Consider the following 66,004-nt stretch of genomic DNA (forward strand, 5'->3'; position numbering starts at 1 on the left):
GTCTTAGCAACAGTAGCTGCCAGTCCATAGGTTGGACGTTTTTTTGCTGTAGGTCCACCAAATGGAGGTGGCTGCATAAAATACTGTTGTTGCGGCACGAATGGTAAGTTTGGTACCGCCTGAGCACTATGAAAGCCGGACTGACGGGAGGTGCCGCCTGACTGACTCTCATGGTACGACTGAGTATGCCTCATCGAGGCATTTCGCAAACTGTCTTGAAAGTTTGAAGTAGAAGCCGACTCTGACAATCGGTCACTCTTCTTCTGCTCTAGCAGTAGCCGAGCATCTGTGAATGTTTGCTTTGACCCGTCCGCCTGAATATGACGAACTGGTTTCCTATTTCCTGTAGGATAACGGAATTTTGTGAAATCAAGGGCAGGTGGCTCCCGCTTCCTAGATTTAGGACGAGGAGTCGCCTCTCGCCCTTGAACTGGCTTCCTCTTCAGTGAGGTGGAGGGTTTCTTGGCCGACTGCTCCTTGACTGAAGCAGGCGGCTTCTTGTTGATCAACTCTTGAATCTCTCCCTTGAAGTCCCTCATGAAGGTCATGAGTTCGTTCCTTGTGATGGGAGCAGACCCATCAATCGGCTGTTGCTGAACAGGCGGTGCGCCTGCTGGCTCGCTTCCTGTTTGAAGACTCCGTTCCCCCCTTTCGGTATGACGGGTACGTCGGGCCCTTAGGGTCCCGCCTGGAGCTGTATGAGTTTCAACTTCAAATTCACTTTCGGTGTCATGGTCCGACTGAACTTGAGGGTCGTTTAGGGGACGCCTCTCTTCAGGAGTCGGTACAGACTTGGATGCCATCTCTTAAGTACTCTCCCCACAGACGGCGCCAAAATGTTTCGGGGTTTTCTGATGTCCTGCGGGAGAGTTACAATTCCGAGACTGGAACCGGACGCCTGTACCTGCAAAATAACGGAGACTCCTGTGAGCTCCGCCTCCAACGGTCAAGTTAGTACCTGATTAAGGAGTAATAAGTGCGGAAATTAAAGGGGGAAGATCTGGTTCCTCTAGGGGAGGAGTGATCAATGTGTTTAGACTTCTCTAGGTGAGAGTCATTAATTGCTTCATCCCCTTTAATGAGGATTAATTAAGTATTTATAGTCTTGAGAAGCGTGCCACTCTCTAGGTTTAGGGTAAACCTAGGGCTGACCGGGCCTCTAAACAGGATTGGGCCTTGTTGGCCGGTTTTCCCATTTGGCATGGGTGGACACGTGGCGCGTCTCAATTGGTCCGTAGAGGACGTATCTGTGATTGACACGTGGCAGGCTCCTATTGGCCTACGTGAAGGACACGTGGCGGAACCTGGTTAGTCCACTTGTCAGACGGTGATTTGTGGATAAAAATCCCCTAATCAACATATACAAAAATAGCTAAACACATTTGTTCTTTGGGCATAAGTTTACTTTGACTCCACCTCTTACTCTAAAGTGCCTTAATGTAATAAGAGTGATGTGTAACCTTAGGGAACGAGCCAACGATTACAATTGTGCACCTCGATTGCGCCAAACTTCGTTTTCAAAGGCAGTGATTTATCACACACCGAATTTCCTCTATTGATTTTGAAAAATCTCTTTGCTATTGTTCTTGTTTATTTCCGTTTATTAGACTCCATTTTTACAACACCAACAACAATCCTACCAACCACCATTAACTCATGAACTCGACATCCACACACCACCGCCATCTAGAGGAGGTTATTGGACATACAAGTTTGTCCAATTAATTAAAGGAAAATTTGCCCGAAATAACACCACCTTTGAGCGATTTGCAAAGAATTACACCGCCTTTTGATTATTCCATAATAACACCCCCTTTCATGTACTTCTTCCATAAATGGTATAGATATATGGGTAACCGGTTTTTGCAGGTAAAATAGCTGACGTGGCAAGTTTTATGGGGTAAGTCAAGTATTGACTTTCATTTCCCCTCCTCTAAGCCTACGTGGAATTAAATTACTCAACCACCTCTGTTTCCCTCTGTAATTCAATTCCCTCCCAATTTCACTCTCTCTCCCTTTCTTCTATACAGAACACAATTAAGCACCCAACTACAATTGCAGAGCAAATAAAATGCGAAAACCAACTCCATCGATTGGGTACGAGTTTGCTGCAGAGTGACGGAAGAAAAGTTGCGATCTTTGGTGTAATTGCGTAGATAAGGTACAATTTTTTTGCTTAAAATGTTTGAAATTGATTGCGATGGTTTGAATTAGGAATTTCGTGCATTTAAATTTCAATTTGAAGCGATTTATCATGTAATTTAGTTTGTATACTTAATTATGCTGGTAATTAGGGGAGTTAGGGGTCAGAATTTTTTGTATGGAATGTTGATTATGATGATTTTTTTTTTTTTGCTTAGTTATGTTATTAATGGTGGACCTAGGGTTATTGCGTGAAGTGTTGGTGTGATGCGCTATTGTTTGTAGCCTAATTGTGTTGTATAATTATAGGTTGCAATGAGTAATGCTTTTGATAGTTTGACTGTTTGATTCTGGCATGGGGGTGAATTTGAAATGGGTCGTAATGGTGAAATGGTGTATAAGGGTGGTGCTTGTACTAATTTTGTTATAGACCCAGATCAACTCTGTTATTGGGAGTTGCTTGAATTTGCTAGTCAATGTGGGCTTGCTTATGTGAATCAGTTGTTTTACCAAGTTCTTGGCTTAAATGTGGAGAAAGGTTTTAGAGTAATAAATGGAGATGCAAAGACCATAGTGATGAGTGAGTTAGGTGTTAAACGCAGGGATATTGTTGTGTATGCATTACAACATGATTATGACCTCCTTCATACACATAACCACCCTAGTCAGAGTACAGTTTCTAATCCTATCCAAAATGAAACTTATGTGAGCTAGCGTGTCCAAAAGGAAACTGATGTTAGCAAATCTACTCCATCCAAAACAACAGACAAAGCACTTGATAACCCCCAGCTAAAGTCAGCAAAAGGAAAAAATTGACCCCTGAGAAGGGACCTCATACAAAGTTGGTCACACCCCCTTATTGTAGTCCTGGTCAAAAGAAAGATGCTTCTACATCATCAAAAAAAGCATATTCCCTTTCTTCATCACAACTCACTGACCCAACCACCACATTTAAACCAATACAACCAAATACCAATTATAAAGAACCTGAACCCCCCATCAAACCCTCTTCTAAAAATCCTATCCTTAGCCAAAATGAGTATGAAAACCTTTCTCAATTCCCATCCTTAGAGTTTGTATCAACTGCTGAGTTTCCTACTGTTAACACAAACTTCTTGGATGAATATGATTGGGAGGATAACAGAACAGATAGCCCTTTAAAGTGGAAGGATCTAGTCGGTAGTGATGGTGAGTCCAGTGAGGAAGGAGATCCAACATATGAGCCTGAGTGTGAGGTAGAAGGTGATGAGTATGAGGTAGAAGGTGATAAAGACAAACAGGAGGAGGGTGAACTTGCAGTATCTGATAAAGATTTAGAAGCTGAGGCAGCTAAAGATCTAGAAGAAATTGCTTTCATTGAAGGTGAAACTGATGAGAGTGATGATGAGTTAAGGGAAGCCGGGAATAGAGTGAAAAGGATTGCAACTCTAGGATACTTCAAGTAGCTGAGCAGTTGGAAAAAGAAGTCTATGAGGGGAAGGTTATTGATGAAGGTCAGACTAGCACAACAAAAACATCAGAAGGTGGTTTGAGAAGTGATTGTGAAGAGGACGAAGACATTGACACACCTAATGGGAGTGATGATGAGGTAGATGTTCTTAAGAAGGAGTTAGTCAGGGCAAATAGTGATTTCACAAAGTTTAAATGGAAGGTGGGTCAAAGATTTGCAAATAAAACAGACTTTAAGGATGTTGTAACTAAGTATGCAGTTGTGCAAGGGAGGGATTTGAATTACACTGTCAGTTGGAAAGACAGGCAGAGGTTGGGAGTTAAATGTGTAGGAGATTGCCCTTTTTATGTGTACTGTTCTATGCATTATAGGGATTCAACATGGCTGGTGAAGACTGTAGTTGATTCTCATACATGCCATAGGAATATGAATAAGAATAGGCAGTTGAAATCTACTTGGGTGGCAAAGCAATTGCTTGAGGTTTTCAAAGCAAGGCCACATTGGCCAGCTAAAGAGATTGTGGAAACTGTAAGAAGAGCTTACAGAATGATTGTGTCCAGAGACTTTGCATTACAAAGTCAAGTATCATGCACACGGAATGTTGCATGACTTTATGAAAGAGCATTACATGAAGGTTGAGAGGTACTTGAAGGCATTGCAAGAGGCAAGTACAGAGATTGTTTTAGAGTTGGTAGTTGTTCCACAACCTAACACTTCTACTCCAATGTTCAATAGATTGTTCACATGTTTTGATGGAGTTAAAGAGGGTTGGTAAATAGGGTGCAGGAGAGTCATATGTGTTGATGCAACATTTTTGAAGACCTTCTTAGGAGGTCAGATATTGACTGTTGTTTCTAAGGATCCCAATGAGCAAATGTTTCCTATATGTTGGGCTGTGGTGGAGGGGGAGAACAACCTTTCCTAGGAATGGTTCTTCAACCATCTGAAGTCTTGCCTAGACCTAGGAGATGGTGAAGGATTTGTTGTGATTTCAGATGAGCATCAGGTATAAAATTTCTGTTTTAGTTAGTTTCTGCTTTCATTGAAGTTCATGTGCAAAACTGACATTTGACTGCTTTGTAGGCTATACTAATTGTTGTTGCTGGAGTGCTCCCAAAGGTAGAGCATAGGCACTATGCCAGGCATATTTATGCCCTCTAGCACAGAACCTATAAAGGAGATGAGATGAAGCTGCAGTTTTGGAAGATAGCCAAATGCTATAATCAAGCTGATTTCAATGAGGCAATGGATAAATTGAATGAAATGAATCCAGAGGCTGCTCTTTCATTTAGGAGGTATAATCCTAACTTCTTTTGTAGAGCATTCATGAGGCCATGCATAAAAACTAATGCCATAACTAACAACATGGCTGAAACTTTTAATGCTTACATCATTAATGTTAGGACTAAGCACCTAATATTTATGTTAGAGGATATTAGGGTAGCATTGATGCAGAGGTTAGTGAAAAAAAAGACAAGAAATGGAAAAATGGACATCTGTGATTTGTCCTAGGGTACAAGCTAGGTTAGAGAAAGAGAAGGAGAAGGCTGCTGACTGTGATGTTATGCCTTCCTCTGAGAGTAAGTTTAATGTGAGATATTACTTCGATCAGGTGAATGTAGATTTAGTGGGTAGGAGTTGTAGTTGCAGAAAGTGGAATATGGTAGGCATTCCATGCTGCCATACTATTGCTTGAATATATTTTCAAAATAAAGAACCTGAGGCATTTGTTAATGAATGTTACAAAGTGGAAACATATAAGAAGGTTTACAGTGGTTCTATACCTCCATGTGAAGGAAAGAGGTATTGGCCAAGGATTCCTTACAATTTAGACCCTCCACCAATCAAGATTGGTCCTGGCAGGCCAAGAAAGAACAGGATTAAGCACCCTCTTGAGAATCCTAAGAAGCCAGGTTCTTTGAGTAGGTCAGAGATAAAAATGATTTGTTCCATTTGCAAAAAGAAGGGCCACAATAAGAGGGGCTGCCAGGATAAGAACTCTTCTTTGGGTATTGAACCACCTGCCAAAAAAGCCAAGGGAAAACCAAGAGCTGCATCATCAACTTCTGAACCAACACCACCCCAATCACATATTGCTTCATCTTCAACTCTAGCAACAGGAGCTACTGCAACAACAACCTCTGCCCACCACAACACTTCTACACAACCCACTCAGTTAGGCAAGGGTGGTAGGATGATTCTTGGTGGTCAGGGTGCCAGAAGTGTGTCTCAAACCATTACTAGAGCTACAAGTAATTCAGGAAGAGGCAAGGGAGCTGTAGTGCCTCACTTTGAATCTGCAACTAGAAGTAATGCAAGACAGGGAGAGGGAGATATGGAGGAAGGGGAGTTGCAGGGAGTGGGTGTGAAATTGCTGCTGCAAATGTTGCAGGACAGGGGAGAGGGAGAGCTATTGCAAGGGGTAGAGGAAGAGCTAAGACACTAGTTGGAGTTGGTGTGTTTTTTGGTGATGATGGACACCCACTAGTAAGCTTACTTACTTTGTGATTGTGTGTTTTTGTTTTATTTAAGGCCTTCATGTCATTCTCATTACCTTTCCTTATGTGTCAGGTTCCATCTACAAGGACAAGGACAAGATCTGTTTCTCAACTATGATGCATCATTAGATCTTATTTTGAAGCCTCTCTTTTAAATTGTTGAAGTTAGTTCTGTTGTTTCTGTCTATACATCTATCATAAGACTGATGTTTATAGTGTTTAAGTAGTTAAACAATGCTGTTGTTATTTGGTGTTAGGAGTTAAATTATGCAGTAGTTACTTTGGATATTTTGATGTTTGTGTGAACTTTGAAACAATTGCAGTGATGTTTAGTTATATCATGAAGGAATTTAGATCCTTTCGTTTGTGCAAATTCAATGACTGAATTTGCTGCCTTTACTATGTGCTAATTCTTTGTTAATTTGTTGTGTCATAAGAAGTGTGCAAATGTAAACAAACTCTTCAAAATATAAGCTTCAAACTCCATATATAAATCAACATCAACAGTCCACAAAACATCCATTACAACAGGACCACCTTCATCCTAATTTCTTGACTAACTAATTAAGGAAAAAAAAAAAACAACAATAAACAACTTCTAAGAAACCACCAATGCCAAGTTTTTTCATTCCTACTACACTTCATTAACTCAATCCTCATTTCAATGACTTCATTCTTCACCTCTTTCAAATCTTCCTCCAAATTACCTTTCTTCAACTGCAATTTCTTAATTTTTTTATCTCTGAAGTTTTGTTCAACCTCTAATTCGCATATGATAGTATCCTTTTCCAACAACTTGAGCTGGTACTCTTCAACATCAGTGTGGTCATTCGCCCATTTGAAAAATTCATACTGAGTGTCCTACACAAATTGCAAAACCATAGAAAAATCAAATAATCTAAACCAATTGAAAGAAATTCAATAATAATTTGAAACTTACTAGCCACATAGGACACCCATAGAACTTCATCCCAAAATTAGGGCCCTTTCTCACTATCTTAATTAGAGCTTCCTTCCCACAATTGCAACAAATTTGCGAATTCACAACCCTTTTCGTGGTTGAGGATGTACCTGATGCGTACGAATTAGATCTCCTTGCAGCCATTTTCAGAAGATAAAGAAGAGATGGAAAAAAGAATATAGATGATGGAGAAAGAACAGATGAAGAAAGAAGAAAGAAAGAAGAGAACAGAGAAGGGGGGGTAATTATAGGGAAAGGGGAAAAAACCTAAGGTTATATTCCACGTAGGCTTAGGGGAGGGGAAATGAAAGTCAATACTTGACTTACCCTCATAAAACTTGCCACGTCATCTATTTTACCTGCAAAAACCGGTTGCCCATATTTCTGTACCATTTATGGAAGAAGTAGATGAAAGGTGGTGTTATTCTTGGCAGACCACACAAAGGTGGTGTTATTCCCGGCAAATTTTCCTTAATTAAAAGGGTCAGGTCACATATTAACAGGTCTTGACCCTTTTTTTTCTTCTTATGGATAGGGTTATATTGATTATAGGACTTTTATCGACATATCGATAATCTTTTATGGTAGTGGTTGCGGTTGTGGTTTTAGTTGACGTATCCTAACCTCTACTAATTAGGTACTTAGTTTTTTTAATTGCAATGCTTCTATTTTACGCTTGTTAATGTGACATTATACAATCAGATCACCTATTTCATATTTCCAAAACATTACAAAATTTTGATATTTTGAAAGTATAAATCGAGGTGTATATATCTGACAAGATCTTACATGACTATGTATGCATATTCTTAACAATAAATCAAGTACTAAAGCCAAAGTGTTGCAAGTAATTGAGGAAGTATTAAGTAAAAATATTGCAAGTTGATAAGGCTACTTTAGTCATTTTTCGTAATTATAAAGTACATGTAAGTGAATAAATGATGAGGACTTATATTCAAAATAGATATAGAATCTTAACGGGGGCAACTTAAAATGACAAATAGGTGAACACTGAAGACATCCTTGAGGAAATGAGAAATTAATTTGAGTTTACGGCTACGATTCTTTAGTAAATCTCTCTCATTGTTAACAATTACGCTCTAACTCAACCTTTACGATTCCTTACTAAATCTCATCCATCATTTACAACTGCCCTCTAACTTTTACGATTCTTTACTAAATTCCATCCATTATTTATAACTGCGCTCTAGTTCAACCTTTATGATTCTTTACTATTCCGTAAATCTCATCTATTATCTATAATTGCGTTATAACTAATCCCTATATATATGCCTAAGCTATAGCCCTATATGCATAGTAAAAGAAAGGAGACAATTAGAAAGGAGTATAAAATTCAGTGAATTGAAGGCATAGACCACAATAATCCACAGTCCATAGGAAAAAGGAGTGAAGTAGAAAAAGCCAAAGCAATGAAAATGACACTAGGGCACTCTCAATAAGTATCAATTTCGTTTAGACTTTGTCAACCTAAAGTCCATTGTGTATTGTCTCTTTCATATTTCCTCATCAAAATTAGCTTTTTTCAGCAAGAAAATTCCAAAAGCTTAGGCAAAACCATATATAGGGAGCCTCATCTAGTCTCTAGTTCTAGAACACGTACGTTCTAATTATTCACACCTTACTTTATTTTTATCTTTTTGCTCCCAAAATCACAAAATAATGTTTATTTTATTTGGATTTCAAATTCTATTTTACCATGTTATTCTAAATAAAGATTCTTATTCTTTTGGACAACAACATGCACATATATGATATGATAGAAAGCAACCACTAATTAGTTTAGCAATAAAAGCCAATTTTGACGTCTTTCTTGTCTCTCTTTGAGTAGTATATGGATAATTACTGGCTTAATTTTAAACCATATATGGAGTACAAATTATGTACACAAATTATCGATTGGTTAGTGTCCATTGAATTTTCTTACTGAATAAATTATACTTCGTAAAAGGTATACCTTTGATGTACGTACTCTCCCTATTAACAAATTATACATGTTGTTACTTTAAATTATACAAGTATTATTAAATATTGATGTGATAATTTATTTTAAGTGATGTATAAATTTAATTATGAAAGAGTCTCGTAAAGAAGATTTTTGTTAGTGCTATCTTACTATATAGATGTGTCTTATTATGTACCAATAGTTTCAACAATTTAAACACTTTAATTATTAAAAATTAAAGACGTTAATCATCAATTTTAACATCGACAAGCATATAACTCAAACCTTGTTTCCACACAAATATAATCAAACACCCCCTTTTTATATTGGCTTTTGCTATCATAATATACGGATTATTAGATTAAATCTTTATTTATTTGAAGTAAAATGTTTTGGTTAAAAATTTTAATACCTGTACTAGTTGGTCAGAATTATTCTTCTACGATGGTTGTGGTTAGATTTTTTTTTTTTTTTTATTTTTATCACTTGATTTAACCAAAGTCGTTCGGATTGTATTATTTGTATGTTAATATATACTTCCTCGATTATATATATATATAGCTACATATTTTCAATCGTTAATATCTAAACTTAACAATATGTAAAAATTATAAACATTTGATATAAAAATTTTATAAATCGAGACGAATCTAACAAAATTCCACAAGACTATATTTTAACTTAAGTATAAATTGTCAAAGCTAGTCAAAGTGAAACACATGAATAATGTAAAAGTTATATTGTTGCAACTATAAAAAAAAATTGAAGGAAGTATGAAGCACAATATTATCAAGTGTGAGATATTGTTAGATTCCTCTTAATGAGTTGTTTTTCAACTATCTATATATTTTTCATTATTTTATCAATATGAAATTTTAGATATTTGACGGAAAAAAAAAAAAATTCCAATTAGATGATGTGTTTTGGTTTGGATCTCAAAAAAAATAAAAATAAATTAACAACCTATTTATATAAGGTGATGAAGCTAAGAGAACAAATCTTAAAACAGGAAGAATTCCATCTAAAACCTTTGCAGTAGAGCTTTCACACAGTCACACACTTGCAATAATAAGACTGTTTCCCCAAGTAACCAAGTTACGAACATGCTTTACAACAATAAGACTATATATGTTTTACTATAGCCCTGTTCTTTTAAGTTGTTATGCTCTGCCCTGCTTTGCTCTGCTCTGCTCTGTTGAAATCTGTTCTGCTCTGCTCTACTTAAAAATAATAATTATTAATAGTAGTAATAATAATATTCATTTAACATGATAATAATTATTATTAATGTTTAATAATAATAACTAATATTTATCGATAATAATAATTAATATTTAATAATAATAAGTAATATTTAATAATAATAATAATAATAACAATTAATATATAATATTAATTGATAATAATAACTAATATTTAATGATAATAATTAATATTTTATGTTATTTAACAAATTTTCTAATGTTATAAAAAGAGTAAAAAAATATTTTAAATAACACTATCATAATAACAATAATAATGATAATAATAATAATAATAATAATAATAATAATAATAATAATAATATTACAAAAGTAGTAGTAGTAGTAGTAGTAGTAGTAGTAGTAGTAATACTAATAATAATACGATAATTATAATAATATCTTGGGGCAGAGGCCTTGATGTTGCGTTGACTTGACGGGGTCTTCTCCTTTGACACAATCTGGGTTGTCTGACTTTGTTCCTAGTCGTGTTATGTCGGTTGCGACTCAGCGGAAGCAGGACAAGTATGGGACGCGTTGCAGGGCTATTGGCTATGGGTTTCTTCCTTTCTCCTTTTCTTCATCGGGGGAATTAGAGAAGGATGTTGTTGCGTTGCTGAAGAGGGTTTAGGCGTTCTTAAGGACTCAGGATATTGGTGTTCGTGCAGCTGCTCACATGTTCAATAGGATTTCTTTTGATGTGGCCCTTCGAGCTTCTTTGGAGCGCATTGTAACTGCTTCGGGGCCAGGTTTTGGTGATTGGCAATGGCGACTTGCCACCTTACCTTTTTCTTATGGTGGATTGGGTGTCTATTCAGCGGGTGATGTTCGACACTATGCTTTCCTTGCGTCGCGTTTTGCAGTCTTCTGGTCTTCAGGCTACGCTTCTTCACAATTCTGGTATTGTTGGTCCAAGACCGGCCTTCGATGGTGCTCTTAGTCTTTTTAATAGGACTGTGGAGACTGACCTTATGCGTAACCTAGTGAGATCGCTGCCCCCAAACTCATGAAGAAATTGGCAGATATATATTTCATGAACATCACTGCATTTGTAGAATCCACTTTCTCCGCGTCAAGTTGCCTTATGGAAGTCTCAACAAGAGGATCACACTTCTGCTTGGTTGCGAGCGGTCCCAATATCAGGTTTGGGTCAGACTATGAGTGGTAAGACTTGCCGTTGTGTTCTTTGCTATCGGTTGGGTGTTCCCTTATTCTTCGTTTCGACACCGTGTTCTGCTTGCTCAAGGGTTTTTGATGGGGATATATATGGGGATCATGAAGTGTCTTGTGCTGGGATGGTGGGTATTAAACATAGGCACAACGTTGTTCGTGATACCCTTGTTGATATTTGTTTTTGCTCTGGGATTTCTGCAAGAAAGGAGGTTAATGTTGGGTTGACTAGAGGGAACGACGGGGCTCTTCGACCAACAGATGTGTTACTTTATGCCTGGGATTGAGGCTTTGATGTATGTGTTGACTTGACGGGGTCTTCTCCTTTGACACAATTTGGGTTGTCTGACTTCGTTCCTGACCGTGTTGTGTCGGCTGCGGCTCAGCGGAAGCGAGATAAGTATAGGGCGCGTTACAAGGCGATTGGCTATGGTTTTCTTCCTTTCTCCTCTTCTTCATTGGAGGAATTAGAGAAGGATGTTGTTGCGTTGCTGAAGCGGGTTCAGGCGTACGCCAGGACTCAGGATATTGGTGTTCGTGCAGCTGCTCACATCTTCAACAGGATTGGGTTCGCTATAGCTAGAGGGGTGGGGGCCCAGATTGTATCTCGATTCCCCTCTAATTTCTTGTAAATTTTAATAATAATAATAATAATAATAATAATAATAATAATAATAATAATAATATTGTGATAATAAAATAATAATAATAAGATGAAGAAGAAGAAAATAATGCGATACTACTACTACTACTACTACTACTACTGCTGCTGCTGCTGCTGCTGCTGCTACTGCTGCTACTACTACTGCTACTACTACTACTACTACTACTACTGCTACTACTACTACTGCTACTGCTACTACTACTACTACTACTACTGCTACTACTACTGCTACTACTACTGCTACTACTGCTGCTGCTACTACTACTGCTGCTACTACTGCTACTACTGCTACTGCTACTATGCTACTACTACTACTGCTACTACTACTACTACTGCTGCTGCTGCTACTGCTGCTACTGCTACTGCTGCTACTGCTACTGCTACTGCTGCTGCTGCTACTGCTACTGCTACTGCTCCTCCTGCTGCTACTGCTACTGCTACTGCTAATAATAATAATAATAATAATAATAATAATAATAATAATAATAATAATAATAATAATAATAATAATAATAATAATAATAAATAATTAATGATAATAATAATAATAAATAATTAATGATAATAATAATAATAATAATAATAATAATAATAATAATAATTTAATTATAGTAATAATAGTAATAACAATAATAATAATAATAGTAATAGTAATAGTAATAGTAATAGTAATAGTAATAGTAATAATAGTAATAGTAATAATAATAATAATAATAATAATAATAATAATAATAATAATAATAATAATAATAATAATAATAATAATAATGAAATCTGTTCTGCTCTGCCTTGCTCTGTTCTGTTCTGCCCTGTCCTGCCCTGCCCTGCTCTACTCTACTCTGTTCTGTCCAGAAGCTCAAAATAACAGCGCCTATGTCAATCTTAACCATTGACTTAAACAAGCACTTTATTGACGGTAGAAACATCGGTCATTAATTTTAGCAAATTAAAAAGCTGCTAGAATATTTTAGAAGGAAAACATGTCTATTTTTTGATTAATTGTTCCACGATTTAGAAAATGATAGAAAAGTATATACTATTATGACATATTGAGTCATAATATAAAATTATTTTCTCATGTAGGATCAAAGTGTGTGTATTTTCTCAATTTGTTACTCCTATTGTTTATAATTTATATAGTACAATTTACTAATTTCGGGATTAAATATACATATCTAATTAAGTTAACTAAATAATTGTATAATTAAACATCTATTATGTGTAGAGGTTTAAATGGTTTTTAATTTCCAACGCATAATCGGGTTAGGGTCAATCTATGTATAGGGTTTTAGGTTGAGAAAAAATATATTTGTATGTTTCACATGGCAAATTAAGTGTCACCAATAAGAGTTAAGTATAGTACATTATTTTATGAGATAATAAGTGATATTGTGAGAATTAGTCTTGAAGGAAGGTTTTGTTATATTCAAACAAAGAGCGTTTATGGAAATGTTTTACGCAATACAAAGAATTCTTTGAGTGAGGTTATTTGCACTACTCCCTCCTTTTTTTTCTTTTTTTTTTCTTTTTTTTTTAAATGAATCGGTTGGTGATGCGCGGAGTCAGTTGGTGGTGTGTTGAGTTTTAGGAGAGTAATATAATATTGTGGGTGAATGAATAATTTATTATAGTAAAAGCAAGATAGAGACTGTGAAAGAGAAAGTATGTGAGAGAGTGTAAATATTTTTATTATTTAAGTGAAGACCATGGAAGAATGAGAAATGATAATTTGAGTGGGTTTAAAGTAAGAGAAGGAAATAATAAAATATAGTATAAAGTTATCAAATATAAAGTGATGCATTTAAAAAAACACTCATAAAAAGAAAGTGATGCATTTAAAAAAAAACGAAGGGAGTATTTAATTAGGTATGGTAATTTGACTTTACAAGTTTGTTCGGGTCACTTTTATATTATATTTAAAATATATAAACAACAATATAAAACCTTTTTATGATCGCACGAAGAAAATTAAATAAATATGTAAAAGGACAATTTACATTGACAACTTCGATTTGAGTCCATTGGAGTTTCTCTTAAACTACTCCGTAGTAAAATCAACTTGGATTAGGGATGATGTATTGGGTTAGGTTAGAGATACGTCAAGCCTAATTTGTATTGTTGCATGGTTTACTACATGTTGGGGTGAACTCCTCTTTATATTATGTTATAAGAAAAAGTTCAATTATCTATTACTTGTATTTATCTTGAATTAAATTATTTCTACTTGTATATATTTTTTTCATGATTATTTTAAGTAAAACAACCTCACAATAACATATCATAATCATGACTTCATGTAACTTTCAACTTGATAATTTTGAACTAAAATTTGGTGGTCGCTATCCGTCTACTTGCTTTTTCTTTACTTTTCCATTCTTATTAATTCATTCAAAACTAACGAACAATTTATGTGAAATATGAGTAATTTATAGGTAAAAAAATATATACCTTCTAGAAGAAATGAGGCATCTGAATTATTAAATTATTTATCTTTTCCAATATAATTACTATAATACATACTGTAATAGCTTGAATGAGAAAAATCCACAATGAAACGGTTTGTTGTTTATATGCCCTCCATTTTATTAACTGCTCCACTTTCAAAAAACGGCCGTTTTTTGAAAGTGTTCCATTATCAAATTTAGAAACCCTACTCATATTATACTTCGTATATTATTTATCTCTCTTCCTTTTGACTCCACCATTATTTTATAGCATTTCTGTCTCTCACACTATACCTAGTGGGCTAGTGGTCCCTCATTTATAAATCTCTCTCTTAATTTACCAAAAAAAATTTATTCTTAATTATAACCATTTATATTATTTAATTACTTTTACCTAAAACTCCATGCACACTCTAATGGAGAACTTAAGAAAAACGAAGGGAATACTACCGAGTAATTACAATCTTTATAATTAAAGGGTGGGCCTTGGTTAGCTTAAGCCTAAGGTTTCTAACTTTCTACATCTCAGCTTCCTCTCGTTTCTTTAATTATTGAACTAGTAGTATTTAATATGAGGACAAAGTTTAGCTTTGAACACTATTTTGGATTTAATCACACGTTATTTTCATACCGTTTAACTAAGCCTATCAAATCAAGCCACTAAACTATGTCTAGTCTAGTGACTTCAAAGAAGAAAAAAACAACCCTTATAATTTAATTTTAATTACTAACTAAAAAGCACACATATTAATTATAGAACCTTCCTTAGCATTAGGTGTAACAAGGGTCCAACTTAAGCATATGGTCCAAAAGTTTGGTCTAAAAAGAGCATCTTCAATTTTAAAATTAATTTATTGGTTTTGTATACTATATAATCATCATTTGGTAAGCTGCTTCTGAATAATATACATCCATATAGTAGTAAAAATATGTACTATATTAATTTATTAAGTAAAAAATACGTTAAAAAATTAAAATAAAAAAATTATTAGGTTGCTGGCTACATACATCTTCTTGTTTGATGGTGTTACGTTGTTACCTGCCATAATTATTTATGGTAATTTCAAATATTTATGAGTAGGTTTCCTTTGATTACTAGATTATGAGTTAGTTATCAAAGTTAGTTCTTAATTAGCTCAGCAAAATGTGAAAAAGTCAATACTTAGTTAGAAAATTTACCTTTTATTGTGAATTACCTGTAAAGTTTGGGTTTACAAATGAAGATCAATCCCACAAATCACAAAAACCTCACGCTCATGTGAGTTGTAACCTTGTATGTAGTCACATACTCACATGCCTCTCTTTGTGATAAAAGCTAAACAAGCAAGCTTAGAAAAATACGTATCTTTGGGAGGTAATAATGGTAATTTTATTAACAAAATAAAATGTTTTTATTAGTTATCTTACAATCCAATTGCTAACAAGTTTTAACGAATAATAATATTTCTACGTATAAATAAATAATATCTAGCGATAAAAATTACTTTGACAACTAGCAACTATTGCTGCGGAAGAGGTATCCTCAACAAGGACCTAGTATAATCATTTCCATTGTTACTAATTCAAAGTGTAGACCAAATGACTAGAAAAGTATTCATTTAGAGGAAAAATCCTTTTTTGCGGTCTTTCCAAGTCTACTCATCAATCATATACAGAGATCTTGTCATGAACAAAGAGAAAGTAGTGTGAAAGTTGGAAAATTCCTCCTTGAAAGAGTTGTAAGAAAATATTTTAGGGATATAAATATTTGGTTGACACTTCGGGTTATCAGACTTATCACTCCGCCAATTCCTTTAAAAGGAAGGGTAAGATAAAATAATTGTCAATTTAGAATACATAAATAGAAAAAATCCGAGTTTAGATAATAATAAGAATGTAAGAAAATCTTTGTCAAACCTCGATTTATAGGTCATTTTATTTTTGTAAAAACAAGGGAAGAGAGTAAAATGTCCGATCTAAACCCTTTGCTGTATACAGTGTATTATTTACAACTAATACCATCGATCATTGATTTGACAACGGTAAATCATAATATGAGAATCGCTATTGGCTATACTTAATGTTAGTATATTGGGTTTCAAAAAAAAAATGTTAGTATATTGATGCCTGATCCACATTATTTCACTAGTAGTTGAAAAACCATGGAATCCAAGCCATAAGATAGGAATAATGATATTGAGGTGTGGAGACAAGTTCAAATGGGTTGGCATAACCCAAACAAATTTACACCTTTTTTTTTGTTGACCCAATATACAACTTTTTTTTTTTGTTTTAGAGGACTTAGATTATTATCTAGATCTTCATCTTATTGTCTCAAAGCTTGCATAAAGCATTGTTACGGACCCCAAATATCTTGGTTGTAGGTCCATTTAATTAACTCCTAATCTTGTAAAGTATACGGTCAACCGCAGCCTCATATATAAAATTATATACTATAGTTTTTATATTCATTTCTTTGCTAAATTTTGATTTTAATGCTGGAGTAGATGATCACTCTAAATCTCTAATGGGTTGGTGCTTAGTGCTTTGCTATGCTTTATTAGTTGATGCTTACATCTTTATATTATCAAATATCACCAAGATGTACGTAGGAAATCATTAGGGAATATTCTGTGTAGATGAGTTCCTTTTTTGGTTTAATTAGTGTTAAGAATTAGATAATTTATATAGCACTTGATATTAAGATCACATTGTTAAATTAAAGCTGAGAATAAAGAGCACCCATTAAGCTAAGATTTATGTGATCATGTGAGTGAGTGAGATGTTGAAAGATAAACAGAAGAGGCATCATGCCAATATAATTGATAAATCTTCATTGGGCCAATTAAGCCAACACCAAAAGAAACTTTAACCAATTATAAAGTTAGTAGGGTGTAATATGAACAACAATTTGTGATAGGAGGAGCAGCATATTAACTTATATGTTAGTCATCTATCCTCTTTAGTTTATAAGAATAAGATATATAACACACATTTTATTTAATTTTTTTTTTTTCTTTGTAACTAGGTTCTTAAAGCTCAAGCACAAATCCTAGAGATCGATTTTGAGTTTGAGACTTGTCGGAGAGGATGATACGTTTTTATAACTTTGAGAGAGTTTGCACGCATTGTAATCTGCTAGATACCTATTATTTGAGAGTCCAGCTACATGACCACTAGCAAATTTGTGGCATGAAATGCATGAATTATCTACTACAATAATGTTCATCATATTGGTACGTATTTATTCAAGTAACTTGGTAGATATGATGCCTTTTTGAAGTGAATCTCTAGTTTGGGTGCATTGTGGATGGAATGTTGGACCATGTTAAGAAAAATATCTATTATAAGAGATAAAATTAATCTTGATAGCAAAGCTAACATAAGATAGCTGTATAGGCACTAGTAGTAGTATATATTGTACTTAAATAACTAATTGTCATGTTTTGCATATTCCTGCAACGTAAAATAAGTCTTCGTTAATTTTGGATGCTTTACTTCAAAGGTTAATGGCCTATTGTCTTGTTGAAGGTAGGTATAATATTTTTGATTATCCAGAGCTTAGATTTCTTATATGATCCGATTGTTTGATTTGACCAAACTTTAAACTTATGTGTACGATAATCTATAAAGAAAAAAATATGTCAAGTGAGATCTTGTTACATTCATAATAATATATATTTTATCAATATGTAATTTTTCATAATTTTTTTCATTATAAAATTAAAGATTTTTAGCAATAATAAAACCACACATAAAACGATAAAGTGTGTAAATTTTTATTTTTTTTTTACTGATGTGATCTATTTTGAACTTTTTTTTTTTTCTAATTTGATCTAAATTTATTATATTTTTTTTAAATAAGTAAAGATAAGGTGAACTAAACATGGTCATAGTCTAATAATATGCATGTTATCCAATAAATAAGTTACACGTATGTCAATTCGGGTCAACGGGTCGGGTTATATTTCGGGTCGTACTAAAAAACTGTCTCAAATAGTGTAAATCTAATATAATGTCATTACAAAATTTGATAAATGAATCAAATCGAGTTGAGTTCGTGTTGTTTGGATCGAATTCGGGCGAGTCGGGTTAGGAATTAACAGGTAGGTGTGATTGATATGGTCTATTCATGGAGGCCTTAAAAAAGAGCATGAAAACAAACAAAAACTTGTGTAAAACCCTCAAAAGGAGAGAACACCAATTAAAAAATGAAAAAGTACCATACTCTCCTGCTTCGTAATAATTAACATGCTTTGACTTTTTTCATAAATATTTAAATAGTACTTCCCCGGTTCTATAATAATTGCCATTATTGACTTTTTTTTTTGCATAACTTTAACCATCATTTTTAATATATTTTAAAGTAAAATGTTAATAAGTAAGCTATTGTCAGATTTTGATTAAAAAAAAGTTATTGTTGTTAGATACATCTTAATGTACGACGTATGTTATTGGAATTCATTATTAAGTTTTTGTTATTATTACTTAAAAATGATTAAAGATATTGATGTAAAAAGGAAAAATTGATATTAATAATCTCAATTTTGCTCTATTTTATTTTAATAATCCCAACTCTGGGGTCTATTTTATTTCTTCAATCTCAAATCAGTCAACAAAAGTCAATGACCTATTATATCAGGTTACTTAACACGTGTCAAGTCCTGATTGGTCCAAAAAATAAAAATAAAAACAAGAAAAAATCAAAACACACCAACCAGCCTCCTCTTTCCCCATTGACCACCTTAACCTCCACCCCCACTGCCCTGGCCGTCGCCCGTCCCTCGCCGACTCGATATGCCCCACCCTTAGCGTCGCCATTTCCCCATCCCCAAAACCCCCTCCTCCCATTCCCCCACGCAACCACCAAGCAAACCTCTCCCCCAACAATCCCAAAAACCCCAAATTGCTCCTCCCCCCACCTTGAAACCCTAGCGGCTAGGGTTTTCGATGGTGGGGGAGCTGTGCTTGGGGGTTTTTGGGAGTGGGGGAGGTGATTTTAAGGGGAATTCGAGTGGAGGGAGAGGTTTCTTAGTGGTTGCGAATGTCGGGGAGAGCCAAAAAAGGAGAGTCGGACCGATGGGGGTGTGGGTTGCAGCTTCAGCGTGAGGGGAGAGGGGAAACCGGCTCCAGGGAAGAGAGAAATTTGGGCGGGCGGTTGGCGTCAATGGGGTGGCAAATCGGTTGGCCAGCGTCAAAGGTTTGGCTGGGTGGTTTTTTTAAAAAAAATTTTGGTTTTATTAAAATATTTTTTAGCCGATTAACTTGCGACGGTTGTCATTTAAAAACAAAAAAAAAAAACATTCAACCGGTCATTAAGATTGAAAAAAAAAAACAGCTCAAAAGTTGGGATTATTCAAGAGTAATCTAAAATTAAAATTATTAAAAGAAAATAGAGTAAAATTGCCGATATAAAATGTTTACTTATTTGATTGTTTGTACAAAAAGTCGAGATTTGGTAAATTTCTCGCGGGGAATCCCTGAACGACGGTGCAACACTTGATCTGTTGGTAACACTTGAAAAATTGAATGCAATATGGATTTTCCCAAGCAAGCAATGAGACATCGATTCATCACTGAAAAATCTTCATCGAATATCCGACTATGAATTGTCTTCCATCATAAATTTAAAAAATTTGAAAAAATAAATAAATAAATAAAAAAAAAAAAAGAGAAGGGTTGTCAGGTAGCTTAGAAAGCACGTGCATCTCACCTTTTGTCATCTTTCGCCGAATTTGTTTGTTTACTCTAAACTTGCATACTCTAGCTTTGGCTGGCAGTGTCACTCCACTCACTCACTCACTCGCTCGCCACTGTCAAATCTAACCCATGCTATATTGCTATTGAAGAGACCAAATGCCATTTCCTTCGTGTTTTGGGTCGCTTTGGGTTTCTACAATTAGCTACGGGAACAATACGGACTACTCCTTAATGTCTACAGATATGTTTGATTAACCCTGTATATATTTTGTTTAAGTTCAAGGGGAATAGATATTGCTAAATAAAGATAGCACTAGATAGGGTCGGACTGAGTTACAACACTTTATAGGTACGACATGACATATTATTGTGTGTGTCGGGCCTCCAGGTATGGGTTGAGCATGTGTTACATTTCTTTGGAGCATAACTAGACATAGAATGAGTTGGATTAGTATAGGCACACAAGTTCTGCACAACCTGACATTTTGGCACGTGAGCTTAGGTTGTGCATGAGTCGGGCCTATAATCCCAAAACACGTGTGCTTCTCCTAGCTAATTTTTGACATGGCTTATAGCTCATTGGGGCTGGTCACAATCAGGCCTAGCTAATCCCAATGTACGAGTGATCGCAACCTAAATTATATGGGTTAATATATTATCTTTCTCAATATCTTTTATGAGGGTTGTTAGTTCTTAGGGTTAACAAATCTTAGCAAGTTAGAATAACATACATAAGTGTAAGGTGCGAGGGTAATGGTAAAATGGTAACATATACTGTTTCGGGGTTTTTTGATGTCCTGCGGGAGAGTTACAATTCCGAGACTGGAACCGGACGCCTGTACCTGCAAAATAACGGAGACTCCTGGTGGTGGGAGCTCCGCTTCCAACGGTCAAGTTAGTACTTGATTAAGGAGTAATTAATGCGGAAATTAAAGTGATTGGGTCTCTCTAGGTGAGAGTGTTTAATGTAGGTAATCTGCTTTGTTAGCGAGATCAGCCGGTTATTACTGTGTGTAATTAATGTGTTTTTTCGTTCTTTTTCCTTAATGAGGATTAAGGGAGGTATTTATAACCTTGGGAAACGTGCCCATCCTAGGTTTAGGTTAACCTAGGGCCGATTGGGCTTCCCTCGGAAGTTGGGCCTGGGTGGCCGGTTTCTCCATTAGGCATGGAGTATGCCACATGTCATGACATAACAGGTCCAAGGTGGACGAATAAGCGCGTGCCACGTGGCAAGCCCTGACAGTTCCAACTGGGGGACACTTGGCAGGACCTGATTGGCCCACGTGGCGCATTCCGATTGGTGGGAGCAAAATCCCCTAATCATTTGCCCCTCACAGGTGGCACGTGATTGGTCACGTGTTACCTGTGACAGGTGTCGCACTGTAACAGGCGACGAAAGGCCGAGAGATTTTCCCGCCCAAATTTTGAATTCTGAAAGTGACCCTTCGCCTTCTCACTTCGCCTATATAAGGGAGAGTTGTCTTGAGTCATTTTCACACTTTGAGAACTTTTTTTGAGAACATTCGGACCCCTGAACTTGCTCTGACATTTCGGACCTTTTCTGCCTACCGCCTGTTCTGACAAGTCGCCTGCACAGGATTTTCAGAACTTCATCAACCGTCACTCGTTCAGGTAACTGTCAGTTCTCTTACTCTTAATTTTCTTTTTATTTTTTGAAATGGCACCACGGAAGCACACGACACGACCTAGGTTAGTGATCAGCCGGTCACCGGGGACGGCTGAATCTAGGACTAGGAGTGCCGCCTGCCCTTTTCCGGACCCATCTTTTCCCTTTATACAAAGTCCGACTGTATCTGTGTCTATGCAGAGCAGGATGGCCAGAACGAAAAAGACTGCTAGGATCTCAAATTCAGACGGCTCCTCCCACAGGGTGCCGCTTAGTGAAACATCTGACCAGGCGCCAGATGTGGAAGTGAAACAAGGCGGCCTGAAAGCCGGAAATTCTGAGGGAGGAGTCATAGTGACCCCTTCCCATTTAACAGTTACCAATTCTGCTCCTTTTCAAAGAGAGGAGGCGGGCCCCTCCGGGAGAGGGGAGGAGTCGTCCTCTTCGGACTCGTCAGAGGACGATTCCGAGTCAAGCTCTTCTGGCCATGCTTCTTTGGACACAGAAGAGAAAATCAGCCGCCTGCAAGAGGCGAGACTTTCTCATGCAGTTGAGAAGGGGACAATTGGGCGGAGCCATCCGCCTCTTACCGAGAGCTAAACACCCCCTACTACTGCACGGTACCTCGGGGTCGGATCACAGCCATGCAAGAGAAAGTGGAGAGCTTTATTGCAAACCACACCATGGGCCCCGACTTTCTAGTGTTTGTGCCGGATCCAGAGGACACAGTCGTCTGGCCGGCTGGTTCCAGTTATGATAGCGCCTGCTTTGGCTGCTACGAGGCGGCCATCAAGGCAGGGCTGCGCTTCCCATTACATCCGGCTGTTCAGCGGATTTTGGATGGGTATGAGTTGGGGTTATGGCAGTTAGCCCCAAACTCCTGGGTAAACGTACTCGGATATGTGGCCGGGTGCGAACTGCACGGGGTGGAGCCGAGCTTCGAGGCTTTCGCCCATATGAACTATCTCAGCCGGACCCCTAAGACAGGCGGTACCGGTTGGTATCAATTGACAAGCCACAGGGGCTACCTCATGACGAGAGGTAAAGCAAACAAGTGGAAGGACTGGCGGAGCACCTTCCTCATCATTGAGAGTTCAGACATTGAGCTGAACAAGCGCTTCAATAGGTGGAACAGGAATCCGCCCCTTCTTCCAGGCGGCCGTAGCATGCCGCCTGTTCCCCCCAAGGCTAAGAAAGAGATCCTTGATAAAGGACTCTTTAAAGTAGAGTCGAGGGTCGACTCTACTTCAGGGGTACGAGAGCAAGTACCCCTGCACTGCGTCCCGAGCTTCAAGTGGCTCTATGACGAGTACTTTTTGGCCGCCTGTGGCCTCAGCAGTCGGTGCTCAAGAGGTAGTCGGCCTGTCGAATACTCTGTTGTTCCATACATTTGTTGTTATCTTTTATTAACTTTGCTGTTTGTTTTTGCAGCTGACGCCATGAGCAAAATCACCGCCTCCAAGACTGCGGCGGCCATGTTGCGGGCCTCCATCATGCAACAAACTTCAACCGACTCCCCCAAGAAGGGGGCACCCTTGGTGAGCTCCGAAACTTTCACCCTCTTTTTGGAGGTGTTTATGCATGTACTGACTTTTTTTTTTTCTTCTTTTTTAGACGGGTGCTCCAAGAGCTTCATCTTCCCAACAGCCGGACCCCAAGGCCCGGAGGACGACTGTTGGGAGCTCTCCTGGTTCTTCCAGGAAACATGTGGCGGCTGAGAAACAGCCGGCCACTTCTTCTAAAACTCCAACTGGGCCGCCTAGAAGTAAGAAGTTGTCCTTGTAAATTTTAGACTTGCTCCCTTTTTTACTAGGTCTAATCCGTTTTTTTATGCTTGATGCAGACGGCCCTCAGGAGCCTGACTTGGTAGAGATGGCCAAGTCTATGATCAGAGCAGTTCCTCCAGCTGAAAGGGAGGCGGTCAGGGGTGTCGACACCCTTGACCTAGACGGGATTGCAGGGGTCCTCGCTGAGGTATACTTAGCATATTTTTGAGTATTTGAATTCCAGGACGCCTGTTTTCTTTTCGTTTGGAAACTGACGCCTGTTCCTTTGTACTTAGGCCCTGCTCCGAGTGAACGGCCTTCGCAAGCCGCTTGATCGGAAGAACAAAGAGGTAAAGGCTGCAAAAGCTATGGCCGCCTCTGACTGTGATAAGGCAATGTTTCAAATTGCCCAAAATGAAGTTCTGACCATTGATATTCTTTATTATCAGGCGCAGGCTACCGCCGCTGTTCGGGCTCAGTTAGAGGCGGCCCAGAAGAGGAATACGAGCTGGAGGCGACCATCACCAATCTCAAGGCCGAGCTGAAACCTCTTCGCCTAAAAATGTACTCATACGAAGCCTTGGAGAAATCCTTGGCCAACGTAAAGGAACGCCTGGTGACCCAAGAGAAGAGTCTTACCCAGGAGCTCTCGGAAAAGGCCGAGCAAGAGAAGAAAGAGCTGGTCCGGGAGATGATGGAAGACTCCGCTCAAATCCAGCGCATGACCTGGGGCCGCCTCTTCCCCAATGCCGACTTTGCCTCTTGGGAAAGAACGTATCGCCAGTGTTCTGATACATATAATCAAGAGATCCTGGCGGCTGCTGAGGAAGAGGCGTTGGAGGAAGCGTTGGAGGAGGAGGAGCCGGTAGTGGCGCTTGTGCCGCTTGGGGGTAAGGCACCAAAAAAGGATGCAGCTGAAGCCGAGTCCAGCAAGAAGAGTGCTGACCAGGCGGCAGCTGCTAATACTGAAGATCTGCCCCCTTCTTAAGCTTTATGTATTCTTTCCACGGCCTGCGTGCCGTTTGTTTTGTATTTACCCGGCCAGGGGGCCGGGGCTTTGAATATTTTGCCGGTCTTTAATGACCGGCTTCTTTTTAATGAATTTTTGTTTTGCCTCAAATTTGTCTAAGTATTCCATATTCTAATATCCAATTGTTCACTAGACCGACTGTTTTGCATGGCCGATAGTTGCAGACAGGTACGGATAGTTAGTCACGCCGCCTATGCCCCTGGACGACTGGTTGTCTGTTTCCAGGATAGACGATCAGTCGGCCATTTATCCAATCGGTATTCGAACTATTTTGTCTGGATCCTTTTTAGGCAGGCGGTCCTGTCATTTGTAAATTTAACCAAGTAGGAAAGTGGTCTGACCAAGTAAACATGAGTATTACTTAGTCGCCAAGGAACTGAGTAGTAGAGATAACAAGCGACGGGTACCGGTTGTTTCCCTTTATTCGCCAATGTTTGTTGGCTTTTAACTCATAATTTGTTAACCTAGCAGGAGTAGTGGTTGAGAGCCCCTGTTTGCTAAAAACAGGCGGACGACTCATACCTTTTAGGCTCCATACTAAGTTTGAGTGACTATAAGTTAACATAGGAGTTACTTAGTCTTCGTCACACTCTAGATTGAGTAGTAGGGGTACCAGGCGGCGGAGGCCGGCTAGACCCCTTGATTCGCCAATGTTTGTTGGCTATTAACTCAAGAGGTACCCCCTGCATTTATCCCAAGTAATACAGGCGGTCATCTGACTCAGATGTCAACTGCTACCACTGGTTTGGTTAGTGATAGAGTTATCCTTGTCTCAAAAACGGCTACGTGGTTGCCCTTGGGGACAGTCGTATAGGTGCCGTGTAATTAGTTTATAGAACAATGTTCCACCCAAAAGGGAGCTGCTCTCTGCGACGAATTTCATCCGGAGGGATGCCGCCGGACGCCTGCTATGATGTTGGGACAGGTCGTATTAGTTTTGTAGATTTGATCAGTTGGCTTGGCGCCTGGTCTGATCATTCGGCCTGTGGCCTTGGTAAGTTCTTGGTGAACGTAGGTGCTAAGTAAAAGGAGGGTAGCCGCCTGTTAGGCACAGGGTCGGCCAGGCCCTAATCTTTTTAGCTAAGTATTAGGGGGGTGGCTATGTGTTTGGAACCGGTCGGCCATCTTCTTATGGAGAATAGCCGACTATATGTCCAGACGACATGCCCCTATTGTGAGTAAAATACTCAATGGAGAGTAGCCGACTGTAAAGGTACAGACGGCATGCCCCTCTGAAGATAGAGTGAAAAACTCAATGGAGAGTAGCCGACTGTAAAGGTACAGACGGCATGCCCCTCTGAAGATAGAGTGAAAAACTCAATGGAGAGTAGCCGACTGTAAAGGTACAGACGGCATGCCCCTCTGAAAATAGAGTAAAATACTCAATGGAGAGTAGCCGACTGTAAAGGTACAGACGGCATGCCCCTCTTTAAGTAAGAATAAAAATTAAACATGGAGAGTAGCCAACTATTTGTTAGTAGGCGTGCCCCTCTTAGTACAAAATTGAATAGTAAGTGCAAACTTTTATTAAGTAGCTCTTGACTATTTACATCATTCAAAAGAAATATTTCTTAAGATTATCTACATTCCAGGTTCGAGGCAACGGTTATCCGTCTGGTGTTTCCAGACGGTAGGTACCGTCCCTGACTTCCTCACAGATTCGGTAGGGTCCTTCCCAGTTGGGAGTTAGTTTGCCAGACTCATTAGCCCTACCAACTGCTTCCATTTTTCTAAGTACAAAGTCCCCTACTTTGAGTGGACGCCTGTGTACTTTTTTGTTGTATGATCTAGTCATTCTCAGGCGATAGATTTCATGGCGCAAGACAGCATTGCCCCTCTTTTCAGGAAGTGAGTCTAATGCCAGGCGCATGGCTTCCCAGTTTGCCTCTTCGTCATATAGCATTACTCGAAGAGTCGGCTCGTAGTGTTCTATTGGAAGAACGGCTTCCGCACCGTAAGTTAGGAGGAATGGAGTTTCTCCAGTCGCCCCTTTTTCAGTCGTCCTAATGGCCCAGAGAACATGTGGTAGTTCATCCGCCCATAGGCCGCCTGCTCGTTCAATCTTTTTCTTGAGACCGTCTGAGATGATTTTATTAAAGGCTTCTACCTGACCGTTTGCTTGTGGACGGCCGACAGATGCAAAGTAGTTTGCAATTCCTTGGTCACCCAACCAGCTTTTGAGAACCAGCGTCTCAAATTGGGGACCATTATCAAAAACCATAGACATGGGAACCCTGAACCGAGTGATGACATTTTTCCAAATGAATGAAATTACATCTTTCGTCTTGATTCCCTTTACAGCCTCCGCCTCTACCCATTTAGTGAAGTAGTCAACGACAACAAGTATGTACCTCCTTCCGCCTGTAGCAGGCGTATATGGACCCAGAATGTCCATGCCCCACTTAGCAAACGGTAGTGGGCTATGAATGGTAGTGAGGTCAGTAGCCGGACGGTGAATTAGTTTGCCAAACCTTTGGCACTTGTCACATTTTTTCACCATCTCCATTGCATCTGCTTCCAAAGTAGGCCAAAAGTAGCCCTGCCGCCTTGCCCTTTGAGCAAGCGTCCTACCGCCTATATGAGAAGCACAGTAACCAGAGTGAAGATCGTCTAATATCTCTTGTCCCTTTTCTGGAGTAACACACTTTAAAAAGGGTTGAAGGTACCCCCTTTTGTGAAGTTCACCCTTTATCATTTCAAAACAGGTGGCTCGTTTTTTCAGTGCCGCCGCCTGTTGAGGATCATCCGGCAGTGTACCGTTTGTCAGATATGCCCTGATTGAATCCATCCAGGTTGAGCTTCTGTCTAGGATTCCAATAGGGTTTTCCTCGATGCTTCTCTTCTCCATTACTTCCCAAAAAACAGTTCGAGGAGTATCAGAGGAGGCGGATGATGCTAATTTTGACAGTGCATCCGCCTGGTTGTTTTCTGATCTCGGCACTTGGATCAGATGGAAATCCTCAAGGGAGCCGACTGCTTGTCGGACCGCCTGTAAATACTTGATCATGGCCGGATGGGTTGCTTCGTATTCGCCATTGTACTGACTCACTATCAATTGTGAATCGGAACAGGCGTCTTTTTTTCTTGCCCCTGCCGCCTTGCACATGCGGATCCCGGCTAGTAAAGCTTCATATTCTGCCTCATTGTTTGAAGCCTGAAAACTGAAGCGTAGAGCATACTCGTACCTGTCGCCCTCTGGCGACTGACATATGACGCCTGCTCCACAACCATTTGAAGTAGAGCTTCCGTCCACATATACCTTCCATACTTGGTCTGGAACTTGAGAGTCAGGAGGACGAGTCATCTCTACAATAAAGTCAGCAAAGGCTTGCCCCTTCACTGCTTTTCTAGGCTCGAAAGTAACTTCGAGGCTCTGTATTTCTATGGCCCATTTGATCATTCGGCCTGACGACTCCATGATGGTAAGTGGCCGCTTGATAGGTTGGTCTGTATACACGACGACTACATGTGCCAAAAAGTAGGGTTTCAATTTTTTAACAGCCATGAAGAGTGCAAGACCAAATTTCTCCACTAGGGGATACCTCAACTCGGCATTTTTCAGTACGTGACTGACAAAGTAGACCGGGAGCTGACAGCCGTCTCTTTCAGCAAGGAGAACAGCGCTTAACGCATGATCAGAGACGGCCAGGTACATGTAGAGTACTTCTTTGGGCAAAGGACTGACCAGCCTCGGCAAGGAATGCAAGTGAACTTTCAATTTCTGGAAGGCGGCCTCAGCATCCGGCCCCCATTCAAACCTTGCCTTTTTCTTAATTGCCTGGAAAAAGTATAGGCATTTGTCGCCTGATCGGCTTAGAAATCTTCCCAAGGCCGCCAGACAACCTGTTAACTTCTGAACCTCTCGGATGGTACGAGGCGGCTGCATGTGAATGACCGCCTGCACCTTCTCAGGGTTCGCCTCTATTCCTCTATGATTGATAAGGAATCCGAGAAATTTCCCAGACTCAACTCCAAATACACATTTCTTGGGATTGAGCATGACATGGTGCCGCCTGAGTGTGGCGAAAGTTTCTCGGAGGTCCGACAGATGATCTTTCTGAAGTTTAGTCTTGACAATCATATCATCAATGTATGCCTCGACGTTTCTCCCAATCTGATCAAAGAACACAGTGTTTATCATTCGCTGGAAGGTAGCCGGGGCATTCTTAAGACCAAACGGCATGACCGTGTAACAGTATAACCCATGATCAGTGACGAAGGCCGTCTTCTCCTGATCTTTCTTCCATAAAGGAATTTGATGGAAACCAGAGTAGGCGTCCATAAAGCTCATCAAAGCATGGCCGGCTGTTGAGTCGACCAGATTATCAATTTTAGGCAGAGGGTAACTGTCTTTGGGGCACGCCTTGTTTAAGTCTGTGTAGTCTACACACATTCGCCAGGCGCCATTCGGCTTTTTAACAAGCACCACATTGGCAACTTAGTCTGGGAAGTAACATTGCCGAATGAACCCTGCATCAAGTAATTTTTTCACTTCGGCGGCTGCCGCCTGACTTCTTTCTTCGCCATGGTTCCGTTTCTTCTGCCGTACCGGCTTCTTTTTTGGATCCACAGCCAGTTTATGTACCGCCAGATCAGGACTAATGCCTGGCATTTCATGGACTTTGAATGCAAAGATGTCCTTGTATTCTTTCAATAGTTTGTGAAAGTCGTCACCAAGGTCTCTCAGAGCAGTCGTCCCAACTTTGACTGTTCGATCAGGACGTGAGTCGTCTAAGATCAGGTCCGTATGCTCACCAGCCGGCTGAGGGCGGAACTCATCCGACCGCTCCTCTGCCAATGATTGCTATTTTCTTTCTTTTCTTGCGGCCCCTGTCTGGGATGCCTTTCTCTTCTTGCCGCCTGCTTCTTGAACAGGCGCACTTTCCTTGACATTGTCAAGGTCTGTTTTTTCATCGCTTGACCCAGTGGCCATAAGAGTGGGCTTGACATCCGAGAGATAGCACTCTCGGGCCATCCTCTGATCTCCCCTTAGGGAGCCGACTGTTCCATTATCCCTCTCAAACTTGAGCAACATAAGAGATGGGATTATAACAGCCTTGGAATTATTCAGGGTTGGTCGACCCAGAATCATGTTGTAGGCCGAGAGTTCTTCTACTACCAGGAACCGGACTACCATGAGTCGTCCTTCCCCCTTTTCGCCCAGGCGGATGGGTAAATCCACTCGTCCCACTGGGTGGACGACTCCTCCTCCAAACCCTACTAAAGGGTGGGATGCCGGATGTATGCAATCAGTCTGATATTTTAGTTTCGACAGACATTTGCTACTGATGAGATCTGAGGAGCTTCCGGTATCTATGAGGATTCGGCCAACTCTCTGGTTGGCCACTTTACATTCAATAACGATAGGGTCGTCATGCGGCCCTCTTACCCCTCCTAGATCTTCTTCAGTGATGACAATCTCAGGAAATGAATATTTGGACGGCTGTTCTTGGTGAACGGAATTTACATCTAACCGCCTGATATTGTCTTTGTTTCCCCTAATAGTGGGGACGCCTCCTGAGAAGCCGCCTGCAATGGTGTAGACGACTGCATCATCTGTATCGGAGCTGTCGGCCTGTTGATTCTTTTTGGCCGATTGCTTTTTTGAGGAAGTGTTCCCCGTAGATTTCTTGACATAAGTGTCAAGATCACCTTACTCAGCCAGGCGGTCCAGATACCGCATGAGACTGATGCAGTCATTGGTGTGATGACCAACATCATCATGATAAGCACAGAATTTATCTTGATTCCGGTTGTTTGCAGAACCCTTCATGGGGACCGGCTTCTCAATTGAGATCCGTCCCTTGATTTCTTTTAGGATAAACTGGTTATCCTTGTTAAACGCATACTTTGGGGAGTATGGTTTGAATTCTTTTTTCTTTTTCTAGGCCGGCTGTTTAGAGGAATCAGCCGCCCAGACCTCTTTTCTCTTCTCATCTTTGTTTGACGACTGTTTCTGTCGTCCTTCTCTTTTGTCGAACCTTTTCCCGTCCGACTGTTTTACCGTACAAAGATCAGTCGCCTGTATATAGGCTTCTGCTTCAATCAAGGCCTCTTAAAGAGTCGCCACCCTCTTTCAAACCAAATCAAATTTGAAGGTAGACCCGTCTTTGAGACCTCTGAAAAAGTCAGTATAGGCTACCTCATCCGGTAACCCTTGAATCTGTATTCTCATCAGGTTAAACCGCCTGATGTAAGAACGAAGCCCCTCCTTCTCGCCCTGCTGAATTGTTCCTAAATCAAGGGTCGTTTTCTTCGCAGGGATGTTCATGGCGAAGTTGGAGGTGAATAAGTAAGCAAGCGTCCTGAAGCTATTTACACAACCAGTCGGCAGGTTGCCGAACCATTGTTGTGCGATTCCTTTGAGAGTCGCTGGGAAACAATTGCACCAAGTGGGATCATCTAACCCTTGAAGGTACATCAGGTTGGTGAATGCCATCAGATGGTCTTCTGGGTTAGTAGTGCCGTCATAGGCGCCTACTAATACATTTTTCACTTTGGCCGGCTGAGCGGCTTCAGTAATTTCCTTGGAGAAGGCCGACGGCTGTTCACCAAGTCTAAGCAACCGTAGCTGCCAGTCCATAGGTTGGACGTTTTTTGCTGCAGGTCCACCAAACGGAGGTGGCTGCAAAAAATACTGTTGTTGCGGCACAAATGGTAAGTTTGGTACCGCCTGGTCGCTATGAAAGCCGGACTGACGGGAGGTGCCGCCTGACTGACTCTCATGATACGACTGAGTATGCCTCATTGAGGCATTTCGCAGACTGTCTTGAAAGTTTGAAGTAGAGGCCGACTCTGACAATCGGTCACTCTTCTTCTGCTCTAGCAGTAGCCGAGCGTCTGTGAATGTTTGCTTCGACCCGTCCGCCTGAATATGACGAACATGTTTCCTATTTCCTGTAGGAAAACGAAATTTTGTGAAATCAAGGGCAGGTGGCTCCCGCTTCCTAGATTTAGGATGAGGAGTCGCCTCTCGCCCTTGAACTGGCTTCCTCTTCAGTGAAGTGGAGGGTTTCTTAGCCGACTGCTCCTTGACTGGAGCAGGCGGCTTCTTGTTGATCAACTCTTGAATCTCTCCCTTGAAGTTCCTCATGAAGGTCATGAGTTCGTTTCTTGTGATGGGAGCAGACCCATCAGTCGGCTGTTGCCGAACAAGCGGTGCGCCTGCTGGCTCACTTCCAGTTTGAAGAGGTTCCCGTTCCCTCCTTTCGGTATGACGGGTACGTCGGGCCCTTAGGGTCCCGTCTGAAGCTGTATGAGTTTCAACTTCAAATTCACTCTCGGTATCATGGTCCGACTGAACTTGAGGGTCGTCTAGGGGACGCCTCTCTTCAGGAGTCGGTACAGACTTGGATGCCATCTCAGAAGTACTCTCCCCACAGACGGCGCCAAATGTTTCGGGGTTTTCTGATGTCCTGCGGGAGAGTTACAATTCCGAGACTGGAACCGGACGCCTGTACCTGCAAAATAACGGAGACTCCTGGTGGTGGGAGCTCCGCCTCCAACGGTCAAGTTAGTACTTGATTAAGGAGTAATTAATGCGGAAATTAAAGTGATTGGGTCTCTCTAGGTGAGAGTGTTTAATGTAGGTAATCTGCTTTGTTAGCGAGATCAGCCGGTTATTACTGTGTGTAATTAATGTGTTTTTTCGTTCTTTTTCCTTAATGAGGATTAAGGGAGGTATTTATAACCTTGGGAAACGTGCCCATCCTAGGTTTAGGTTAACCTAGGGCCGATTGGGCTTCCCTCGGAAGTTGGGCCTGGGTGGCCGGTTTCTCCATTAGGCATGGAGTATGCCACATGTCATGACATAACAGGTCCAAGGTGGACGAATAAGCGCGTGCCACGTGGCAAGCCCTGACAGTTCCAACTGGGGGACACTTGGCAGGACCTGATTGGCCCACGTGGCGCATTCCGATTGGTGGGAGCAAAATCCCCTAATCATATACTACTACGTATTAATTCAAGATTAAAGATGTTAAGACCCTGTTCTTTTGAGCTTTTGGGCAGAGCAGAGCAGAGATCAGTAGAGCAGATCAGAGCAAACAAATTTCAGCATTATTATTATTATTATTATTATTAAATATTAATTATTATTATTATTATTATTATTAAATATTAATTATTATTATTATTATTAAATATTAATTATTATCATTATCTTTAAATACTAGTTATTATTATTAAATATTAAATATTAATTATTATTATTATTATCTTTAAATATTAGTTATTATTAAATATTAATTATTATTATTATTATTATTACCGCATTATTATTATTAAATATTAAATTTTAATAATAAATTATTAATTATTGTTATTATTAAATATTAATTATTATTATTATTTAATATTAATAATTAAATATTAAATATTATTATTATTATTATTATAGATATTAATTATTATTATTAAATCTTAAATATTGTTATTATTAATTATTATTTTTAAGAGAGTAGAGCAAAACAGATTTAAACAAAGCAGAGCAGAGCAACTCAAAAGAACAAAGCCTAAGTTGATATAATTTAAATTAATGTTGTTGGATAGCTATTTTGAGCTGCAAAAAGGTTTGTCAATTTGTGGATTTTTATTGGCTGCATTTACTACTCTTCTTTGACCTACTATGGTTGTTGCCGGTAAATCTATTCAAAACTACGTTGATCTCTAAGCACCCCCACATAATAACAGTTAGAATAATACGGTAATTAGTAATTACTGTATTGTTTCTTGGGTTCTCATTTGACAATTGCATAAGTGCTCACCTTATTCCATGTGATGATACGACTCATACGAATATTACGTAGTCCCCATTTAAACCTAGTGGGAAAAAAGTAATATGGTTCATCCCTATGCATAAGTTATAACGGAGTATCTCGATATGTGATTAATGCGAAATAAGTATAGATCCTTAAAGATGGTCTAACATAAATTACTCCGTAAAACATAGTGCTCCGTAGTTGTTTTAGAGTACATTATTAATGCTAGCTCGTAGCATAGTAATTGTGATTTTTGTATTAGTAATACAGAGTTTTATACTGCGTATTATAAAATAATTTATTTTAGAAGAATTAGTTTATTACTTATTAAAACTTCTATTAATTTGATTTAGAATAAGTAATAAACTTCTTCTTTCAAAAAAATAAATAAATAAATAAATAATAATAATTAACTTCTTCTTCAAAACATGGTCTTACTGTATGAACAAGTCACACACTCAGCCCTATAACTTGTAATATAATTCAGGTTTAGAATTGAAGAATTAAGCATAGCCTTTGTTAATTGACACCATAAAAATACAAGTCACACTCACTCTATCACTTGCAATATAATCCTAGCATGCTAGTCCTGAATCTCCTAATTTTTTTATTCACATCATTTTTTAGAAAAGAAACAAATATATAGGCCCGAAATTTTGTAACTACAATGTTAAGGTGGTGGGGTTTAAGTTAATTAAGTAGGGAGGATACATAATATTTCTTGGCATGATTTCGTAAATTTTACTCTATTGAGAAATCATACATGATGAAAAAACCATAAGTAGTGTAATTATGTAAACAAGATAAATATGTTACTCATAACAGTAGACAAAACATTTATTTTTTTTCATGTTTTTATGTATGTAATTATGTATAGAGTAAACCAAAAACAAGATCATGAAAAAAGGCCAGAGACATGACACAATGAAAACGCATTTACATGCTTTCTCTCAAAAAAGAAGCCAAACTTTGTAGCTAGGCAAAATGATATGCACGTCGTTATTGTTATGGGTCTTAAAATATTTTAATCACCCACAAAATAATCCATCTCGTCGCTTAAAGTTTGACCGATTTTTAATTTTCACTTTATTAAGAGTTGTATTGACTGGATATGTAGATTTGTTATCTAGCATTTGAGATACTAATTACAAGTGTCCAATTGCGAATCAGTTGAAAAAATCTTTAAAAAATGGATGGAATATTGTGACGATCATAAAAGAGGGCATGAAATGCATGCAATATGTATCATAACAAAACAGGAGGTAGCTGTGGAGTATAGTGGAACAGAGTCTAATCTATACATGATGCGGCATGAAGTGTGCGTTGGAGGCCATTAGATTCAAATGTTTATGCTGTAACAGCTACTATTTCACTAGTCAGTCATCTTCTTTACACAAGCAATCAGATCACGCTTATTTTGTAGATTCATCACAAGTGTTTTTTTTACAGGCATCTGCCTTGTACTACTGTCTCTACTTCTTCAACGCTTTCTCTCTTTTATGACCCCACTAGCCTTACAATCATGCTTATTCATCTACGTTTCCTTGCTCTTGTCACTGAATTTGCTAATCAACTTAAATTATAAAAGTACTCCTTATTTAATTTGTTTTAAAAAGAAGTTCAAGTTGCTTTTAATCGTGAATTCGTTTTTGTGTTTGATTTATTAATGTTTGTGAACAAATCGTATAAGTTTCTTTATTAGTTTGGTCATATTTAACTTTTTATAAACAGGTCAAGAAGTGTTTTTAAAAATGTAATTAAAATAATATGAACTACTATTATAATGCTGATGGAGTATAAAACATATATTCGAGTCTCAACCATCCACTTGAGTTTTTAGTTGAAATGGTCCAAAAAAAATACGGCTTCAATTAGAGCATGAACAATGAGAAGGATACATACATGCATTCTCATTTTCTCTCTTTACTTTTATTTGACACATCATACTCTCTTTCCTCCATATCACACTACCTATGATCTTAATCCTTTTTTTCCTAAAAAAAAAAAATCTCAATCCTTTTTCTCATCTTCTTTATTTTATTTTTTCAACATTAATGAGGATCCTTTTCCATTTCCTTTCTCCTATTTACATATATCCCACCATACATTTTCAATCCTATTAATATACTTAATTATTAGTTAAATTTCCTTTTAGAAAAAAACATAAAAATAATCAAAATTTTAGCATAGGGGCGAAGGATTAATTTCCTCTTCCAAAAGAGGAATCTTTCATTTCCTTTTTTTTTTCTTTTTTTTTTTAAGAGGATCTTTGTTATTTTTACATCAATTAGGATTTTTTTAACCATCCAAATAGTTAGCTAAAAGGAAATATACCCTTATTGACGTTCATTCTCTTACATTAGGAATTCCCCCTTGTGAGGAGAGCTTCATATTTATTTTTCTTACTTTCAAAATAAAATTACTGTTTTAATAGAATAAATATGTGTTTTTTTTTTTTTTTCTAAAAGACAAAAATATGATATGGAGTATCTTAAGTTGAATGTACGTTGTATTGGAGATTTGGAGTAGTATATTACATATACAAGTCTAATCAAAGAAGTTGAATATCTTCCTAATATAACAATAATAAAAAAAATGTACAATAAGATAAATGTATGATGTGAAAGGTAAAAACCGAGATTGACCATAAAACTTGGGGAGTACAAAAGAAAATATTACTCAAGTGAGTAAAAACTAGGCAAAGTAGAGATGCTTCTCCGTATCTAATTTATTACCCTTGTAAAAAGGAAAAAAGTAACCATGTTTCCAAGAAGAAGTTGGTAGTTACCAGCTTCCAAGAATTGGGAACATAAAACAAACATCAAACATAAACCCACCTATTTTTTAAATTTAATATTATAATCTTTACAATTTACCCATAAGATTTTTTTAAAATTCTATTGTACCTAATGACAAGCCGTTATATCTTCCTTGTATCCAAATGCAACTAATTTAATATACTCGACTATGTAAATATCAAATTTAAAAGCTTTATTTAAATGTAAACTTGAAAAATTTGAAATCATTAAATGTACATTATAAAATGTTATCCCATTTTGTATAAATTACGCACATGATATGTATGACAGTATGAGTAATAAACATAAAACATTAATATACGTACTTAATGTACAAGATACATCAACCATGTTATCTAGTCGGTTAAGAATTAGGGTTGACTTAGTATGTACAAACGCTTCTTCTATTTAGATGAGAGGGGTTTGATTCCCACCCCAAACAAGTGAAATCCCCCCCCAAAAAAAATTGTTATCTGTTATCTAGCCAGGCTCTTGTCAAAATGCCTAATTGCACAATTTTTTTGTATGAGCAATCAACACTTTATATTTTGAACTCTCATAACTCTTCATGTAAATCAGTAAAATTTTCATCTATTCCCTATAAGTTAATCTATAAACGATTCTATAACAAATACTCGTAAAATACTTATTAGTCTATGATCAAACTCACATGATAACACCACAACAACAATATTATTACCAGGGAGATACACTTAACATCCAAACATGATTCACCCTCCTCCCACTAAAAAGCGAAAAAAAAAACGCACCTCACTTTTTTTTTACTAACTCCCTTATATACACCACGTTCAAAATTCACAAAAAAAACCACCCACTCTTCTTCCCACCTCTTTCTCATTCCTATTCTCTCTCCTCCCATTCCATGCTCACTCACACTCTCTCTCCTCCATAACCAAACATGCTAACCTTCTTCATCTTCTTCCTCCTTTTCTCTCTCCCACCACCAACTCTCTCCATCAACCAAGAAGGTCTCTACTTACAACACGTTAAACAATCTCTCGAAGATCCAAACGGCTTTTTTTCCGGTTGGAATGACTCTCATCACACCCCCTGTAATTGGACCGGAATCACCTGTGATTCGGTTTCCGGTTCTGTCACCTCCATTGAAATCACCAGTGCTAACCTTGTCGGCCCTTTCCCGGTCATCGTTTGCCGACTCCATTCTCTGGCATACCTTTCTTTCTACGATAACTATCTGAACTCGTCTCTGCCGCCGGATATTTCCACGTGTCAGAGTCTCCGGCACCTCGACCTTTCCCAGAATGGGTTCACCGGAAAGTTGCCGGACTCGCTGTCTTCAATCCCGACGCTCGAGTACTTGGACTTGAGCTACAACAACTTTACCGGCGAAGTTCCGGCGACTTTTGGAAGTTTCCAGAAACTCGAGGTTGTTTCGTTGGTAGATAACTTTTTTAACGGGGAGTTTCCAATGATTTTTAGCAATGTTTCTACGCTAAACACACTCAATCTGAGTTTCAACACGTTTCAACCGAGTCGACTCGGTCCTGAACTCGGGAAACTCACGAACCTCAAGTATTTCTGGGCTACTGAAACTAACCTGGTCGGCGAGTTGCCGGACTCGCTCGGTACTCTTAAGAATGTGTTGAATTTCGACGTCGCAAAGAATCATTTGACCGGAAAACTCCCGAGTTCGCTCACCGAGCTCACCAGTGCTGTTCAGATTGAGCTTTACGAGAACAAATTCACCGGCGAGTTGCCTTCTGGGTGGAAGAAAATGAAATCTCTGTTACGATTTGATGCAGCGATGAATAATCTTACCGGGACGATTCCTGATGATTTGGCTCAGCTCCCGCTCGCTTCTCTCAACTTGTACCAGAATCAATTTCATGGGGTGGTTCCTGAGAGTATAGCGGACTCGCCGAATTTGTACGAGTTCAAGATCTATAACAACCGATTCACCGGTGAGTTGCCTCGGAAACTCGGTGAGAACTCGGCGTTGAATCTAATTGATGTATCTTTTAATAATTTCACGGGTGAACTCCCTCCGAATTTGTGCGCGAAGGGCGACTTAGCTGAGCTTCTGGTGATCGGAAACTCGTTCTCCGGTCAAATTCCGGCGAGTTTGTCAGAGTGCAAGTCATTAACTCGGATACGAATGAGCGGAAATCGATTCTCCGGGAATGTACCATCGGGTTTTTGGGGACTCCCTCGAACATCACTACTTGAACTCGAGTTCAACGAGTTTACTGGAGAGATACCGAAATCTATTGCTTCTGCTTCGAATTTATCTCTAATTTTGATTTCTAACAATAGTTTTTCAGGGAAAATTCCACAAGAAATCGGGTTGTTAACCAATTTAGTAAGTTTTATGGCGGATAATAATCGATTTTCTGGGTCATTACCAGATTCAATGTTGAAGTTGCCACAATTAGAGCGGTTACATTTGAATAATAATCAATTATCCGGTGAAATTTCACCTGGAATTAAGTCCTTGAAGAAGCTAAATGATTTTGATTTAGGAAACAATGATTTGTCCGGCTCAATTCCGGAGGAAATCGGTACATTAACATCGCTGAATTACCTTGATTTGTCGAATAACCGACTTTCGGGTTCGGTCCCGGGTGAATTACAGAATCTGAAGTTGAATGAGTTCAATTTGTCGAACAACCATCTTTCCGGGGAACTGCCGCCGTTTTATGCCAAGGAAATGTACAAGAGTTCGTTCCTCGGAAACCCGGGTTTATGCGGCGATATATCAGGCCTTTGTGATAGCAAAGTGGAAGTTAAGAGAGAAAAGTATCTTTGGGTATTAAGGACGATCTTTGTTCTTGCTGCAATTGTTTTCTTAGTGGGCGTAGTTTGGTTTTATTACAAGTACAGGAATTTCAAGCAAGTTAAGAGCACAATTGATAAGTCGAAATGGACATTGATGTCGTTTCACAAATTGGGTTTTAGTGAATACGAGATTTTGGATTGCTTAGATGAGGATAATGTGATCGGATCGGGCGCTTCGGGTAAGGTCTACAAGGCCGTGCTTAGCAATGGTGAGGCTGTTGCGGTGAAAAAGCTGTGGGGGATATCAAAATTCGCCGAAGGGGGTGACATAGAGAACGGTGGGGTGGTTCAGGACAACGGATTCGAGGCCGAGGTTGAGACACTAGGGAAGATAAGGCATAAGAATATAGTGAGGTTATGGTGTTGTTGCAAGACTAAGGATTGTAAATTGCTTGTTTATGAGTACATGCCAAATGGTAGTTTGGGTGATTTGTTACATGGTCCGAAATCAGGGTTATTAGATTGGCCTACTAGGTACAAAATCGCCCTCGATGCTGCTGAAGGCCTTTCTTACTTGCACCATGATTGTGTCCCAGCTATTGTTCATAGGGATGTGAAATCCAATAACATTTTGTTAGATGGCGAGTTTGGTGCTAAGGTGGCCGATTTCGGGGTTGCGAAAGTGGTGGATGCTATCGGAAAAGGAACGAAATCGATGTCGGTAATTGCCGGTTCCTGTGGCTACATTGCTCCTGGTGAGTCCTATTAAATTGTTTAATTAATCACACTACTCATACTTTATTGAAATTCTTTGCCTCTCATACGAGTAATAATTTTTGTTACATATTTGGTACTTGATATAGTAGCATGTTCTGTCATTAACATAAATGTTGTGGATAATTATAGAAAGTGAAAAAGGATATGGAATAAATAGTTTTATGCAATTATTATTAGTTGGGTATATAGTATAATTTCTTTGGTACTACCGGAATGGATTCAGAATTTTAGTTGTTGGAAGTCATATCAAAGTAGTAGTAGGAATAATAATGAGTTCTGTTCACTAACTAATGGTACTGTCTGATTTTATTGTGTTGAAGATCCAATTGAGTAATTGAGTTGCCTACTTTGACAATTCCAAATGCATGTTGCTATCAACAATAAACATACCATTAATTACATGTACTATGCTTTAGTTGTAAGGAATACCCATGTTGTTCAATTTATGAGTAGTACTATTATGCGCCTTATTTCGTATCCTCATGTGATTGAGTATTCATTACTATCCTGTTCGGCGTATTTGAGTATTGTTAAATAATCGGTAAAATACGGGTTTTTTTCTTGGGTCTAAGGATAATCTTTTACTGAGTAATCATTCTTTTCGATCTATATGTGTTGGCAATTTCTACAATACATCGATCGAGTGAATGTTACTGAATAATGTTTAATTTTGTGTGGGCGTGTTTTGTTGTACAGAGTATGCATACACACTTCGAGTTAACGAGAAGAGTGACACCTATAGTTTTGGGGTGGTAATTCTGGAACTAGTGACCGGAAAGAAACCCGTGGACCCGGAGTATGGCGAGAAAGATTTGGTCAAGTGGGTGTGCATCACTGTGGACCAGAAGGGTGTGGACCATGTAATTGATCAAAAGCTTGATTCTTGCTTCAAGGAAGATGTATGCAAGCTACTTAACATAGGGTTACTTTGTACTAGTCCTCTTCCCATCAACCGTCCATCAATGAGAAGAGTGGTGAAAATGTTGCAAGAAGTGAGCGGTGAGAGCATGTCGAAAACAGGGAAGAAAGACGGTAAATTGACACCGTACTATTATGAAGATGCTTCCGACCATGGAAGTGTAGTTTAGGAGAGTCAGTGATTCATATATACTCCATGTCTACAACAAAGAAATGGAAATTTTAGTGTCATTTGGTTTGCATTGAGTGAGGAGGAAAAATATTTCCAAGAAACAAAGATCAAAAGTGTTTTAAAGAAAAAAGAGAGGGAGGTGATAAATAGGGGTAGACTAGTAGTATTAATTACTGTAGTAAGTATTTATTATAAGTTGCTACTGTACATTGTAAATTTGTTTGACCAATGAGAGTTTTTTATCAAAATATTCAGAAGCAATATGCATTTTCCAAATTTATGCATTATTAATTTTTTATGTGATGTGATTTGCTGACTTATATTTATCTACTGGCAAATCTCAGGTGATACAGATAAAATTAATGTAAAATTTACCCCAATGGTGAAATAATAACTACATAACCTTTATCTGGGGGATATGATAGTTGAAGAAAGAGGTAACAACCCCAAAAAAAGTAGGGCAGTAGACTACACTTCGTCACTGTAAATCCTCTGTTCTTTTATAAAAGTGGTAAAAATGCTTAGATGGATAACTGTGCTTTGGCATCTGCAACGGTTGATTTGGCCCTTCAAATTTAGGCCAATAGCCCTTAAATCATATGCAATGGTACAGCTATGTAATGTTATTTTAGTAGTAAATTACGGGTAGTTATGGTGATGCCAGTAGTTTTGTAGGGTACCCTAATATCTTCCTACTTTCTTTAACAAAATAATGGGTCTTTATGTGTTACTATAGTATATATAGGTTTTAACCTAGTTGAAATAAATTGGTGTATTAAAAATTAAGATGAACTTATAATGGCGGTCCTGCTTGTGAAAGGATTTCATCATTGGGGTTAGTTGCTTGATCCCTTGATTAATTAAATTAAGGTGAATATTAGTGTAAAAGGCAAGACGGTAAAAGTATTTACAACTTGTTTGGTGGGAAATAAAATTACGTAGTAGTAGAACATTCTTGCATATCACCGACGCCTGCCTACGGCAATTTTTTTCCCATAAACTTCTATCTTGTAAAAAATAGATAGGCTAAATTTGTTGGTTGATTAGGCTAATACTTTAACAACTTATTTTCACTAGTAATATTTCAGATATCAAAGTTCATATAAGTAAAGTTCAAGGTTAATGAAACCATACAAGATAAGTTTATGCTCAATAAGTACCAAGTAAAATGTACGAAGTATTTCGTATAAAAGAGTACTAGACTAATAAAAGTTACCCATGTTTTAATTCAAAACAATAATATATTCTAATAAGTTAGGTTTCATGACCAATAATTTAACGATGGTCAGGCTCAGAGTAACAAAACACAGTACTTTGTTGGTAGCTTTATTTTGCAAAGTCTAAAGGTGATATTAAAGACTAACAATCACTAATTAGACCAAAAATTATACACTATATGACGGATTATATTTGGTCGGATTACATAAAGAAGGTGGTCATTTTTTACCTTTATTGACATTTGACATTAATGATTTTTGACCATTAAAGTGCATGTTTAGGCCCTAAACAAGTCCAAATAAAATGAAAAGACTAATTAGACCAAACTTTTTATGTTATGATTAATGACTAATCGATTGTACAAATATATAGAAAAAAAGGCTACCTTTTCTTTTGCACCAAAAAAAGAAAAGAAATGGCTACTTTTCCACTATAATCTCATTGGACTTGAAAGTCTAGCAATAAGTTTTGTGCTTTCTTGGCCCATTTGTAGATTTTAATAACATCAAATATGTCAATTTAATGAGGTCTGCCCCAATGTAGATATTTTTCTGAAGAATGAATAGTAAATTGCAGGAGTATGGTCCACTGTCCAATTATTTTACATCTACCATCAATGAAGGCTGAGCCCAAATTTAATTTTCAGGAATGGTAGAATGGTTTTGACAAGTTCTTGGTAAAAGTAATTCCCATATTAGGAAACCGAAATCTCTTGTCTTAGTTTAAACAATCTCTTATCATCTGATCCAATTATTTGTTGGTTAAACTAAGGCTAGTTGGAAAGATAGATTTGACATAAATGTAATTCGATTTTGAAAAATTAAGTACCGACATTAGGAAGAGGTTAGCTAGTATTGTTCAATGTTAAGGGAGACGAAATAAGACAACATAGGGAGCAAAATTAAGAACAAAAGAACCATGACACTAGAGACAGCCAAGTTTCATATGTTCAATTATTAGCATGTCTAAATCGGAGTCAAAACTAAGAACAAAAACAAAAGATTATATTGTCCTGCAGTTGCATGAACTTACTGAACTTACATTCTCTTATTTCTCTAGAGCCATCATTGTTACTATAAGTACCTTCGCCAAATTGACCCCTGAAGTGTTTCACTGACTCTGAATTTGGAATTTGGAATCGCCGGTGATTGCTTCATTATCCGTTAGACCAATCTCTAGATCCTGCCAAGTTCACATTGTATCAGACTATCAGAGATCAGTCTATCAGAATTTACAAATGATATTAAAAACATCAAGATTGTAAAGAACTTGTAAAAAACGTAGATCAAAAACTTATAAAGCAGCCGCCTTGCTTATAAGTTCTAGGCTCTATGCTGCCATTGCTGTGTAAAGGGGCAGGTAAGTTAGGGCATTTGGATTGTTAAAGGCGCAACACAAGAAGAGTTTGCATTACAGTCATAGTATGTAACTGCTTCATTCAATTAGGCTGGTCTAAACAACTATAAGGAATGTTTAGGAAGGTTGCCGGGTTCATAATAATTGTGGCTGAGGACAATGAACACATTGTTATAAACCATACACTTCTGGGGAAGTTTAGATAATCACTGTCTGTTTGGAAATCTGATAAAAAAAAAAATAAAGAAAACCCATGTTAGCAGCATAATAGGAAAAAAGAATTTTACAATGATAATAAGGTGTACAAATACTGTTTTCCCATGTCCCAAGTAATAGAGTAGACAAAATTCCAATATTGGCTCAAGATCTGATAAAATTCAACACATAATGTCAGAAGAAAACAAAATTTGAATTCAAGGTTGAATTTAACTCACAGAACTTCCAAAAGATGTACAATATGACGACTACCATAGGCGGTGAGGCTGAATCCAATTGGTGAATCTCAGCCTGATAAACACCAAATACACCAAATGCAATACAAGAGCTAAACGCAAGTGATAAAGAGATTTACCTTCATAATTGGCCTATCCTGAAGTTCAAAACATCGTTTGACAGTTGCACTTACATTCAGAAGTGACACAAGAACTCCCAGCTAAAATTATCAAGGTCCATATTCTAGCTGAAATCAACAAAACTTTTAGCAAAATAACATGAAGGTTCAAACTCACTGTTTTTCAGCATGTAATCTCTCACGTTCGGATCACATAAGTCCATTTCGGACTAGTCCATCAAGAACCTGCAAAAGGCGCATGTAGGTCAGAGACCTCAGAGTACCATTGTCGTTCTTCCTCAAGGCAGTAATTCGATAGCAGACATGAAAGGTGAAAGATAGCATGGTTATCACCATAAAATGATCACTATTTCAGGAACAGGAACAAAATCTATGCCTCACAGCAAGGTCATAGATCAGAAGTAAACCTTTTTCCATACCGAAACTCTTTTCATTAGTAGTTGCATAATACTTATTCAATTATTCATTTAGATAGTGGAACAAGGAATAGGATTTAACCTTATGCATTGATCGTTTCTATCAGTTTCTTTCCAAAATGAAGTTAACCTTATGCATCAATAGAGCACTTCTAAATGGCTATTGTTCTTAATTATGACAGATGAAGCATTAGCGCGTTGGAGAATAAGTGATGAACTGAACTGTGAGTCCAATGTTCTGGCCTTCATTAATTTTCATGTTCTGAACCAGAAGCAAAGCCCTGATGCTAATAAGGTATGCTGTAGTAGGGTTTGTTACATCATAGTATCATACTTAATAGTAAATTATCTGTTTTTTTAGGAATCTCAATCAAACCATTATAATGATACCCTCATCCAAAAATATATCCATATCAAGAAGACATTTTGCTTCAAAAAATTGAATTTCATTTAAAAAAAATAAAAAAAAATGCAGTGGACTAATTTCACTTGGGTCAGCCTTCTATTTCTTTCACAAGGTGAAAACATAAAATTAGAATTTGGATGCATGATGTATGGATATGGATGATATATGCATCGCACTGAGCCAGTACTATGACTTAATAATCTAATCTAATACTTGAACTTTCACATACAATCAACCTCTTTACAACTCAAAAGAAAATGATGAACATTTTAGAGAAAACAGAATAAAAAGAAGATAGAAAAATCAAGGCTCAAATATATAAAGCTCAAAGATTTTGTTCAATGTTTTTTATAAGTTCTAAATTTCTAATGCAAGAACATGCTCTACTATATGCGATCACAATTAACAGAAATCTCATACAGCTACACAAATAAAGTTAAGGCACCAACTTACAACAAAGCTCAGCGCTGCCTTGAAGTAGAGATGTTCTGCATCTGTACAAGCTGTCCAAGAGTTACCAAAGACCAATTTTCCTGGACTCGAGCGAAAATCTTTTGATTGAAGGAGTCCACAATGATGCTTACAATGCCAAAGCTATATACTTGGTGATCGTTGTGTGTTCTCCCAGGTTTAGGCTTAAAGTGCAAGCCTTGCTGCTGTGCAAAGACCTCAATAATTTCTTTCAAATGTTTAGGCAGACTGTCCGTGTCAGCTGCAACATGTTGTTGAGCTGCATATTGCCTTTGTTCAGGCACCCTCAAAGGGCTAATGTTCTCTTCCACACCAGGGTGAACCACCTCCGAACCTAGAGACTGATATATCATTTTCAGGCCTAGCCTTAGCTGGCGCCTAACACGTTCCGTGGCCAAAACATCAGCAGGAATAAGCTCTTTCCACCCAAGGTACCATTGCTCAATCTCTTTAAAGTCTTTGCTTGTACAAAGCCAGTGGTGCAGAGCTTGCTGCCATTTTTCGAAAAAGTGATTCTCCAGCAAACTAACAACGTAATGAATGGGAATTGCAGACGCCCAAGTCATAACCCAGCTAAACTGATCAAGTTTCTGATTAGCAGGATCGACTCGAAATTCCTGCATCACAGCTTTCAACTTAGGAAGGATGGACCTGACAACCAGTTTTTCCCAACTCGCAGAATCAAATACTGTCTTCCAAGGAGATAGGATATTCTAAGCTGAGATATCACTAGGATGCCATTCATGGAGAACAGTTTCAAATTTGATGGAGAGTCTCAAGCTTCCGCGAAAGAAATGGAAGCCATGGATGCATCCAGACATGAATTGGTATTGTTTCGTGACAAGGTTCCCAATAATTAACAGCTTCAGACAACTTAGGCATCACAATCATATCAAGCAGTGATTGCAGCACAAAAGGTGTAAGCAATTCCTCCCATAACTCAACAAAACGAAGCATAGGTTCAGGATCTCTAGCCTGCCATGAGTTTAAACCTGCTATTCTGACTGCAGGAAACACTACTTCGGCCACTAACTGTGAATACAGAGCTGTTGCATCCTCAAACATGCCATGATCCTCGCCGTCTCCCTGCAACAAACCTTTCCACATAGCTATGACATTCATACCATGCCACAGGTTCTGAAGCGGATCCCATCCTTGAAAAACTCTAGTCAACAGAGGAACAATGCAGGACAGGTTTCCGAGTTTATACTCCTCAGGAAACCTCCTCTGCAGGTCTCTGAAGGACTCTGCAACAGATTCTGAAGTCAATTTCCCAGACATATTTTCCTCCTCAATACTGTCCAGAACCTGCATTATCTCCTCCCTTGAATCAATCTCCTCCTTCTGATCTGCAGATTCTTTCTGACGCCTTCCTCTATCTTCCTGCAGCGAAATGACAGTCTGTTTCTCCATCCTCAATTTTCTCTCCACATTCTCAACATCAAGCTTCGCCAAGTCTGATACCAATCCTACATTATACTGCAACTCCTGCGTAGGCATATCATCACTGTCTTTTCCCTCCAACACCTCCTCTGGAACAACAATATCCTGATGTACCTTCTCAGCACGAACACGAACTCGACCTCGTTCCTTCCACAACACTTCAGTCACCCTCTTATGATCATTATACCCTAATCCTTCAAACTTCGGTCTCAACTTCGCCTCGATTGGCGCAACAATACCTTGTCCATTGTTCCCTAACCCACCACCTCCATACCCCATCTTCTGCAGCAACTTCATTCCAATCCCTTTCGTGTACTTCTCGAAACCCCCAACATTATTCTCCCTAAAATCATCCTTACACCTCTTACGCCGCTTCTCGGCCACCTCCTTAGTCGTCTTCCGGAATGTTTCATTTAAACCTCAAGACGAGGCAAAATTTACTGGATTCATGTGATCAACAAACGTATCAGTTAATCCTCCAATTCTTGTACTCTTTTTCTTGATGTTCTTCCTAAAAAAGATTTCGTCTTCATCTTCGTTGTTAGAATCTGAATTATCAAATAATGCATCATCATTAGATTGAACAAATTTTCTTTTGGGTTTTCTGTAAAAGGATTCATTCTCACTAAACTGACCTAAATCGACGAAATCGTTATCCATCCTTTATTTCTTGATATTCATCCATTAATAATCCCTCAAATTATCCAAAATTTTGTTAAAGATTAGAAAACTATTTTTATAATTTGTACATTTTTTAAAAAATGGAAAAATATAAATAAGAACTAGATAAAGCTCATTTGTATTTTTTCAAATTAAATATTCTACTAAATATATATTTATCTCCTAAACTTTGTGATCGCTTGCTTACTACTTGGTCAGGAGTTACTCGGTTGGTCAAGGATTATTCGATCGATTATGGGTTACTTGAACAGTCAGGGGTTACCCAATCAGTGTTTTGGTATATCTCAGCCGGCCACACAATATGGCCAACCACACGAAAAATGTGCTGATTTTATTATCATAATTAATATAAAATTTTAGATCAAAAATAAATTACAGTTCTTATTTTTTTCATTGGCTAAAATAAATATTTTCTATCTGATGCTCTAAATTTTATTCATGATAAATTTTTAAAAATAATAATATTATTTGTCTCTCTAATAATTTTTTAATTTATTATCATAACCCTACGTAGCGCTTTAAAAAAAAACTTATCTTACGTGGCGTAATCGTATGGTAGCATTTTAAAAATATTAATCCTACGTGACGTTTTTTTATTAAAATCCTACGTAGCGCTTTAAAAAATTTATCTTACGTGGCATAATCCTATTGTAGCTTTTTAAAAATACTAATTTTATGTGGCGCTCTAATAATTTTATAAAAATTAAAATCCTACGTGGCGCTCTCAAATCTCGGGAAACTCCCCTTTATATATATATATACTAGTTTTGTGCCCCGGGCGATGCCTAGGTTGTTTATTAAATTTTAGGATAAATCTATTGGCTTGAATGTTAAATACGATCATATAATCACTTTTGATAATGCAGGATATATATTTAGACATGCGATATCATACTTAAATTATTTTTACTAAACTGAAAGTATTTTTATCGATTAAAACTTGTTTTTATTAATTCTCTATTATTTTGAATATATTATAAATTAATTTTATTTTAAAGAACTTTTTAAAATGAATTTTATGATGAAAATAGAACCGAGTTGTTAGATTTTTATTAAAAGTAATGATTAATTTTCTATATATGAAATATTAGTAGTATATCGATAATAAAACTCTATACAACATTTTTATCTTCAAAAATCTATCCAAAATTCGATTATTTAGCATCATATGTGTCACAATAATAACTAATTTTGTGCTCGGGCAATGCCCGGATTGTTGATAAAATTTTAGGATAAACTTTTTAGCTTGAATATTTATTAGGGATATTCTCAATGGTAACCCCCTATTATTGCTATGCATCAATGGTAACCCTCTTTTTTTTGGATTATACAAAATGACACTACTTTTCTTTTTTCTCCTAAATATGACATTAATGATGGTGTTTTAACATAAAATAGTCAATTAAAATTAACTATTGTTAGTTTTTTTTAATAATTAATAATTATAAAAAAATGACACTTGTTGCAAGATCATTGGTTAAAAATTAAAACAAAAAACAAAAACAAAATTTCAAAAAATTCTCACCTAGCCCCACTCCTTTACGGTTGCCAAACCATCCGGCCACCTTTACGGCGGCCATCCGTTCCCCCACTCCAGGTACTGCGCCAAATTCCCCCTCCCCCCGTGCTGGTACTGTAACCCACTCCAATCGCTACCCTCCTTCCCTAACCCAAACCTTCCTTTTCCGGTTCTTCTCCGCCGTTAAAAGCCCCAACCTCCGCTCCCGGAACTCCCTTGAAACCCTTTCCCTACTCCCGAAAACACCCAATCGGCCCTCCCTGGTACTGTAGGTTGTTGCGTTGTGGTGTGATGTGGCCACCAAGCCCTCCCCGAAACCACCCAGCCAGCTCTCCATTTTGAAATCGTCGTCACCATATTGCCGGAAATTAAACCTCCGTGAAGGAGGCGAAATCCAGCAAGGTGAACCTCGAAATCGACGTCATCGCAAGCATGGATTGGGTCTCTGGAGGTTGAAGATGAGGTCGGAGTTGAGAATGCGGTGGTGTGTGATGAACGCCGAAGAATTGTTGGCGGAGGAAACGAGAGGGCTGGGGTTAGATGGGTTGTGTTGGTGGTTTTGGGGGTTGGGGAGGGCTGGGGAGGTGGTTTCGGGGGTCGAAAAGGGGTGGTAGAGGACGACCAGCTATTTTCGGTGCTTAAGGGGGGTTGGCCGACCATTTTTCGGCGAGATTGAGGGTTGGGGTTAGAGTTCCGGCAAGGTTTGGGGGTGGGGAAAGGGTGGTTGGAATATTGTTTATTTTTTTAAATAAAAACTGTAAAATAAAAGGGGACATTTTTGTCATTTTGCTATTTTGGCTAACTATGGTTTAATTTTATGTTAAAACACCATTATTAATGTCATCATTAGGAGAAAAAAGATAACTAAGGTCATTTCATATAATCCAAAAAAGGGGGGTTACCGTTGGTGTGTAGCAATTATAGGGGGTTACCATTGAGAGTATCCCTATTTATTAATACGGTCATGTAATCTCTTTTGATAATGCAGGATATTTAGACATACGATATCCTATTGCTTATTTATAGAATAGTGTATATTTTTAGTTTTGTTTGTAAATAGATATCTATGTTATTATTGACTTGAAATTATTGTTATTGAACTTAAATTATTTTACTGAACTGAAAATATTTTTACCAAACCAAAATTATTTTTACTAATTGAAACTTAGTTTTACTGATTCTCTTTAATTTTTTATTTTTTTACTAAATTAAATATATTATAAATGGATCTTATTTTAAAGAATAGGATGGAAATAAAATTCGGTTATAGGATATTTATTTAAAGTGATGATTATTTTGTATATATGAAATATTAGAAGTATATCGATAATAAATCTGTATACAACATTTTTATCTTAAAAATCTATCCAAAAATCGCTTTTTTGTGCTCGACCGATGCCAAGATGGTTGATAAAAGTTTAGGATAAACTTTTTGGATTGAATGTTAAATACGATCATATAATTCCTTTTGATAATGCAGGATATTTAGACATACTGAACTGAAATATATTTTATTGAACTGAAATTATTTTTATTGAACTAAAAGTATTTTTACCAAAACAAAAATTACTTTTCATGATTAAAATTTATTTTTACTGATTCTCTATTATTTTTATAAATAAATTAAAAATGGATCTTATTTAAAAGAACTTTTTAAAACGAATTTTATGATGGAAATAATACCGAATTATAAGATCCTAGATGGAAGCCCGTGCGATGCACGGTTTTTTCATCTAAGATTTTTAATTAATTGATTTATTGTATTTAATAATTTCAGAAAAAATTACAAAAGTTTAATATCTTTTTTACTAAAATTTATAATGAATTTATTAATTATAAATAAATTGTAAATTGATTTTTTTTTTCCGTTATAAAAAATCTTTAATGTGAAATGATAAATTTTTAATAATTTAAATCCTAAATCATTGTTCATTGTTTTACCATATCTTTTATTTCGATAGAATCACTAACCTCGACCACAACCAACCTTCTACATCAATGGATAAATTATGCTAGCCAAACTGAAATTGATATAAATTAAATCTTTACATTTATATAAAATAAATCAATATATTTACCAATAAATGAAAAATTGTTGCGATATAAAATCAAATCTATGCATTGGAATTTTTTCATCATTTACAAAAATAATCAAAGCCATCCATATATATTAAGTATACAACATCTAATCGTATGCCATTACATAAATAAATAATCGTTAAGTATCCCAAATAAATACAATGTAACTAATAATTACAAATATAAATTTAAACATAAGATTTTGAAAATTACCCGGATATTGATAACCTAAAACTAACACAAAATTCGCTTGATGGGGTTTTGTATTGATACCAAATTTTATTTGTGTCGTATGATGTGTTAGATCTTCATGTAAAAAAACATTTAGTAAATAAAACATAAACATATAATCGTTGAGTATCCCAAATTGATACAATGTAAGTAATAATTAAAAATTCTATTTAAACATAGGGTTTTAAAAATTAAGCTAAAAATTATCCGGCCATTGATGACCAAAAATTAACACAAAATTACTAACACAAAATTTGCTTGATGGGGTTTTTTATTGATACAAATTTTTTTTTGTGTCGTATGATGTGTCAATTTATAATGGTAGGTATCACAAATTTTAATTTAATTATAATTAACGAACAATTTGTATTTCTTGTCATAAATACTATCAAAATTTATCTTATAATGATAGGTATTAAACTTTATTATAAGCGTTTATCATTTAAATATTTTTTAGTATTTTTTTTTTGGATTTCTTATACTCGTAGTGTTGAATTAATAAATTTATCTTTTGCTATATTTTTACTTTATTTTTTTCATTAAAATAATTTAATTCGTGGATTTTAATCTACGTGGCATTAACATTTTAGATATATCAAATCTAATTCGTTACTTTTATCTAGGTGGCGACATAATTTTTTATTTCAAAAATAAAATACAAATTTTTCTTCTTATTGGTCGAAATAAGTATTTTTCTTACGTGGCGCTTCGAATGCTCTCTAAAAATGCCTACTTTATTTATATATATTAGATTATATTAGATTTATTAAAAGTTATGATTAATTTTGTATGTATGAAATATTAGAAGTATATCGATAATATAACACTATTCAACATTTTTATCTTTAAAAATCTATCCAAACTTGCTTAGCATCATATGTGTCACAATAATACCCATTTATCGCCTACGTGGCGGCACACTTGACAAAAAACTGGAATGCCAAGTGTCGAGATCTCATTACCTGGCTGCGAGACCGGCTTTATTTATTTGTAACTACTTTTGTGCCCGGGCGATGTCCAGATGGTTGATAAAATTTTAAGATAAAATTTTTACTTGAATGTTAAATACGGTCAAATAATTCGTTTTGATAATGTAGGATATTTAGACATACGATATCATATGGAGTGTACTTTGTGTAGTTTTGTTTGTAAATAGATATCTATATTATTGTTGATTTGAAATTATTTTAATTGAACTTAAATTATTTTCACTGAATTTTAAGTATTTTTACAAAAATGAAATTATTTTTATTGATTCTCCAAATTTTTTTGTATAAAATTAAATAACAATGCATTTTGTATGCGGCTAGCCTCTGGCCGGACAAAGTAACCCCTATAAAATTGATCGAGTAACACTTGTAATACTAACTGAATAACCTCTAACACTAACTAAGTAACCCTGTCTATAACACTGATTAAGTAACCACTATAACACTGACCCCATATAGAACTAACGAAGTAACTTTTGTAATAGTTGGTGACACGGTTTGACCAGCTACGTATAAAAGTTTGTGATTAAATATATTATAAATGGATCTTATTTAAAAGAAATTTTTAAAACGAATTTGATGATGGAAATAGAATTGAGTTATAGGATATTTATTAAAAGTTATGATTAATTTTGTATATATGAAATATTAGAATTCTATCGATAATAAAACTCTATACAACAATATATTAGAATAAATATATTAGATTAGATTATGCACCTTCTACAAAAATATCTGTACTTTTAAAATTTTATTTTCATCAAAATTATGATATAGTGCCTGTTCAATGTCACATAATACATGTTTTAATCGAGTCTATTTATTAGTGTGCTACTTAAAATTATTTCATTTTTTAAGAATAAATTGATAGGTTGTAGTTGTAACTAATTTAGTTCCTGTGCGATGCACGATTTTAAACAAACACATTGTGAGATTTGTTTATAATACGGAGAAAGAAAGTTTTCTACTCCTTAATTTTTTTTTGTATACATGGTAAATAATTTATACTCTAGCATATTACTTGTAAAATAATAAAAAGAAAAATCACAATGAACCCTTTTGAACATTGAAACATTAACATACTTGTAAGAAAAAAAAAAAAGAAAGATTTAGTAGGGACAAAGGGTAAAGCATATGAAATGTTTATTAGATAAAAAAAAAAAATTGATGAAGTCATCATAGCAAATTGGTTGGAAAAAAAATTTATGTAAGAGTGACATGTGTATAATTTGGGAAAGGAATGATGTCAGCATGTTTTGTTTTAGGATTAGTTAATAGATAAAGAATCTTCTAATATTCAAATTTCAAAATTATTAAATATGATAGCTCCACCAAAAAAAAAATGACATCATTCTTGCATTTAGGCGGGAAATTAAGACAGTAATGATGTCAGCAACGTTTTGGTTTAATAATACTTGATAGATACGAAGGTTTTCCCTTAAAAAAAAAAAAAAAAAAAAAGATACGATGGTGACCGAGAAGCAAGGCAAAACAAAATTAATCACCACCTTGGTCTTGGATTAATCACCGCCTAACTTTCTTGACTCGCAAGGTCGCCTAAGGTTATATTTAATAATAACTAGTCTCTTAAGTTATCTTTTTTTTATTTTTATTTTTTTCTTTTATTTATATCTTTATATGTGTGCAACTAATTTTTAAATTTTTCCCTACAACTTCTCAATTAAGTTAAAAATAAAATAAAATTATATGTTAATGTAATAGTTTTATAATGCCATTTGTTTGTAATATACTAATATGTTATTTGTAGTACTTTCGGCTCGTAAGATGGAATTTTACTTACTATTTGCTTGTTGTATAGATTTTTGTGTCCTATTTTTGGATTGAAATTAATTTGGTTGTAATATAATTTTTGAATTGTAATTAAATTAATTATGAACTAGGTTCCAAAAAAAAAAAATTGCACTTTCACAAGTGATCAATAATTGATGGTGAACCACCCATCTCGAAAATCCCGAATCCATCACTAATTAACACAACACAACATAACATGTTTAATTAAACAGATTGGTTTGGGTTAGTGTTGAGGTTTATTTTCCAATTTGTTTATCCTCAAACTCGAACAGAAGAGCATGATCATGCATGACATTTGCTGCTCTAACTAAAATCAACACCTAATCCAAATCTGACTCAAATGGGAGTATGTCGGAGACATTAATCATTAAAATTAATGATATTAGGCGTTAATGTAACTAGAACTTAGCTCGAGCTTATCAAATTAGTGAGACTAAAGTTCTGTAGTGAATGAAATGGTTCATGGTTGAATGTGCTTGTTTGAGTTAATTTGACAGGAGGAACCAACCTTCAACATTAACCTTGCCCATGAGCCATGATCAAATTTCAAAGAGAGTCTTGAATGAAAAATTATGAAATAAGCCAAAATTTCAAATTAATTTATGTGGGAGGAAATCAATTTGCAAAAATCATAGTAAAATCATGATCTAATTTGACATGGAGTTCCACTTCAGTGGATTAACTCAAAACAACGGAGGGAGTATGTATTGGTGCTTGTACAATCTACAAAATATATTTCACTTTTTTATTATCCAAAATTAATTTTTACAGAATCCTATTTCATCAGTTCAAACACATTCAATTCACTTCACCTTATTTTTTTTTAATTGAAATTATTTTTATAAAATTTTAATTTTTTTTTTACCTTAACTTAAAAAAAAAAAAAAAAAGGAAGTATAACTTAAGCTAGAATCTTTATTCCATAAAATTTCAATAATGACATAACAAGTAACATGTGTGTAATAGCGCACTCGTACAATATAGTAAGAATGTAGGATTACTACTTTACTAGGATATATTTAAAACATGAAGGAGTAACGTTGATAAACCAAGTAAGACCCTATAGATCACTTGGTTATTATTGTATAAATACTCCAAAATCATCCGGAATAGCAAATTACGGGCTCGTTCAAAATTTGGACTGAAGCATCTTCACAGTGTGTTCATCTAGCTGGAAGGCCTTGCTTAGTACATCAACATTGATAGGTGGATCAGCCCCGAAAACGGCATTAGCAATGGTGACCGTACCAGGGTTTTGGCTGCTTAGTCCAGCAATAGCGACAGCAGGAATTTTTCCAATATTGAATTGAAAATGAATGAGGCCTTGTGGAAAAACAAACACATCACCTTTGTTAAGCACCTTAGTGAACAACTTGTTATCGCCGTTAGCAAGGTTGGAAGTTACGAAGCCAACATAGAGGGTTCCTTCAATGACTGTAAGGATTTCACTTGCACGAGGATGCGTGTGAGGAGCGTTAAGGCCGTAAGGTGCATAGTCAATCCTAGCCAATGAGATGCCGAGGGTGTTGAGCCCTGGAAGTTGTAATGCAGAGACTAGCGTGACAGCGGATTGCACCCTATTGTTAGTGTTCCCGGGCTTGTCTAGCCCGTCAATAAAGAAATCCTCGGGTTTCGCATCCATTGGATTCTTGCAAAGCAACCCATTCACAAACACTGCAAATTAGTTAAACCGTTAACATCAATTTTGAAAAAAATGAAATAGAGTACTAATCAATTTTTTTTTAAGAAAATTCACATCGTTTGGAATTGAATTGGACAAAAAACATACGTTCATTTTTTGGGTCATTCATCGCAACACAAAAGTCTTGTAGCTGAGTAGGATCCGTTGCATAGGCCATGTAGGAAGACATGGCTGTGAAAGTAAGGTAAACAAGAAAATAACGAGCTTCCATTTCTCTTTTTCTTATGAAATTGGTATGTTACACTCAAATAATTAATGTGACTCTATGTGAGTATTACAAAGTGCAAGTTATAATCTTCTTTCATGCTAAATGATCCCTTTTATAGTTGAGGTTGGGGTAACTAGCTTAGGCTATGGTTCGAGGAAGCACGTAGAATTGGTCATTAATCATGAAACTTTCTAATCTATTTGTTTATTTTTCTAATGAGGGTAGTTAATTAATATTTTAATTTCTTACTTAGCAGGTAATACCTCATCAATCTTGCATTGTACAGTCGTCAAGGAGAATGGTTTTATATAATAATCAACTAATGTCGTAAGATTAGGTTAATCAGATTGAGTAGGACGCATTAATGATGCCATATCTGACCACAAATTATAATATGTGGCTGGCCACACTGTATGGACGGAGTTACTTAATCTTGTATTACTTATTCTGGGGGTTACTCAATCGGTCAGGGGTTACTTATTTACAGGTTACTTGGACGGTCAGGGGTTACTCGGTCGGCCAGGGGTTACCCTCACACAGAAAACGCGCTAACTGACTGAATAACCCCAGAATAAGTAACTCTTGACCGACTAAGTAACCCTTAATTAAGTAACCCCTGAATTGAATAAGTAATCCCGATGAAAATGCGCTTACGGACTGAGTAACCTAAAATAAGTAACCCTTAACCGACTGAGTAACACTTAAATAAATAACCCCTAAATAAGTAACCCTGGCCACACAGAAAAAACAATAGTTATAGTAGGATGTTCTAACTAATACCTTCGCTTTTTTTTTTTTACTTACCTTTTGTTTTATGTTATTTTTGGAAAATTCTCTTTGTTAACATCGAAATTTTAATTTTCTTTTTGGTAAATCATAAAAAAAAAATATTATCTTTGGTAAACTTGTATTTTTTTTAATGGAATAGGGAGGGGTGACTTCATTAAATAATAATAATATTAATAGCCATACAACACTTACAATCATCCCTTAAGAGATCTAAATTATCGATACAAATTTTATTAAACACCCCTAAACTAATGACATCGTTTCTGAAATGCTCCTGAATAATTTTAGATGTCTTTGCGTTGTTTTTGACGGAGCTCCATTGATGTATAGTCGCGAAAGTGATAAAACTTGATTTGTCATCAAGATCGGCAAATTTACAAGACAAATCTTTAAAATCTGCGCCTCTATACCAACAAATCTGCAATTTCACAAATTTGCAAGACGAATCTTCCAAATTTGTATCCCTGCACACACGAAAAACAAACAAACAATCCATATTACAAATCCCACCATTAGGGAACCAACTAAACCGTACATGGAGGGACAGACTACAATCACCATACTGTTGGTGATCTTTATCGGCTAAAAACATTAAATTAAAGAAGAATTTAGGGCTTACCATCTATAAAAATTGATGGAAGCCCCTAAGTTTTACTATGGTGGCTAGGTTTAAAGAGAGAGAAACTGAGAAATTTTTAGTGTTTTTTTTTCTATACTAGATTTTGTTGAAATTGCTTCTTAGAAATGAATTAGGATGCTCCCGCCGCTTTGGGGTTGCCCTTGCCTTTCAAATTTCAAATTTTATTTCAAACTCCCTCCATTTTTATTTGCTTGCCCATATTCTATTTTGAAATGTTCATTAACGAATAAAGATTGTCCAATGGTAACACGTTTTCTCCGCTTACTTCACTTTCATACCCTCACTAAAGTGAAAACGATAAAGATATCCCCCATCTATCGAGGAAGCAATCAGTTTTCCTAATAGTCATTTGGGCACGTTATATTCAAATTTTGTAGAGACTAATATCACTTCTCTAAGCTTACAATACTAGAAAATAGTCAATCAACGACGGAAAAAATCCGTCGGAAAACCCTGAAATTTCGTCGGAAATGCCCATTTCCGACGGAAAGCATTGTCGGAAGACCTTTTGTAGGTATTTTGCGATATTTCGTCGGAACGGTCTATTCCGACGGAATTTCCGACGAATTTTGTTCTGTCGGCGCTTTTATTGACTTTTATTGTAAATCCGTCGCAAGTTTCCGTCGGAAATTTCCGTCGGAGGCGGGATATTCCGACGGAAAAATCCGTCGGAAAAATTAAAAAAAAAAAAAAAAAAACAACCCCCACCCCACTTGCCCAGACCACCCCCACCCCCACCCACACCCAGCGCCACTAGACTACCCCCTTACCCACCACACCAACACTGCCCACCCCACCCTCTGCCCCCCTGACTACCCCCCTCCCACCCACACCAACGCTGCCCCCCTACCCCTAACCCGTACCACCAACCCACACCACCCCACAACCACCTTAAATCACCCACACCAACACTGCCCACCTACGAACCCCCCTTACCCACCAACCCACACCACCCCACAACCACCTTAAACCACCCACACCAACACTTCCCACCTACCCCCCTTACCCACCAACCCACACCACCCCACAACCACCTTAAACCACCCCCCCAAAACCCGAAACCACCAGATCTACCACCTTAAACCACCAACCACCCACCATCATACCCCCAAAAATTTAAAAAAAAACAAAGAAAAAAGTCAGAAAAACCGAACCACCCACCATCACACCCACAAACCGAACCACCCCCACCACCAACCACTACCACCCCCACCACCGGCCACCACCACCCCACGCAACCAAAACCCTAACCCTCCCAGAAAAACGAAAAAAAAAATACCGAATTCGAAAAAAAAAAAAAAACAAAAATTACAAACACAAAAATATACCTTAAAACTTGAATTGAGTTCGAGTTTGGTTTATTAAGGAAAAATTTGACCATGAAAAGTCTAGATCTACACTTTTCATGGTCAAATTTGACCACAAAAACCATTAAATCTTAGGGGAAGGAGAAGGGGCGAGGAAGGAGAAAGGGGAAGGAGAAAAAGGGCGAGGAAGGAGAAAGGGGAAGGAGAAAAGGGGTGAGGAAGGAGAAATGGGAAGGAGGAAGGGGCGAGGAAGGAGAAAGGGGAAGGAGGAAGGGGCGAAGGGAAGGAGAAAAGGGGCGAGGAAGGAGAAGGAGGAAGAGGAGATCAGAGAAGAAGAGGAAGAAAAGAGGAAGGAGGAGAGAGAAAGGGAGAAGATGAAGGTTCCGAATTTCTGGAATTTGGGTATTAGGGTTGAAAAATTTCTGAAATTTTTATTTTATATAGTAGGACGTTCCGACGGATAAAATTATAATATGTGGCTGGCCACACTGAATAAGTAACCCCGGCCACATAGAAAAAACAATAGTTAGAGTAGGGTGTTCTAACTAATACTTTCGTTTTTTTTTTTCTTTTTTTTTTAATAATGGAATAGGGAGGGGTGATTTCATTAAATAATATAAGACACTTACAATCATCCCTTAAGAGATCTAAATTGTCAATACAAGTAGTATTAAACACCCCTAAACTAATGACATCGTTTCTGAAATGCTCCTGAATAATTTTAGATGTCTTTGCGTTGTTTTTGACGGAGCTCCATTGATGTATAGTCGCGAAAGTGATAAAACTTGATTTGTCATCAAGATTGGCAAATTTACAAGACAAATCTTTTAAATTTGCGCCTCTATACCAACAGATTCGCAATTTCACAAATTTGCAATATGAATCTTCCAAATTTGTATCCCTGCACACACGAAAAACAAACAAACAATCCATATTACAAATCCATACTTGGGTGGTCTATTTATCTTATTTTCACTTAATATATGTATACAGGGTATTTATTATTTATTTTTTTAATATTGAATGTATATTTTTTTTTAATATGTTTTTTCATATAAAGTCACCTTTTTCACTTTAATTGTTGGATCTCACAAAACTATGTTTTTTTTTATTATCTATAAATTACAAAATTTAGTCAGAGTAGATCTTGTGAATATCGTCAAAAGTCAAAAAGTGTCATCTAATTTAGAATGGAGAAACTAGGACAAAAGGAGTAATAGATAGGACATGTAAAAACGTGTCATATAGATAGAGTACCGATTTTTCAATATAAGGAACAAAAAATACTCCATTTGTTCTAAAACAATTGACATAGTAAAACTTTGCACATATGTTAATGCACTAGTTTAACTTTATTTTATATAATTAATATTAAAAAAAATCATATTATGAAACTATATACTACGTATTAATATCTATATAACAACATATCTCATATGAAAAAATATATATGTCTTAATAACAATAATAAAAAATAGTTAAAGTTAAATATATAAAGAGTGAAAAAAAGTTCAACGTGTTAAGTCTGGAACGAAATGGATAGTTTTCATCAACTTTTCGTTATTTTTAGTAATTTTAATGGTCAACATTATGCATTGGAAACCATGCTAAACGTAAATAGAAAAGTATTTAAACAGTTGAGGAAATGCTCATGTAAATTATTTACTTTTTCCTTTTTATTCTTACTTTGTAAGTTACATGACATAGAATTAATAAAATTTGAGTTTACAAGAATGAGTAATCATAATTTTGGTGGATCTAATAAATTGAGATGGATTCAAAATTGATAATTAGTTTTATATATAAAGTAATCCTACGAGTAATCTAGATAAGTTGTATGATGTAAAATAAATCAAACAAGTATTTGATATCTCTTTTTGAAGGTAGTCTAGAGGATAAAAATGTGAGAAGGGAAAAAAAATACATGGTGAATACAAAGATTTGATCCTTAAACCACTAATCAAAGCAATAATGCAATTCACCATCTTAGTTAAAGTCAAATCATGCTTAAAAAATGCAAAAAATAAATAATATATTTAATCAACTTTAATGGAGTTACATTGCGGTACATTGGTTTAGAATTTTCGTTGGTACATATGTTTATTCAAAAAAAAAAAAAAATAATTGATACATATGTTGTACTATTTATGGAATGGATGTAGTATAATTTAAATTTTTGGCAAAATTGGCTGGAACATTACAAATTATTTGCTCAAGTGCGTTCAACAACACGATTTTAAGTAAAGCAATGTATAGCTAGCACAACCTTTGGGGGATTGGTGCAGTTTAATGACATAAATTTTATTTTTATTTTTATTTATTTTTTTTGTGACGAAGACATAAATGAATTTCAACACTAAAATTCCACCTAAAGTATATATATATATATATATATATATATATATATATATTATATATATATATAATATATATATATAATATATATATATATATATATATATATATATATATTATATATATATATATATATATATATGTAAAATTCCACCTAAAGTATATATATATATAGGCAAGGGCTCTCGTGAGAACCCATGCTCTATGTGAGAACCTTCTATTATATTAGAATATATAGATCTTAGCCGTTGATTAGATTCAATCCAACAGCCCAAAACGCACTTCAGTAATGGCAAAATTATAATTTCATGCGCTGATATACCCCCTTCTCTTAAAACTTTTTCATCAGTTTGTTTCTCCCTTTAAAAGAACGTTATCTCTTTCTCTCTAAATTTGATCTACATCTTCAAATTCTACTTGAATTTCATGAAATTTCCACTCAAATTTTGAAGTATTGTTGATTATTGTTGTCTTAATTACCTAGTTTTCGATTTTCGGCTTGATTATTCAAGTATTATTAGTGTATTATTGCTCGATTTTCGCTTGAAAGCCTAGAAATCTTGAATCACCAAATGGATTTAGCTAAACATCATAAAGAAGAATCGAAATCTGTTGTTCTTACATATGAAAGAAAAAAAAGTAAGTTTTTATAATATACGAATTCGTTGGATGTATTTTACTTTTCTTAAGAATTTTGTGTTGTCAAAAAGAGAAATTGCTTTTTTCAAGAATTTTATGTTCATAATCGTGTTTTTGTTTAATTGCTCAATCTAGGTTACATATTCATTTATTTGCTTCATTTCTGTTTAATTTTCACTAATTAGTCCTTAATTATGCTCAATATCTGTTTAATTGTCGTTAATTGTATTTTACATTATCTATTTGCTCTTTTCTGTTTTGCTCATTTTATTTTCGTTTGCTTATGTCTAAATCATTAGCACTAATTAGGATATGTCTTGTTAATAAAACATATACTGTATATTATATATAGTACGGTCCCATTTATAAATTAAAGTTGCTACTCATTCAAAAATTGATTATATAATGAGCAAATAGAAACTAAATGAGGAAATTCATTATGCTCATTTGATTTCTGACTATATTAACTTTTTTTTTTTAATTTTTTATTTTATCTTTGCTTTGTTTGAATTAATGGTTATATTATTTTTTTGTTTTGTTTATTTTTTATGCTTATTTAAGTTTTGCTAATTTCATTTCTATTTGCTCAAACTTTTGTGTGCTCATTTTACTCTTACTGTATTACCTTTGCATATTTAGGCTTGCTCATTATGCTTATTATTTTTATTTCAGTTTAGTTTTCTCATTTTAATTTCATTTTGTTCATTTTAACTTACTTTGCTCATTTTATGTCAGTTTGCTCATTTGCAAGTGGTTATATAAGTACATAATATATAGGTAAACTGATTAATCAGTTTTTGACTTTGTATGTTTGATTATTTGTCTCTGAGGTGAACCTGTTAAACAAAAGAACGACATGTTTTGTACAATAGTTGAAAAGCAATTGAGTGGAACCTCCCTCCCAAATTGAGCTCTTTTTCTTTCTTCTTTTTTTTTTTTTTTTTCCTTTCTATTTTTTCTAGCTAAGTGTATCAAGATTAGCATTATTATTTGGTGTGTTTTAACACCACCACACTCCATAGTATAATGGAGGTTATTAAGTGGAGTGAAGGATGTGGAAAATACAACAAGTTTCATAAAAATTCGGTATGACTTAGAACTTTAAACTAGTATTTTTAATAATCTTAAGAGTTTTAGATTGTTTGAATGCAGTAGAAATAGTAACTTTACATTTCTTGTTTATATTCTACAACTACTACACATGAATGGCCTGTGATGAAGACTGAGATGTTTGGTGTGTCCTGACTTGGTGTAATTAGTAAAAAGCAAGAAACATGTACTATTGATGAGCAACATTAGATATGTATTTTTAGGGTGAGGGAGTAGTTTGTTCATTTAAAGTATGGTTACCTTTTCTTTGCTCATTTAAAATATGGTTACCTCTGCTACAATTGATTTTCCTTAGAAGTCTTCGGATGATAATCATTCGAATTGTAGAGTTGCATTGATTAGGCATATGTAGACTTATATGGGTTTGAAAAAGTGAGATGCAAGTTTGAAGAAAAATGATGTTAGTTTCTAATTTGTCTTGCCAACCTCAGTAATAACTATGACAGCCTCCATGTGTGGATTGAGGAGGCCTCCATTGAGGCAATGAACTTTGTACTAGCTGCAATTGTTTAATCATTTGATAAATAAGTAAAGAATTGTTTGCTCATTTAATAAATGAGCAAAAAATTATTTGCTCATTTACTAAATGAGCAAAGAATTGTTGCTCATTTGATAAATGAACAAAGAAATGTTTGCTCATTTGACAAATGAGTAAAGAATTGTTTGCTCATTTGATAATTGAACAAAGAAATGTTTGCTCATTTGACAAATGAGTAAAGAATTATTTGCCATTTGATAAATGAGCAAAAAATTGTTGCTAATTCTTCTTCTTCCTGTAGCACTAATTACTTCCTCTCTCTAAGATTCTCTTACCTTATCTCATTTGATTTTCATTTATGCATTTTTACTATGTGTGTTTTTGCTCATTTTATTTCAGTTTGCGAATTTTAATTTCAGCTTAGTTTGCTCATTTTAATTTTGCTTTGCTCATTTGAATTTAGTTTGCTCATTTTATGTCATTTTGCTCATTTGAATTTAGTTTGCATTAACCTACTAGCTTAACAGGTAGAGCATTGTGCAAACGCACAAAAGATGTGGGTTCGAATCCCACGTAGGTTCATTATCTTTGTGTAATGTGGAGACAAGCGTTTATATGAGAGTTTGGTTGTAACAAAGGTTCTATAGTTATTAATCATTTCAAGCCAATTTTTTTGCTCATATAATTCAGTGTTAATTTGATTTTCTTTGTTTTTTAATTAATTTTTTTTTAGTTATTTATAGTTATAACCTATGTAGGAATTGAACCTACATTCTATACATTTGCATAGTGCTCTACCAATTGACCTAATAAGTTTTATCATATATTATAAATATTTTTTGCATATGTTCAAAAATTTACTGAATATGTTCCAAAATTTACTGCAATTGTTCTAAATTGTTTTGCTTATGCTCTAGAATTTTCTACCTATGCTCTAAATATATGTTTTAAATTATTTTTCTATGTTCTAAAATTTTCACCTTATGTTGCCTAATTGATAAATGAACAAAGAATTGTTGCTCATTTGATAAATGAGCAAAGTATTGTTTGCTCATTTGATAAATGAGCAAAAAATTGTTTGCTCATTTGATTAAATGAGCAAAGAATTGTTGCTCCTTTGATACATGAGCAAAGAATTGTTTGCTCATTTGATAAATGAACAATGAAATGTTTGCTCATTTGACAAATGAGTAAAGAATTGTTTGCTTATTTGATAAATGAACAAAAAATTGTTTGCTCATTTGACAAATGAGTAAAGAAGTGTTTTCTTATTTGATAAATGAACAAAAAATTGTTTGCTCATTTGAAAAATGAGTAAAGAATTGTTTGCTTATTTGATAAATGAGCAAAAAATTGTTTGCTCATTTGACAAATGAGTAAAGAACTGTTTGCTCATTTGATAAATAAGCAAAAAATTGTTGTTAATTCTTCTTTTTCCCGTAGTACTAATTACTTCCTCTCTCCAAGATTCTCTTAGCTATCTCTCTCACTCTCTCCCCCCATTTTAATATGAGCAGCTAAAACACCATTTTTTTTTTAATCAAACCGGCAAAATTCATTAACAAATTGTTGTAAGTTTATCAATTTCATCATCAAATTCTATGGTGTTATTTTATTTTTTTCATTTTATACAATATGATGTTCAATTTTATTTTTTTTTGTTTTTTTTTCTTGCTCATTATATTTTTACAATATTACTTTGTATATTTAGGTTTTGCTCATTTTAATTCAGTTTGCTAATTTTACATATCTTCGGTTGAAATGATTAAGTTTATAACATTAACTTCAAATGATTTGACAAAAAATACAAAATAAGAACATTCAATAGGAATTTTCATTATGCTTATTTATGTTTTGCTTTTTTTAATTTTGTTTGCTTATTTTATTTTTACTATATTACTTTGCATATTTAGGTTTGCTCATTTTATTTATTTGTTTGCTCATTTTACATATCTTCAATTTAAATTATCAAATTAGTTCGAAAATTTTGACAAAAAAATTACAAAATAAGAACATTCAATATGAAAAAATTCATGAAAATATCTTAAATTAACAAAAATTAACATCCAATATGAAATTTTTAACGAAAATCCTAAATTGAGAACACTCAATTCAACAAGTCTAGCGAAAATTAACACCCCCTACATACCTTGTCAAGAATGGGATACGCCAACCTGGGTTTGAAATCTTTTTAGATTGCAACTTTCTAGATGAGATTCCCAATCCTACCTATAAGGAACGCACACCCCCATGCTTTGACTTCAATGTCATGGGTCTCCTCTTTGGGTACGAGAAAAATGAGATTAAGTGTGTCGACGACAACTCCACACTTATACAAACTGTCTTATAAAGAGAGGACTTTGACCCCTCCAAGCTCATAACTCCATGAGAAGGACTACTCAAGGGATGGCGCAAGACTGTGAAAGTGACCACACTAAGCGGAAGGAAGATAGCCATAACTACGGGAGAAGACCCTATGTTTGATAAGTCTGAGTTGTCTAGGTCCGAGTCTGCGTCTAATTCTGAGTCTGAGTCTTCTTTAGAGTCTTCTATTTTTTAGTCTTCCAAATCCCTTGTTGTTGCACCCCCTACTATCAATCCTAGCTTAGAGTTTACCCCTAAAGTAGTTAATAGCCAGGTCCCCACAGACCTTTCTCTTTTTGATGTAATGGTTCAAGAATTTAATAATATGACTTCTTCCGCTTACTCTTTGTGTTATTCCCTTACCAATGATGACGAGTATTGCTTTGCTAATAATGAAAATG

The 66,004-nt window shown here is 36.2% G+C and overlaps 2 protein-coding genes and 1 pseudogene across 2 annotated transcripts; 1 reads left to right on the forward strand and 2 right to left on the reverse strand.

The window, feature by feature from the left end:
- Positions 1 to 36,821: 36,821 nt before the first annotated feature.
- Positions 36,822 to 41,095, forward strand: LOC110730495 (receptor-like protein kinase HSL1). The gene is made up of 2 exons (XM_021910296.1): positions 36,822 to 39,707; positions 40,426 to 41,095. Exons 1-2 carry the CDS (start codon positions 37,115 to 37,117, stop codon positions 40,815 to 40,817), a joined length of 2,985 nt encoding a protein of 994 aa, XP_021765988.1. The 5' UTR covers positions 36,822 to 37,114; the 3' UTR covers positions 40,818 to 41,095.
- Positions 41,096 to 42,959: 1,864 nt separating this feature from the next.
- On the reverse strand, positions 42,960 to 47,360 carry LOC110730618 (annotated as a pseudogene).
- A 7,546-nt stretch (positions 47,361 to 54,906) lies between these two features.
- Positions 54,907 to 56,012, reverse strand: LOC110730496 (germin-like protein subfamily 1 member 17). The gene is made up of 2 exons (XM_021910297.1): positions 55,801 to 56,012; positions 54,907 to 55,685 (listed from the first exon to the last, which is right to left on the reverse strand). Exons 1-2 carry the CDS (start codon positions 55,922 to 55,924, stop codon positions 55,141 to 55,143), a joined length of 669 nt encoding a protein of 222 aa, XP_021765989.1. The 5' UTR covers positions 55,925 to 56,012; the 3' UTR covers positions 54,907 to 55,140.
- Positions 56,013 to 66,004: the final 9,992 nt, after the last annotated feature.

Source organism: Chenopodium quinoa, unplaced genomic scaffold (genome assembly GCF_001683475.1).
Source record: "Chenopodium quinoa cultivar QQ74 unplaced genomic scaffold, ASM168347v1, whole genome shotgun sequence".
NCBI classification, from domain to species: domain Eukaryota; kingdom Viridiplantae; phylum Streptophyta; class Magnoliopsida; order Caryophyllales; family Amaranthaceae; genus Chenopodium; species Chenopodium quinoa.

Bases quoted from the DNA above. Each gene is read 5' to 3' on its own strand.
- LOC110730495 (XM_021910296.1), top strand. From the start codon at position 37,115: ATGCTAACCTTCTTCATCTTCTTCCTCCTTTTCTCTCTCCCACCACCA. The intron at 39,708-40,425 runs GTGAGTCCTATT...TTTGTTGTACAG, and splicing joins CTGTGGCTACATTGCTCCTG to AGTATGCATACACACTTCGA.
- LOC110730496 (XM_021910297.1), bottom strand. From the start codon at position 55,924: ATGGAAGCTCGTTATTTTCTTGTTTACCTTACTTTCACAGCCATGTCT. The intron at 55,686-55,800 runs GTATGTTTTTTG...ACTAATTTGCAG, and splicing joins GAATGACCCAAAAAATGAAC to TGTTTGTGAATGGGTTGCTT.